This window comes from Alligator mississippiensis, chromosome 9 (assembly GCF_030867095.1).
Source record: "Alligator mississippiensis isolate rAllMis1 chromosome 9, rAllMis1, whole genome shotgun sequence".
Lineage (NCBI taxonomy): Eukaryota > Metazoa > Chordata > Crocodylia > Alligatoridae > Alligator > Alligator mississippiensis.
In genome coordinates, this window is record NC_081832.1 from 63,520,629 (window position 1) to 63,581,821 (window position 61,193).

Consider the following 61,193-nt stretch of genomic DNA (forward strand, 5'->3'; position numbering starts at 1 on the left):
CTATTGGAAGTCCAGGTAAAAATTAAAGAGGGGTTAAACCTGGTGGTCTGAGTGGGTTCTGCTAACAAGAAAGTACCATATTTACCCAAATCTAAGATGACCCTGAATTTAAGATAACAGCCCCCCTATAATTAGATTGTACACATGGAAAATATATAAATTCGTTATAATTTTCCATGTATAGAATTGCATTATTGTAGGGTGGTCTTTAATTCATCCCCCACCAGGGGGGCAGGTAGTGTTGGGAGGTCAAGCAGCTTGTTCCCTGCTCGTGCCTGGTCTCTCCCTTTCCCCTCTGCAATCCCTCCTGCCCCTCTCCCAGCCTCTGCTCCTCCCTGCCCCAACTCTAATCTTGGTCCACACTGGTAGGGTCCATCCCCGTTCTAGTCTGGGGCACTGAGCACAGCCCCAGCCCCTATAGCAGTCGTGTGGGCTGCACACTTGCTATAGGGCCAGGCTGGGGCTGTGCTCAGTGCCCCAGGCTGCAGCATGGACAGAGCCTGCTGGAACGGAGCAAGAATAAGCGGGGGGGTAGAGGGGCAGGGAGGGGAGCAGAGGCTGTACGTGGAGGAGAGAAATGCAGGAGTACAGAGGTAGCGGGGGGGTGGGAAGGATAGATGGCAGGCAGCAGCTGCAGCTACAGCCCTGTTCACAGGTAAGGGCTGGAGCCTGTACCCCTCACCCCACCCGCATACTTAATTTTAGGGCAAGGGGCTTCCCCCCCCCATATTAAATGGGAAACCTTCATCTTCGAATCAATTAAATACAGTAACACCCCCATATCACTGTGAGAGGCAAGGATTTTTGTGGGTGATATCTTTCAGTGGACCAACTGGTAACTGGGAAGGACACAGACAAGGCTTTGAGGACCACAGTACCCCTCCTCAGGTCTTTCTCCTTCAATCAAGCTAATATGAAATAGGTTTTCCATTCCAACCACTGCCTTCACAACTGGTGCCTGCGGTGGCTGTGACACTTGCCATGTCAGATGGAATTGTTGCTTCACGCAGAGTCCAAATTCCTGACATCCAGATTTACCGTCTGTTTTGATACCCTTGACTCCTTGGCTGCCCTTTGTTGCGAAGCGAATTGTTTGCGACGAGTGAAGTTAGTCAAACCAGTCACTGAAGGGGAGAGTATTCCTTGGCTTGAAATGTTCTCTGAGTTTCATCATAGATTTGTCAAAATCTGTCTCAGGGCCAGGGGCCTCTAAGGTCTGAAAACTGTCTTGTGCTCCTTCCTCACAGCACAGGGTCACGCTTTTATGGCATCTTTATATTCAGCAGTGTCAACATTTTAAAATCTAAATGTCTTTCCTTTGTACGTGCACCATAAAAAGGATACAGTTTCAGTCCTCTGCACCTATGAGGGATTTGACTGGGTCCAAAAAAGGACATTTTCTAGGTAGAAACTGGACAATTTTAGAAGCCAGTTTTCTTTATCAGTGCCACTAATTAACTCAGACTGTTAAAGCTGCCTCTGTCCACTTGATTTTTCATTCTTTTAAATTAATATTTGACTTTGGCATTTTTTTTCAACTTGGACAATAAAAATAGACAGATGAGAAATGAACTACAAATGGAAGTGGCACTCTCTCTAGCACTGCCAAAATGCTGCAATGCTTTGGTTGCAAGTATGAAGTTTAAATGATTGTTTATTTTAAGGGAAAAATATTTCAATCCATGTTTTTTTTAAGCAATTAAATAAAATAGGAAATTTGTCCCAGAAGTGTTCTTAGAACAGTAAATAAATGGTGATTAGATGAAGGGGAGGGTGATTTTGATGTTTCTACTACTGCACCAAGTGGAAGAACAAAACTTGAAGCCAACTTTGTACTCCCTGAATTCTCAGTCTGAGGGCATGCCTGTCCCCTGGAGCAATGTCAGAGTTCATTTGTGTCCTGGCTGGGATAATCTTTTATGGGCTATCTATGAGCTTGGAATAAACAGGGCACAGTGTGAGCTGAACCTGCTCTTCTGCTTCCCTTTCCCCGGTCTGCCTCTGCACAAGGGGATGGAGTTTCTGTGCCCGTCTTGTGAACCCCTTCAGGTAGGTATTCCCTGCCTGCAAGGCCAATTACAGCTGAGAAGCTAAGTCACCAACAGCCACTAAATATCAACCCAAGGCTAGAACAGAATCAAATTAAACATACACTTTAAATATTTAACGTGAGATAAAATTAGAAGTGTGTCCGTAACCTATTATTCCTTAAGGGGCTGAGAACCTCAGGTCCCACACAAGCCAAGATAAGGTGAATAGAAGTACGACATTTTTAAAAACAGTTCCCCTGATTTTGGTAGACTTGACACAGTTCCTTGTAGGCAGACATTCATGTCACAAAGTCCTTCAAAATAATTTAACCTATTTCCACACGTCCTAACAAATCTGAGCAGAGAGAGACCAAGGACTGAATAAAATTGGTCTCTCTTCTCCAGAAGTGGTCCCTCCAGAGCACGTTTGAGACCCGTCATAGTGACAAAATGGACTTGAAGGGTCTTTTCCTACCATATATACAGCATAGATGAAGGATGCTGTTCATCAGATCTAATTTCACACTTTCCATGAACAATGAAACCATATAGAAATCCAGCTTCAAAATAACCTAATCTTTCAAGTATCTTTGGCTAAAAGATAAAAAATTGTTACAAGGCAAGTATCTTTGGCTAAAAGATAAAAAATTGTTACAAGGCAAGGACAGAGTCATGGAGGAAGGAATGGTTATATTCAAGCCATGGAAAAGGGTAAGGTTTTCAAAGTTACAGTATAACTTAACTTCTCAGTACAGACCCATATCTGTGGAAGTGAGGGAAAGATCTGTGCTGACACTTATTTTTCATGCCTTTAAGTTTTGCAAAAATATTATTGGGGCTGAATTTCTCATCCTAAAATTCAACAGGATCATGAACATTTCCAACCAACATCCTGCTTTAGAGTATTTTAACTGTGGGGAAAAAATACATTTTTCTCTTTATTTATTTAAAGTGTTGCCTTTTCTTTTCTGTTTGCTTCCATAGCTCCATCATAATTTGTTTTTAAAAGTTCAGGCTTGTCACCTTCACTGTGGGGAAGTGAACGTGACAAGTTAGAAAACATTTGGTTTGGAGCTAAAGAGTTGTTCTTAAAGTCTGAATTCCTTGACTTATTTAGGTGTGTCAACTCTGATCATGTATGGTGTTTAATCTTTGAACGTCCTCGGGTCGTTCTCAGCATTCCTATGCCCTGAACAATTTCGTTTAATGGTCTTAGCATAGGACTGGGAGCCATGACTGCCAATGACTCCCATTTCAGTCTGAGGCAACTTAGGCCCCCTATTTTTTTCCGAGTTTGTGAATAGGGATAGAAATGCTTATTTTGAGCCACCACAGAAAGCCATTGATACAGTGGCATAAGTAGGGTGGATGACTGGGGCATCAGCCTCAAGCATCAATCTTTATGGGGTTATGAGAATGATAGCTGCTGCAGCCGCTTCAAAGCATAGAAACTGCTTTTTACATCTCGGTTTTGATAGTGTGGTTTAAAGGTTTAATTTCGACCCTTTCGACTTCTAGAGATGCAAGACTACAGGCTGTTTTTAGAGCACGGAGTTTACCAGCAAAGCAAGCATGGGACCTAGATAACTAAAATTAAAGTGACCCAAATGATTACTCTGATTATCAGCAAGTCTTTTAGTCAAGTGGCCATTCTGTCCTCAAGTGATTGGGGATCACAGGCTCTTTTCCTGCAGCTGCTGCTTCTCCTCAGAAGTTCAAATGAATCTGGGCCCCTGCAGTGTGAGCTTTCGATGTATAACCTTTTTACACATACACAAACCGGACTTCAGCTGTTGCTGTGTCTCACCACAAAGAGCAATACCCTTACCAAAATAACAAGAACTGCAGATACCTTCGATTCTAAGAAACGGTTCTTTTTCCAGCTCGGTTACACAATGCTGCTTTAAAAATAGGATTAGCTAGGCTAAGTCTTTAGTCTATGCTTTTTAGTCACTCAGCAGCTGTGGTGATCGAAACCAATAGAAAAGCGAACGCCTGGTTGGATGGATAAGGTTGATTTAATACTAGTAATGATCTATGAAGATGAATGTGCATGCCTTATGCCTCACATTATGCAAAGAGTGTGATGCTTTTGACCAGGAAGTCGTTCAGATGCAGTGAATAATAATATGTGAAGTTTATGTATGTTATCAAGAGCTAAGCATTTTACTAGGGGGCTTCCATTGCTCAAAACTCCTTTTTATACTGCAAATATGTATGCAAAGTCTACCATGAATATGAAAGCCGGTAAATTCTGAATAGCAGAGGCAGAGACTGGAATGAACTTGGTTGGTTAACTAGATGGCTGACAATCCAGTGCCCAATGCCTGCTGTTTATAGCAGCAAGTGATGTAATCTTGCTAGGTCTGGTAATTTAAGAAAGATCATGCTTACACTTAGGTTTGCCAAGAAGAATTACATCAGCAAACTTCTTAATAGAGGCACAGCTTACACAAGCAGAACTTTTTTGCAAGTCTAGCTTAATATAGCTTAATCTCCAGCAGGATCTACATCTACATTACAATTTTTTGCCAGCACACCCATGTCATCTAGTGGGTGTAAGATTTTTTTCATGCTCCTAAAAAGCAGAAGTACGTCAGCAAAGCGTTTAAATGTAGACCAAGCTTCAGATATGAGCTTCAGCCAGCTCTGTCTTAAACTATCCTAATTTCCTCTCCTCCCATTCTTCTTCCTTTCTGAAACACAAATGAGTAAGAACAGTCTGAGTAGTTTTTCCCCACTGTGTAACCTCAGGCACGCTCCAATCCCCAGCATGAATCATACTCTATCAACAGTCTCTTCTAGTTTTCGTCTGCCCACTCCCAGATGCTTCCTGGCTCAGCATCAACCACCCAGCACTTTCGCTTTCTGTGCATTGCTGCGGGAAAAAGAACAAAATGGCCACCTGTCAATCAGAGAACAAGCTCCAAGCAGGGACCAAAATAACCTTTAAAGGAAAGACGGATGAACGGGGTTCCCATACTGTATTTTAATATATCCTTATCAATATTTGCTTGTTGTAAAAAAAAATTAAATTAATATTTCAAATGTATATCTTTAGCTCCGTTACGTATTGATCCTCACCCCTACCTTGGGCAAATTCAAGAGGAGGTTGGATGATCACCTGTCTGGGGTCTTGTGAACCCAGCATTCATTCCTGCCTGTGGCAGGGGGTCAGGCTAGATGATCTGTTCAGGTCCCTCCTGACCCTCGCTACTATGAAACTATGATTGCGGTGCTTTGCTTTCTGTCAGACTCGTAACCTTGTCATTTTGGCTACTCATTTAGCCACGTAGTCAGGCATCCCCCCCCCCCACAGTAAGCAAACAGGACTTGAGGGATCCCCAAATGCAGAGAATGACTAACTAGAGAATACTCATCACAACTCAACTGCCCTCCAAAGGTACGAAATGAGAGACAATATCTGAACCGTGTAGTTTGGATAGGCAAGTCCTTTCTTGGTGACTGATTCATTTCCATTTGTTTTGTGTTTACCGAGTCCTTAATGAAAATGTTCCAACAAGAAAGTTGGGGTTTTTTTAAACCTGTTTATAATTTTCCTTGGGTTTGTATGCCTTCTCTAGCAAGAGCGTGGTGCATCCCTGCGGACTTCGGCCTCAATTTGAGAAACGCTTTCTCAAAGTTTATTGAAGAGTAAACACTACAGGGCTAACTTGATGGCAATTCCTCTGTGTTTATTTTAATGCTTTTTAATAGCATCCTAGAATAATTATGACTTTGTAGCCAATGGCCCAGCTTTAGCATGTCCTAAATAATTTCAGGGAATGCTTACACAATCGTCACCCATGCAGAAAATAATAATTAAATATTAGTCTTTCCCGAAGCAGTGTAATCAGTGCTAACGCATTATGATTAATCTGGGTAATTTTATCAACTCCTTAAAGCACCAATGTTCCAAAGCATATTTCCCAGACATAAAAACCTGTTTTGAAAGCAGCCAGATTTAGATGCAAACTCGAGGTCTTAATGGATTTGCTGCAACATCCATCTGAGCACAAAACAATTTTTGTTAACTATTAACTTCTAGGTAAACACACATGGGCCCAATCCTATAGATGTTATTCAAGCAAGTAGTCCCATTGACTTCAATGGAAAGTTACATTAGGATCTGTCAGAGAAAGACTCAGCAGAGGATAGGTTTTTTCCAACAAGAAGATTGTAATATATAGTCCAAAGTAGAACAAGCATTAAACATTAACATTAAAGTGTTTAGCATCCAAACTGGAGAAGTAGCTTCTATATAGAAATATTGTCTGAGCAATGGTTGCAAGACAATCAAATATCTCAGCAGAAAAATCTTTGCAATAAGGTCAAATCCTCAAAGAGCACTGGAATTTAGCAACACATATATCGTCACACCGTCACACCATGTCAAACCAGTTGTCCATCTACTCCAATACCTGTCACCAACAGTGCCCATTACCTGATGCTTCAGAGGAAAGTGTGAAAAATCCCAGTGGCATTTATTGCATAAACACAACTGAGAAGAAATTCCTGTTCATCCTCTAACTGATAGGAATTATGCCTTCAAACCTGAGGGTTTATATCCCTTCTAATTCCCTTTCCTCCCCATGTACACACTCACGACTTCATCTAATATAACAGTGGATGTTTTTATTGCCCATATAAATGTGAAAACTCACACATACATCAAAATGTGGTCTTAATAGTCTGACTTTACCTTTTGAATACTGAAAACCCAGGGCAAAATGTATCTATACCTGTTATCAGTTCATCATACAAGTATTTCTTTATTATTTAAACTGTCCAAAAATAATATAAGGGTATCCATCCCCAAGTGTGTACAAAAGTTACTTTATTCACCATTTAAGGCTCTATATTCCTGAGATTTAACAGAAGTGCATAGCTTTACAGGACTTTAAAAATGGGTACAGCAGTTTAAATTAACCCTTGTCTAAATGAGGTATTACATTTGAAGCACTATGTTTTACAGCACTTTAGCAATCTACAGCACTTCAAATAACTTCTGTACACTAGTCAGATTTCTGACCAGTGGAGAAGCCCTAGCCTGAAAGTGCAGGGAGGCTCAGAGGCCACCCCCATCAAACACTGCATTTGTCATTTGTCATGTTTAAGAGTGCTGTAATTTTATAGTGCTATAAAAAGTACTCTAAATTACAGCACTGTAAAACACACACAGAGCACTTCTGTACACACCCTAAAAGTTTTGAAAGTATTGAAAATAAGGCAGTGTATGTGAACTTTTTAATAGCAATGTAGGCCTGTCATGCTTCCTGTATGGTTACAAATGTTTTAAACTTCGAACATGAGAGTTTGAGAGCAGTTCTGAGTGTCATGTTGTTTGTGCTACTATAACAGATTCATGAGAAATATTTTCACTTAAATAGCAAAAACTCAATTATTTTTCAACTGAACCTTAGTGGGAAAAAAGTGAAGTCCCCTCATTTAGGAGTTCCATGGTACAAAAGTCATTTAATCAAAAGCGAAACATAAGCAGGAGGGTGGCTGAACATTGGAGGTGCCTCTCACATATGGAGGTCTGGAAACATATTATAATTTCACTTACAGAGTAAGTAGAGATTTAGGATGCCTTCATTAAAGTTTCGTTTGTAAGAAATGACCAATTATCATGAATTTTTCAGGAAATTTCAGTATTTTGGGGCTGTGTCCCATTTCTCTAGAGAATCCCTGAAATGGGATTTTTGTCCACATTTTGAAAAATTGGTTCCAAATTGGCTAAGCCTTCTCCCTGATGGTTCCTGATGTGTCTGCTGAGAGGACGCAATATGATGCTGCCTGGTGCTGAGTGAACATGGCTATACTGCTTCAAGTCAAGAGGTACCTGCAGACTACGCCCAACAGGAAACAATGTTCACTGCATTTGAAATAATTAACTCTGTTATTTATCTGCAGTACAGCAGTAAGGTCACTACCAAACAAAACCAAAGTGGTATCGGTTATATCCAGACCCAGAGTCATTTGGAGCATCCAGAACTGTTCCTGATTTTGTTCCCCAAGATCTGGTTGTTTCAAGTTTTGTGTCTCTCTTCCTTCTGCACTGCAAAAGTGGTTATGGATTATAGCTAGAATAGAGGTTCAGGACATATGCATGACTCCTGAGAGGTTGGCCAGTGTTGTGGGCTGGACCTGCATCTTATTTCCATCACCTACTTAGTGGTTTCTCCTGGCCATAATACCCAAAGAAAGAAGCAGTGCCACATGCGAATCAAATGTACATTAAAGGCAATGTCTGTTTCTGAAAAAGTGTACTGAATGTATTCAATAAGCTCAACTCCCATAGTTGGAAATAGGGTCCAAAGACATTATGTTTCAAGGTACCTGTCCCTGGGGATTATTTTTTCAGTGTTATGAGGTAAGAGGATAAAGGTATCAGTATCTCTAGCAGGTATAGTTTAATGTCATCCAGAAAATTATTAAATTCTATCCCTGGCCAGGGAATCACACAAAACCCTCCCATCAATAGAATTGTAACAGATTATTTCCAGGAACTCCTGCGATCCCTTCTGGAAAATCTCTGAAAAGGTCCAAAGTGGTATTGGGTACCAGTCCAGAACACTAATCTTCCAGAGGAGGCATTTTCCAGTGCCATTCACAACTCAGCGTGGGTCTCAGCACATTTCATTCTTGACTGGCTGCCTAACCAGTACCACCATTCCCAAAGAACAGAAGTATCCTGACCTGCCCCAAGGCTTTCCTTTACTCTGTTTCAATTTACTGTGACAAAGTGCTGGTGAAAACCTAGTCCTATAGTGCCACTTACAGGATGCTTAGTTAATAGTCAGTGATAAGGTGGTGTGCAGCAATCTTAGATATCTTCAGATGAAGTATCAAGCTGACTTCAAAATATAAGCTCACTAATGTATGGTTATTGGGCTACAATAGCAGAACTGTTATGGTGCCATATCAGAGGGACAAAGATATGAGTTCAAGCCTCCCTCTGGAAACGGACTGAAGACTATTCCTAATTGACAGGGCTGTGAATGGCCGTTATGGAGTCAAATGAAACCAGATATATGGTTTAGCCACATCATTTCTTTGCGTGACATTGCTCGTGGAAGCTGGTGCATCTTAACCATTTTAGGTGTTTTAAGCTCAGGTGACTCATGAGGGACTGACTGACATGTGACCATTAATACCATAAATTTAGGAAAAGATAAAAGTTTTTCAGGAGAAAGAGGGAGGAACTCTATAAAAACAGGATATTTGTTTTATGTGGAGGGGAGTTTGCTAGATGAAAGTCAAGAAAATGTCAGGTAACAAGACCCAGAGGGTTCACACGAGGTGTGATCTTATAAAAATCAATTATTTTAATTCACAGCACATTTCCTATAGGCCCTAGGGTCTAGGGGCTTTGGAGATTTCATTGATAGAAAGCTTTTTTGGGTGCAAAAGTCCCGAGCCCCCTTCTATTTACAGCCAGGGTTGGGATAATTAAATGAAGCTCTGTTTCAGCCTCCAGCTGTTTGGTTCCTGTATGTAATATTCTTTTTGTATAACAATGCTGCCTGCAACATGTTATACAATGTACAAGCATATAGGGAGAAACATCATCCCATTTGAGTTTACAAGAGCTTAACAATGAAAACACAGATCGGGACAAGAAATCTGTGTGGGCAGATTATATGGGATTTTCTGTGTAGATTGCTTTTTGTAGAATCAGGGCTTTAAAAGAAAAAAAATCTCTCATGAGGGATGTGACAGAGGGATGGGGAATTAAGCACAAAAGCAAAGAGGGTTGTGTGAGCTTCTTGCATCGGTTGTTTTTATTCATTATCCAACCTTGGCAATGCCTTTGTTAGTCCATCTGCTGTTCAGTTTTGTGACTCATGAGTGACTGCTCTAGGGTTGCTGGCTAATTAGTAGCTTTTACCCATTTTTTAAATTTATTTTCCTCCTTCCCTGTCATTCACTTAACTGAGCTCTTTCACTTGCCTAAGTGTTTTGTCTTTCTTCTAAAATTGTCTCTGTTTATGTTTTTAGCAGTACCTATTTATACTGCTCTCTGATTGTATTAACTAATTTTATTTATCTGATAATGCAGTAACTAAAGGTGGAGAAGCCATGGGCTCTTCCATTGGGAGTGATTCCACACTGTAGCACCAAGGATGGGGCTGTGCAGTTCTTCTGCGATTTCTGGGCTGAATCCAAGCTAAGTGATTAATACTAGGCTTTAATTCAGCCTATAATAGCTATCTTTCAATTTTCTGAGTCACTTTAGGCCATTTATAGATGTTAGGTTTTTCTAGGTTTAATCAGGACTGCAGCTGTGGATAGCTGTAGTCCAAATTAAAATTGGCTCCAGTCCGAATTAACTAATCCTCACTGAATGAAGATTAAAGTTAATTCAGACTAGGACAGTCCAAATTAGGCAATTTAAACTGTATTAATTAACGTGTATATATGATCTTGCTTTTAGGAAAAACAGTCCTTAGGAACTCAGATAGGCATTGCAAATATCAATCCCCTCAAGGGAAGCTCAGTTGGGTTTTTGCAATACAGCAGAGACTATCAGGCACAAAGTAACACCTTTGCAAAATCAGATGTACCAACAACACCTCCTCCTGACTAAGTATCAGTATCCTGATGAAGCCCCCAGCCCTGCCAAGCACATGGGCTACCCGTCTGTGAAGAATGGGGCAAACCCCCTTGATCATCTATTAACTCTTCTTTTGAATTAAAATTTGATTCAAACTGTGCGATACAAATCAGTTAACATGGTTTAGAAAATGGTGAGCACATCTACAAATGGCCTTAAAGACTAGGGAGCATATCCAAAACAGGACTAAAGCCCCGACTGGTTCTAAAAAGGGCTTAGGTGGATTTAGATGCCTTACCTAAATGCAAAATTGCAATTTTGAAAATCTCAGAAAAATTGCTGCCTAACCTGAGAGCTAGTCATGGGAATTAACTAGCTAATTAACTAGTTAAAAAGTTAAAGAAATGGCTAACTTTTAACTTTAACTAGTTAAAAAAAAGGTTAACTTTAACTTTTTAAAAGTATAAGTTCAAAGTTTTAAAAAATTGAAATCCGGCTTTCCCAGAGTTCTGACACAACCACTCTCTAGGACTTACATGGAACAATATTTCTTTATTGAAACTCTAGGACTTCTTGTTTGAGCAACAGAGAGTAGTGTGCCTTCCTATGAGATACGGTCTCTTACGAACTACAAGTCACAGAGTTCTTTAGTTCATGCTGGCATTTTCTGTGCCTTTGCAGAAGTCAACAGGGCAACCAGTTGGCTGCATGAGAGGGAACAAGCACCAGCAAGTAGAGATATTGATCCCAGTAAGAATGGGAGCAAGTAGTGAGGGTAAAGCAGATGATGACTTTTTAAATTTTAATGAAGATCCAAACCAGGGCCCATGAAGTTGAGCCATGAATGGCACGTGCCCCCAGCGGCTGGAGTGGCACTGCTGCACCGTCGGCACCGGGAGCGGGGAGCTTCCGCAGACGCCGCTGGCACTGTCAGCAGTGGGGGGTGAGGAGGTGGCGGCGAGTGCCAACCAGTGGTCGGCGACCACATGCAGAAGCCGCTGACAGTGGCGGCAGTGGCCAGGGGCGTTCATGGACCGCTCACAGATGCCGCCGGCAGTGGGATGGCCTTTTTGCAGGGGGTGCACCAGCACACACAGGGGGTGCACGTGCACCCGCATGTATTACTTCTCAGCTGTGAGAAACTTATCTGAGATGTCACCTACTATGAGAAAACTCATAGTCATCCATTATAACACAAGCATTCCCTCATCGGCCCATGTAGAGCGATTGTTCAGTAGTGGGGGTTTAGTTTTGCAAGAGAGAAGAGAAAAATTGTCAGATGTAAATTTTGAAATGCAGCTTTTGCTGAAATTCAATAAGCGTATTTAAACAGTTTGTGCTATGTAACTGAACAGTCTTTTTCTTTTTCTCATTTAAACTGATTTTCTCATTTCAGTCTAATTTTGATTTTCAAACACTTTCATTATTTCTAATTCAGATGTATTTCATACCCTTTTGTTACCTTTTGAGCAATAACATTTGTAACAACAGAGGTTTTCTGTGCAAAACAGCTTTCATTTGTCACCTGGCTATGAATATCTCCTTTCTGTTATTCTGGTATACCTACAAGGTGCATTGACTTTTACAAAGTACTTCACATGGAGAGGGTGAGAAGGATCTAACATTACATAGGGATTGGTAAATTGTTATTCTGAAAACTGTATGACAACTACAACATTGTTTTCAGGTAAAGAAGGGTGAGTTCTGAGTAAATTAGTGTGCTTCTGTGGGCTTATGGAAAAGAAACCTACTCATTGCATTTGAAAATGAAAAATGATGCTAAGAGGCAATTCACCATGTTGCACACATTTCTCACAAATCAACTTAACTTTGAACTAGTTACTTTCCTTTTAACTTACCTTTTAACTAGTTGAAAGTGGAAATATTTAACTTTTAACTTAACTCAAGTTAATTGTAAAGCCTGCTAACTTTTAACTTTAACTAGTTACATTTTTCATAAACTTTTCCCATGACTGCTGAAAGCATCTAAACCTCACAGCTGACTTATTCATTTGGGCATAAAGTCCCCCTACAAACTTACCTGGAGCTGTTCCAGTCCTGACTGGACTGAACAATTTGATGCCCAGGTCACACTTAAGCAGGACTGGATCCAAAAACTAGTTGTTTTTCCACCTATATATTCTGAGGGTGTGAGGAAGGTCTATCTGGTAGGTATTGTCAGAGGCCTCTATTAAAAAATATTGTTGGACCTGCCACTTCCTTTTAAAGCACAACTGAAGAAGAAGCTGTCTCACTGCTATATAACAGCTTGGTCATTAGAGCATTCCCCTACCAATATGAGACCCCCAGTTTCAATTCCCTCCTTCCCTTGAGGGGATTCAAATGCACTTCTCTCATCATCCTGTAGTACACACACCCTTGTAGGTTATCCTGGGATACAGACACTTTCCATCCCTCTTCTTGGAAAATGTGCCAGAGTTTTGAAAAGAATTCAAGATTTGGAGCTAACATTGCACCCTTGAAAGCTCTTAGGATGGCTGTGCCCAAGTGACAAAATGCTGTGCAACAGAGATAGCCAAGCTAGCTTATAGAAACCATATAGCATGTAACACGGTGCTCTACCTAGGTTAGAGGAAGGGCAATAAATACCCTGTCAGCTATGAACATTTGGGCAAGTACATATTGACATATGTATTTCTATCAATGTATCTTTTTACACAAGAAACCTTCTTGTGAGTAAATTTCCCATTTTCTAAACATGGCACAAAAGCTGAAGGATTGTGCCTGCTTTCAAAGTAGATTCATGACATTCAACAGAAAAAATGACCCGCCCTACCCACACCCTTCTGCATTACATCTATCTATCTGATGGCTAAAAACAAAGGTGCTATGCTTGAGTCCTATGGGGTTTTTTGGTTTGGGGGGGAGGTTCTTGTTTGTTTTGGGGTTTTATTTTAATGGGAAAAAAATGTTGTTTCTAGTCTATAAACCCCCCCAAAATCAGGCCATTCGCCCAGGATGAGTTTTGCCCATCTTGGCCTTCGAACCAGTACCACTTGGAAGAAAAGTTCTTTACTTGGGTGAAAATGAGGGAGCATTTTTGTGATCAGGTTTTCTGTTTCTTTCAGATCATAGCAGCTTGTAGTTTTTCTCTAGGTTTGGAGGGTTAGGAAAAATCATAGAAAACCTACAAAGATTTCATCCTTTGGCATGCTGAAAGAAATTGTCCTTGACAAAGCCAGTCCTGAATTTCCGAGTTTGGAAACAAGATGATTTCAAACACTGTAACTTCTGTCCCTTACACCTGTGGGGACATCAGTGGTGTTTTAAGAAAATGCTATCAGAAGATGGCTCTAATCACTGTACTGAGTGATAGGACAACCACTCACTGCCCCAAGCCAGTAAAATTGGGAGAAATCTCACCAGGAGTGGATCTAAGATTTTGAAAACGGGGTGCAGATGATGTAGTGTATCATCACATATAACCCAACACATATTTTTCTCCAGTTAAAAACAAACTAGAAACTTCATAATAAGCAGGGGTCTCAAGCTATATTATTCAATTTAAGATGGAAGCAAAAAAACCCCTTAACTTTATTGAAATGTCCATTGCTATATCATATATTACATATAAAAACACAGCAGACTAGGCACAATTAATCTAAAAATGTTGTTTCATTAGTTCTGGAGTCATGCTACTTAAATGTGCATCTCTTTTTCAGATTCATTAAAACCAAATGAAACCTTGAGCTTCTGGACAGTGCCTCCAGAGCTTCATTGAAAGTGATTTTTCACACCTGAGCTATGTGCACCTGATTTAACATTTCCACACCTGAGTTAATGGCTTTAGCTAGAGTTAAAAAACAGTCTGTAATGGTGTGAAATGGAAGCTATATAACTAGGTGCAGTGAACAGACAGTAGCATTGCAGAAGGAAAGCTAGCTGGAGTAATGAAACTATTGAAGACCATTTAAAAAGCAAGAGGGTCATTAACACCTATGGAATTAAGAGTTTAAAAGGAATCAAGGACATTATAATGATGAGCAATTAAGTCAACTTACTGTCACTGCTACCTGAATAGAAATGCTGCTGCCACTGACATGTAGTTTGCTTTGGATTTTGGGTGGAGTAAGACTCAAAGAGGGGTGCACCAGTGCACCCCCTCCCCTGCTTCCCAGATCCAACCCTGAATCTTGCTCATGACTTGGGGTGATGAAGCACACCACCGCACCAGGGATTTTTAGAGGTAAATTTCACCTTAAATGGACCTATTTACATTAAACGAAGAAAAAACTACCAAGGGCAAGAGTTTCTGGAATGTAGCCTGAGGCTTATACAGAATATCCAGGCCTGATAAAATATATAAAAAAAGATATTGACTTCCTAAACTTTTTTAGTTAAGTACATGATCCTGCATGGTTGAGAGAGACCAAAGTACTCATTTCAGAAGGGCCAGGGAGTATGTTCATGAGGTTTCTAATTGAGCTGAATTGCTATGTAATGGTAGGAGCAACAACACTCACAATACAGGTGTAGAGAAAGGAGAAGCCTTGAGATTATAATTAAAGCCACAGAAAATTAATTTCCAGCTTTGGAATTTGATAATAGCCTATGCGCATTTAAGTGGACAAATCACTTCTTAAAATCACATCATTAGATCTGGGGAAACAGAAAGCCAAGGGCCTTACCCACCATTTACATTTAAAGATAGCTCATATATAAAAGAATATTTAAAATGGCAGTGAAGGGGACAGGATGTCTATGAAGATATTTGTACTGTTTGTTTAAAACTGTGTCAGGAAGCCAGTTTAGGCATTTTTCATCAGAAAACTGGCTGCAGGGAAAAGCAGGAACGGCATAACTGAGCATATCCCCTTTCTTTCAATAATCTGGTCAATCTGTTCCTTTATTTCAAATGGGAGCTGTGATGAGCTACAGCGTTCAGAAATAAAGCATCCTAACTGCATGAGAGCAATGAAATATTTTTTTTTATTCAATCCCAAACATATCTTCAATAAAAAAATTTAGAAACCAACTTCAAATCCACTGGATTCATTTAAGATCAAAGATCCATCCAGTTCCTGCTTGATCAGTTCGTTTCAAATATGACATGGCCATGCCCTCTTGTGCAAAAAGCCTTCATTGTCCCCGAGATGCTGATTAATTACTTTTCTGTGAGGTTATTTATAGCGAGCATTTCCAAGCTGCTTGTTTTCTGCAAAACTTGTAAAAACAAAAGTGGCGGTAATGAGAAAAGAAATACAAATCCATTTTTACTGACATGGCTGCCTTAGGGCCACCGGTTCTTTTTGCTTTTTAAGTTGTTTATTTTCAGGTGACTGATGCTGCAATTTGCTCATGGACCAAATGAAGGAGGTTACTGACCTGGCACAGAAATGACCAGCATTTTTCACAGTAAATCGAGTCCCCTTGCCTCGCATATGGCAGCTCAAAGCTATACATGTATTCTCAACTGGAATCTGTTATTACACAAGTATTTGGCCCCAAAGGTTTGGCACATATTGAAGTCTTGTTAAAGAGGAAGTGTGGGGCACTTTCATTGACCTCAGACTTGACTGCCCTCTTTCCTTGCCAGCACCCAGCTTTACATCAGAGGGACTCCAAAACTAAGATAATATTTGCAGAGCAGGCCTCAGGCGCCTGGTGTCACGGTACAGAGACAGCACAATGCAAGCCATCATTGCATGCAGTCCCGAAGTGGCGAGCACCCTCAGAAACCACACAGCAGCGCACCGGACAAGTGTGGCTTTGAAAGCAGAGGGGCAGCCCCCAGGCTGGCCAGGTGCCTCACATGAGAGCACAAGCAGCCGAAGGCAGGGTGGGGGGCACCTGAAGGCAGTGGTTCTCAACCTTTTTTTGTCCCAGGACCCATTTGTAAACATCCATGGCCAGTCTCCACCCAGTGCCCCCCACTCCCCACTCACTGCCCCTCAGCCCCAGTCCCGCGGTGCGCACCACCCACTCCCCCAGTATGTGGAAAGGGAAAAAGCCCGCCAGGGAAAAGCCACGATTCCCCACGTTTTTCTCCTTTAAAGGAAAATCCATTTTTAAAGTTTGTTGATCCATTTTTAAAGTGTGTTCGTGTCCTTTCAGAGACTCTCGAGACCCACTTTCGGGACGCAGCCCCTGGGAGGAGAAATGCTGCCTGAAGGAACAAACTGCTTCAGAGCGACATGTTTAGGAGTGTAGGTTGTAGACCTGTTGGTCTACGGACAGAAGCAGCCAAGGTTTTTTGGGTAAATCTGGTATCCCTTATTAGACCAACTCAAATAGCTGGAAAAAATTCTTCCTTTCAAGTTTTCAGGCACAAACGCCCTTCATCAAGCGGAGGAAGCATCTGCAAATGGTCTGTGCCATGAACGCAGCGTGCCCCTGGAGGCTGCGGGGAGCACGGCGAGCTCCCACCAGCAGCAGTGGCACTGTTGGCGGCGGGAGCGTGGCAGCGGCAAGTGGTGAGCTCCTGCCAGCGGCCAAGGCACTGTTGGCAGTGGGAAGAAGAAGGGGTGGCAAGCACCCGCAGATGCCACCATCATGCATCAGCAGCATCCAGCGGTGATCACTGACCATCCGTAGATGCCACTGGTGGTGTCAACGGCAAGGGGTGGGGGTGGCAATTGCTGACCACCCACAGGTGCCACCAGTGCCTTTTCGCAGGGGGTGCACTGCCACACTGCCAGCAGTGCCTTTTCTCAAATGTGCACTGCCACGCTTTTCGCAGGGGGTACACTGCCACACTGCCAGCGGTGCCTTTTCGCAGGGGGTGCACCGCCACGCTTTTTTGCAGGGGGTGCACTGCCACACTGCCAGCGGTGCCTTTTCGCAGGGGGTGCACTGCCATGCTTTTTGCAGGGGGGCACCGCCACACTTTTTTCAGGAGGTGCATTGCCACACTGCCAGGAGTACCTTTTCGCAGGGGTGCACTGCCATGCTTTTTACAGATGGTGCACTGCCACACTACCAGCGATACCTTTTCGCAGAGGTGCACTGCCAGGCTTTTTGCAGGGGGTGCACCAGCACACTGCCAGCGGTGCCTTTTTAGGGGGTTCACCGCCACGCTTTTTTCAGGGAGTGCACCAGCACACTGCCAGCAGTACCTTTTCGCAGGGGTACACTGCCATGCTTTTTTCAGGGGGTGCACCGCCACACTGCCAGCGGTGCCTTTTCGCAGGGCCGCCACGCTTTTCACAGGGGTGCACCGCCACACTCAGGGGGAAGCACCCTCTTGCACCCCCTCTGTGCTCTTCCTGGACGCTAAGAAGAGTTTTTGCACCGCTCGGAGGGGGTTTAATCAAAGATCCGTGTCTGCTGAGAGCAACCCGAGCCTTTCCAAGCAACAACCTGCTCCCTAAGGAGCTCCAGCAACCGGGCGAGGGTGGTGCCAGAGGGGTGGCGCCCACAGCCCCGCCCCGCCTCACCTCCCGCCTGCTCCCGGGAGCGCGGCCCCCCTCCCGCAGCAGGTGCGGCGCGGGGAGGAGGCAGCCGGCCGGGTCCCGCCCCAGCCCCTGCTCCTCCCCCGGCGGGGCGGCCGCACGCCCGCCTTCCTCCCTCCCTCCCTCCCTGCCCGGCAGGCTCTTCCGGCGGGCGCTGGGAGCGTGGCAGCGGCGGGCGCGGTGAGTCCCGGGGTCCCGGCAGTGCGGGGGAAGCTGCTGCTGCTGCTGCACCGCGGGGGTTGCACTGCGCCGCTCCCAGTGCAGCGGGGTTTGCGCTGCGCCGCTTCTAGTGCAGCGGGGGTTGCAGTGCCCGGGGTCCCGCAGCCCCTGGCAGCACTGCGGGCTGAGGGGAGCGGGAGGGCAGGGGCGCGGGTGGCATGAAACCCCCCTTCGCCCTCCGTATCAGCCCTGCCAGGAAGAGGCTGTTTCAGTGCCTGGGTGAATCCCTGCTTTAGGTCGTGGAGCATCCTCAGAAGAGGCAAGTTTGCCTTGGGGGGGGGGTCCTAAAATAACCCTTCTCACAAAGCAGTTAAAAAAAAAAAAAAAAAAGGATTAAAAAAAAGACAGCGTGACCCCATTGAAGGGCACGCGGGATGCGCCTCGGGGCCGGAGGGTTTGGACTGGAAGCCCCCACGGCTGCATCCTCCAGCGCCCGCTTGGTTGCAGAATGATGAAATCTCTCTTTTAAGTTACACGCCAAAGATGGCTGCTGTGTGGAGGAGCCGGCCCCAGCATCAGGCGCCATCCGTTCCACCCGGGGACGGTGGCTTTTGTTGCTAGGCTGCATGCGGGGCTGACATGTGAAGGGGGGAAAAGAGGACCGCGCCGGGTTGCTGCAATGTGATGCTGCTTCCAGCCTTGGATGACTGCAGCTGGAAAAGAGGGCAAAGCTTGCTGGTGGAAATGGATGATGCTGATAAAAGCTGCATGGGGGGAGAGAAGAAAACTTGGCAATCAGCTTATTTTCTCTCTCTCTGTGTCTTGCTACTCTTGCCTCCTGGGCATCAGCTGCATGGCTGCTTCTTTCCAAGTGTGGCCAGTTTGTCACCCTTTCATTACATAGGTCCAGTGCACCAAGTTTCTCATTGGCCTCCCCTAGGCGGGAAGGCTACACGGAAAGGGGGCAACAGATTCCTTGGGACAAATATGAAAAAAACAGGGATGGGAGTGCTGGTCTAAGGTTCAAAAGAAGAGTGCCAAGCTGGGACACTGAGCAGAGTTCACAGGACAGCATCCACTGGCCCTCAAATGAGTTCAAGGAGCCGGCGGATACTGCCCAGTGACTCCTTGGCAAGTGGGGAGGCCAGCTCGGTGCCGATGAGATTTGTGTGTTTCAGCAACAACGATTCTGAAATGTGCTCTGGGCATGAGGTAAAGATGCTGCATTTCCCCAAAAGATTGCACCTTTATAGGACTTAAAAAATGAGTGCAAAGGAGTTTAACCTCTGAACAGGTCAAAAACATTAGCTATATGAGTCTTCCCACCACTGTGCTGCCAGCGTGCTTTCAAGTAATGGGGTCAGCTTTTACACGAGAACGTGGAGAAGCTGGGGACTGAACGCCTGAGAACAGCGAGAGGCGGCTCTGGACATTTGGAGATCTATTGGCAATGGAAGCGACAACCCGAAAAAGGCCAGCGTAGTTATTTCACAACTAAGCTGCTGAGAATGGGTAGCAAATTTTGGTAAGAAATTGAATGGGTAGTAAGTTTTTGCTCTCAAGTTGTTCTGTGTATCAGCAGTTTTGAGGACATGGGCGCAGATGGTGAAGTGCTTTCCTTTTAGCATCATGGAAAAGTTGGTTTTAATATCAGCTCCCCAGGCTGCCCCCTTAGTGCCCTTATCACTCGGCTCCGCTCTTTGCAGAGTAGCCCAGCTTCAGGAAGAGGGTGGGTGCCCTGCCCCAGCACAGCAGAGTCTGATGTTTAAAACTATTTTTCTTGGAGATACAGGTTTGAACCCCTTAGGCCAGGGCTGGGCAAAAAGTGGCCCACGGGCCGCATGCGGCCCGCCAAGCCATTCTATTTGGCCTGAAGGGCCCCTAAAATATTTAGAAAATTAATATTAATCTAACCTGGGCTGCCTGTCATGCAGCCCTCGATGGCTTGCCAAAACTCAGTAAGCGGCCCTCTGCCCAAAATAATTGCCTGCCCCTGCCTTAGGCGGGGGAGAGGCTAAAACCATGAGCAGGGACCTACATAAATCACAGCAGGACAATGAGTTTTTCCTAGCGCATAGCCAATTTCCCAGGCATTTTGCTGTGGCCCCACCCCCTTATGCTGATTGGAAGAGGCCCCGCCCCTCAGCGCTGATTGGCAGAGAGGCCAACAGGAACGAGGGGGCGGCTGTCGTCTTGATTACTGGCTGCCCTTCATGTACCCCGTCTCTCGGCCCCGATGGGCAGAGGCCCTGGCAGAGGGAGGAGGGACGAAGGGGCAGCCACCATCTCGATTTGTGCCATCCCAGTACCCAGCGCCTTCCCCTCTGGCAGCGAGGACCGCTGGCTCCCACTGGGGAGCCAGCATTTTATTTTTATTAAGTTATTTTTAATGATTGATTTCACGCTTTCTGCGAAACCGCAAATTACCTAGGTCCCTAATCATGAGATGTAGCTACTGAGCTATCTTTCAAATGAGGGGTAGAGGGAAGCGCTAGCTTGTGGTCTGGCTATGTTTTAAAAGAGTAGTTTTCAACTTTCTTAAGCACAAGGCACCTCTTGGAAAATGCCAGTTCTTGGTTTTGACTACAGAAAAATAACGGAGCAGTTTTGATGTTGCAAGCAATTCAGAAGGACTACTCCCATCCCTCAGCCTCTACTGGTGTCGGTCTGACCCTTTTGCTCTCCCACGGGGCCTGCTGTTCTGGAGCCAGCACCCGAGGCTCCAAACTCACTCAGAGCTGAGAGCAGTGAGATGTGTGCAGGCCAAAAAACCAGGGGCAGTTATTCCTCTATCCGCTAGCAAAGCTAGGGATACTTGTATAAGGAGCCCCGGTAGAAGTGGAAACCTGGCCTTGCTGATGCCAATGCAGGGTCCTGTTCTGGAGTTGCTGCTGCCTTGCTAATGCTTTTGTCTGTAGATTTGTATCCACTCTCAGGATGCCTTAAAGCAATCCTTTTCTGTCACTTAGTAGTATTGGTAATGTCCCCCGCACCGTCATACCAGTAGCTGAGGGTAATACACCCACCAATACGTTCTTACCTCGGGTTGTGCTTGGGTCACTACTGTGAGGAAAAGGACATTTTATTTTTAATGAAAGCTCAGATTCTTTCATACATGATAGCACTCACCTGGTGAAGAGTCCTCTCTCTGACTGGACTTACCAAGTCTTTGATTGAAATAAACTTGGAGGTACTCTCATTTATGTTAGAAAAATGGAATATAAAAGCATGTTAAATATTAGGAGTCCAATACTGGTAGGAAAGCTGCATTCATTTTGTGTCCTGATGCATGAATAATTGCTATGGCACTATAATATGGAAATAAGGCACTATCATGTGGAAATATGGTGCACAATAATGTGCTAATATACTGTGTTCCCTTAACAAATGTTTCACAGAATGGCTCTTGATCCTGTATCCATCTGAATTTTGTTACAATAACATAGCAGTCGTCACCAATAGGAATGAATGATTTATTTTTTTTTTTACTAACAAGAACAAATTAAATTTTTCTTATACCTGCAAGTTTAGTCACAGCTATGTTAGTGCTTTTTATGAGTAATTTAACATAAAGTTACCAAGTGGTGGGCCCTTCAAATACATACAATATCTGAGTAATTAAGTCATATATAGTTGGTTAATACATATAATTTAAAAAAATCTCATTTAATTACTGTTCTGTTTTCATTGAATAGTCAAACTAATGTCTGTGAAGGGCTCTCTGTAGCTACAGAACATTCAATTTTGCTTTCCACAGAAGAAGTGAACTTTGAAATGTTACAGTTGAAAGTTAAATTCCTGATAACTCCTGAATCTGCAATTTGTAAACTCGTGGCAGCTAATACTGCTGTTAACCTTTAAACAAAGTTTAAAGTCTTAAGTCTATTACTACTGCTGAGTCTGTGGCAAAATTAAAAGCAGTCATTGTCTAAAAATTGTTCGGACTTTGTTCTGATTTTTTTTTTTTTACTTTATTTTTCAAAGTAATGACACACAGTTGCTTTAAGTAGATTGATTTTGTCCTCTACTCCCCATTAGATTTTGATCTAATTGGAGGAAAGGAAGGTGAACTTGTGTGTTTGGCAGTACAGCTTTCAGGCCAGTTCAGAAATGGTCGTATGGCTGCAACCAGTGAAAAAGTTCATTGGTAAAAACTTTACAAATTTTGCTTGCTAGCCATGTGTTTCTCATTTATGTCAAAGGCAAGCATTTAACTGTTACATAAATATTTTTGTTTGTCAGCCTTCCCTAAAATATGAGTCTCCTTGAATTGTGAAAGTCATTTCAAGTTGACCTTTCAGTGTAAATTATGTTAGTTGCTGATAAGTCTGCATAATTAGTTTTGTTTTTCAGCCTCTTGCTAATGAGTTGTGTCAAAGGGAATGCATTTTAATTCATTCCAGATTTTGAAACCTCAGTGATTTAAAATCTGTTGACACCGTTGATTCAAGGTGCTAATCTATTAAGTAGGCGATTCCACTCTATAAGCCGTTGTTGCGTAATGATACCTATGGAAAAGAAATCAAAGGTTCCAAAAAAGCAGTTAATTATTTAGTAGTTATTAAAGTCTGACTTCATCAGATAAATATTTTCATGACAAATTTGTGCATTTAGCTCCATCTTTAAAAACGTTTTTCACTTGTTAGAAATCAGATCAATTTGTATTAATTGTGGACCAAAACATCCTTTAGTTTTCACTTCTCGTGATTTTTATCCTCAGTGGTACCTGAGTCAGCACTGTCCCACTGGCACGTCTGGATGGATTGCTCCTGCACCCTCAATAAGGCTTCTTTAAATACAGCCAGCTCTTCTGCACTCCTCTCCACCTCAGACTGGTCTCCCAGGGGATCCTGGCCATCTGTTCCCTGGGGGAGTCAAAGTCCACTTTTCTGAAGTCCAGGGTCCATACTCTACTGCTTTCCTTTCTTCCTTTTGTCAGGATCTTGAACTCAATTATCTTGTGGTCACTGCTGCCCAAATTGCCATCCACTTCTACATCCCACACCAATTCTTTGTTTGTGAGTAGCAGGTCAAGAAAAGCATGGCTTCTAGTTGGGTATTTGTAACACTTGCACCAAGAAGTTGTCCCAGCACTCTCCAAAAACTTCCAGGATTTTCTGTACACTGCTGTATTGCCCTCCCAGCAGATGTCAGGATGAATGATGTCCCCCATGAGAACCAGGGCCTGTGATCTGGAAATTTCAGCTAGTTGTCTGAAGAAGGCCTCATCTACCTCATCTTCCTGGTCTGGTCTAGAGCACCCACCCACCACAACATCACCCTTGTTGCTCTCCCCCCTAACCTGAACCCAAGCCTATGTCCAGTTTCATACTGGAGCTCTGAGCAGTTGTACTGTTCAATTCGTCCTCCTCTTGTCCCCTGCCTGTCCTTCCTGAACAGTTTGTACCCATCCATGACAGCGCTCCAGTCATGCAAGTGCCCACCACATCTCTGTTATTCCAACCATGTCATAGCTCTGTGACTGTATGAGGACCAGTTCTTCCTGCTTGTTTCCTAGGCTTCGTGTGTTTGTGTATCATAGAAAGTTAGGGGTAGAAGGGACCTCAGGAGGTCATCTAGTCCAACCCCTGCTCAAAGCAGGACCATCCCCAACTAGATCATCCCAGCCAAAGCTTTGTCTAGCCAGGTTTTGAAAACCTCCAAGGATGGAGCTTCCACCACCTCTCTGAGTAACCTGTTCCAGTGCTTTACTACCCTCCTAGTGAGAAAAAATCTTCCTAACATCAGACCTAAACTTCCCTTGCTGCAACTTGAGCTCGTTGCTCCTTGTTCTGTCATCCGCCATCACTGAGAACAGTCCAGCTCCATCTTCCAAGCCACCTTCAGGTATTTGAATGCTGCTATTAAGTCCCCTCTGAGTCTCCTCTTCTCTAGACTAAATAAGCCCTATTACCTCAGTCCTTCCTCAAATTGATGTCCCTAGCCCCCTCCCACCATTTTTGTTGCCATCCACTGCACTCTCTCCAATCTGGCCACATCCTTTCTGTACTGGAGGGCCCAAAACAACAAGTACTCCAGATGTAGCTTCACCAATGCTGAATAGAGGGGAATAATCACTTCCCTTCACCTACTGGCAACACACCTACCAATGCAGCCCAGTATGCTGTTAGCCGTGAAGGGCAACACAGGCAAACTGCTGGCTCGTAAATAGTCATATTCAGCTTATAGTCCACTGTAACCCCCAGGTCCTTTTCTGCAGAGCTGCTGCCCAGCCAGTCAGCCCCCAGCCTGTGCATGGGATTGTTCTGTCCGAAGTGCAGGACTTTGCACTTGTCCTTTTTGAACCTCATGAATTTTCTTTTGGCCCAGTCCTCCAATTTGTCTAGGTCACTGAATCCTGAGGCAACCAGCTGATTGCCCTAATTTCTCAAGAAGAATGAAGAGGCCTCTCCTGTTGCCCCTTCCTCCTTGTGCTTCCTCCAGGTCTCCCACTTATCTCGGCTTTGTTCCCTAACACCCTGTGAACTTGGTTTAAAGCCCTCCTCGGTAGGTTAGCAAGCCTGTCTGCAAACATGGTCTCCCTCTCTTCATCAGGTGGATCCCGTCTCTTCCCAGCAGTCCTTGGAACAACATCCCGTGGTCAAAGAAGCTGTATTCTTGCTGGTGACACCACCTGCACAACCATACACTGATCTGCAGGATGCATCCGCTCCTGCCAGGACCCTTCCCCATGGCTGGAAGGATCAAGGGGTATGCCACCTTGTGCCCCCATCCTTTTTACCCTTGCACCCAAAGCCCTGTAGCCACTCTTGATCTGTTCAGGGTCACCCTTGGCAATATCATTGTTGTCCACATGGATGAGCAGCATGGGGTAGTAGTCAGAGGATTGTATGAGTCTCAGTAAACCTTCCATGACATTTCGGATCTCGGCTCCAGGCAAGCAGCAGACCTCCTGGGGCAACAGGTCAGGCTTGTAGATAGATACCTCCATCCCCTGCAGAAGGGAGTCTCCAACCACCATGCATTCATTCATTCATTCAAACAAAACCTATGTTCTTCATACTAGCATATATTTTTCCCAAGGTTTTAACCTGTGCAAAATGTACCGTATAAAGAATAACATGTTGAAGAGAGAGAAAACATTTTCCTTATTTGCAAATGAAGGCCCTGATCCTGCAGTAACATGCCCACATAAAGCTCTTGGCAGTTTCAGGCCCCATATCCCATGCTAGATTTCTCTAAAAACTGGTAAATTCATTGTTTCCCGTTGCTGTTGTCTGCTGTCAAAACCGATGCTGTTCAGATTGTAATAGTTATCCACATATTTACACTGAGACTTTACTGTAAGTGTGGGTGACAGTGTCAGTGCTGAGTCCTGTGTTTTTTAGCAAATATATGGAAGACTTAAAAATATGGGCAGGGCCTGGAAACAACCATTTTTCTAGAGTTCATGTACAGCAAACAAAAAGCGGGGTTGCCAATGAAAGCACCTCGTAGTAAGGAGCAAAAAAAAATGCAGTAAATAAGGCCAGTCCATGAGGTTATATTTTCAATTATTATTCAGCTACTATCAAATAATTTATTTGACAAATATTTTTCAGTGTTAGACCAGCTTTTATCTGGTCCTATTCTATTTTGTGAATTTATCATGGGATGAATGTTTGTGACATTAAATTTATTCAGTAAATTTTTTTGCAACTGTCTAGTTGGTCTAATAAAAGATATTGCCTCTACCACACTGACTGCTTTTGCTTTTAGACCAACATGGTCACAGCCTTTGTCCCCCTTCAGTAAATATCTTTTTCTGCTATTCAGCCAGATCTGTAATTCATTTAAAACAAGTTCTGTTTTTAATGAATTACATAGAAGGTTGATTGTTGTACATGCAATATTTGAAATGTAACTTTAATCGGCATGCAAAGATTTAATTTAAACTGCAGGATAATAGCTTGGGGAAGTGTTGCTGGGGAGGAGTGGTCATGGGTGTTTGTGAAGTTAATAACATTCTCAGAACAAATAGGACAATCGTCTGTATGTGAGCACCACCCAGTTATGTCCGTGGGAGATGTGTGGGGGCATCTGGGGATGTAATTGCATTCTAATCATTATTGGATACTTTATGTCTCTTTTACACCTATTACTTTTCCTGGTTTCTCAGACTCTTGACTGGGACTTGAGACCTGGATTTTATCCTTGGTTCTGCTTGGGCTGCTTGGTGACACCAGGCAAATTAAATTCCTGCTCTTTATATTTCTAATTTACAGATAAACTATGATGTTGACTACTTTTGCAAAGAACTGTGAGATCTCTTGAGAAAAAGACTTAACACGAAAATCAGGGATTGTTGTATCCAACTGAGTCGCATGATATGGACAAGTACCAGTTGTTAGAAAGACCTTGGCATACAAGATCAGCATTCAGAAATGCTAATTTGATGTTATTGCTACATAACCCCATTTAATATTGTTGAAATAAGAGATGGGGAAACTTGCACTGTTTTAGGAGTCTTTGAAATGACCTCGTACGTGACAGCACAGGCTTCTGTTTATGGAAAATATAGCCATGTCCCCAAAACAGCATTGCACAAGCATCTGATCTCAGATCTTTTGCGGTAAAGAACAAGATTGTCTTATTAACTTGTCTAGGGGTATATTTAGTTAGTCAAATGATCCTTGTCACGTTGAGTGTAAACTAGAAAGAAAAACCTTTAGATTTAACAATAGCGTTCACTGGATGCAACTTACATTCTCAATTTCTGTGTTTTTGTTTAATCCAGGGGCGTCAGAGATGCAGCCTGCAGTGCTACCAGTGGGTCTTAGACTGCACGCAGCACGTGCCAAACCAGCCCTACTCGCTGCCATCCAGAGCCCAGACCACGCTGCATGCAGCACACAGGGCTGGTCCAGGGCTCCTACTGCATGTGTCGCCCACACTAGACTGGCCCCATGTCCTGAATCCAGCACGTGGAGCCACTCTGTGGCCCCGATCCTAGCCGTGTCGCATCTCTGTACCACTCACTTGGTCCTCAGGGCCTGATGAATCTGACACTCCTGGACTTGCCAGCAGCCTATGTACGAATGCAGTTTGCTGTGTGCTTTTGGGCTGTGTTGTGAGGGCAAAATTATATCGGCTTCTCTAATACAATTTAGAGTCTTCCTGATGCCAGAACCAATTGGAGAACTAGAAATAATTATCCCTGTGATTACCCTGTAGTGTGCACAACTGTAATCATTATTATTTTAGCAGTATTGACTGCAGCATTAATGTATTGCTGCAGTCATGTATTGCTGTAATGCTGTAGCTTTTTTTTTTTTTTTTTTTGTAGTAATATGAAATGACTACAGCATTAATGCCCTTTTTTCACTCTTGTGAACTGGACAGTACAGATTAAATATAAACTGTTACTTGAAGTTTGGAGAAGTAAACTCAATTTTTTTTTCTCATAAAGCATAGTTGTAACTGAAAAGAAACCTGTATAGCTGTCATGCGCATATATAATGGCATGCATGCTGTCAAGGTGAATGGGAACAAATACAACCTTTTCAAGATTATTAACAAATTCACTGAGCATTAATATTGGTCCTGGTGTGAATGCTTGATCATATTAACCAGTTTTCCATTTATGAAAGAACTTTACTTGTCTTCATTCCTAATTTCCTTCAAAAACGTATCTTTCAAGCACTTATCCTTCCAGAGTGCTTTAAATTGTATTTGCTAGTCCTCCTTTATCCACTGCTTTGTTTATTTTTTCATCTACAGCAGCTGTTTTGCATATTTGCTATTTATCCTTGCAGCAAGGTCCCATAGTCAATAAAATTAAATGTGGGATATTGTGCCTTTGCATATTTAATTTTCAGAGATTTCAGTGAGAACTAAATACCAGTAAAGAAGAATTTGGGCTATCTGAATTTTCAATAGGTCTTGACACCTCAGAGAACTGATGGTACTTTCCATAGCACATTAAGTGAAGTAAGGCCAACTGGATGGGATCACAGAGTTTCAACTACTTTAAACCAGTGGTACCTGACCTTTTCAGCCCACAGGCCACATGAGCAATGCCAGATCCATTTGCTAGCCAGATCTGGTCCATGGACCAAATCCAGTGCATTGTGCCACCGCACCGGGCTTTGAAATTTGGCAACAAGGGAGGAGCATTAGTGTTAATTGCCACTGCTCCCCCACCACCAAATTTCTGGACCCTTTGGTAGAACTGTTGGGCAGACTACATCGGGCCTGTGGGCTGGGGGTTGAGCACCCCTGGTGTAGACGGTGTGTAATGAAAGCCTGCAAAGGTGATATACATGCTGCATAGTTCAAGAGCTTAAGTAACTCCTATATCAGCTTTCTAGCATCTAATAAGAACATGGCTTTTTCCGCACCAACTGCTTTTCCTTGTGCTTCTGGTGTTGGGCTACTTATGGGTAGGAAGGGAGGCTGTGACTGCTTTCTGGGAGAATATACTTCTTTCTCCACAGACTTCCAAAATGCTGCCGAGGTAGAAAAGAAAGACTTGGATGTTTCTAGGATATATGGACTGGTTCTTACTGCTGGGTTTTTTTTGTAGTTGTTTTTTTGAACTACCTTTATTTATGCTATTTTTTTTTCCTCTGAACATCTAGTTTTGACCAATTAGGCTCAGGGAATTCAAACTGCTTTTATAATAAGCCTGGGCTTTGCCCACTAATGGACTTACATCAACCAAGTAAAAGAGAATCTGAATTCCTGTGAAAATATTCACCAGTTCTTGCTAAACAACACAGAGCAGTCCACACTAATGATGTCGCAAACCGAAGTTTAATTGCTGAGCTCCAGTGTTTTCAATCGTGTTCTTACAAACAATACTTGTCTTTGATCACGGTGTGAAAGAATGGCCTGTGAGACGGATCACCAGTTCCCACCATCTGAAGTCTTGTGTGTTACAAATACAAAATACGCTGGCTCATTATTCTCTACCATCTTTGTGGAAATAACGGGTTTTCCCAAATACAGTTAGGCTGCATTCCTGTGCTGACTCCATCCGAGGGACAATTTAAATGCGAGGGTTATTAAATTATGCTTTAACGTTAGAGTATTTCTGACTGATCTAGATCTGTTGTTGTCATTTCTTTATCACTTTAAGTGCACATATCCCTTTTTCTCACTTTATGGTGATGGGGGGGGAGAAGGGAATGCTTGACGCACATTACTGTGGAAGCAAAACTTCCCCAGCCGCACCAAATCCCGGGACCTCTTGGTCAATCTCCTCCTGGCTTTGGCCAAGCTGGCCATCCATAAGATGAGGAAGGAGGCTCTGGCTGGGAAGAATCCAGGCGAGCGCAGGGCTGCTTTCCTGGCACTTCTCTGCCCATGTCTCTGGACATAGTTTCCCTGGATGCCATCCAAAAGGCTCTCTCAACTCCTGGCTGGTGTACTCTGTTTGGTATCCTCTTCCGATGCCCTAGTTGTTAACCTATGACCTCCCTCCCATTCCTGTTTTCTTTTTTTGTTCTCCCAAGCAATTAGTTGGTATGTCCCAAGTGGCCACCCTTCTTAAGTGGGGCTTATAGATTTTATGATGGGCTGAAGCCCATGATATCAGGGCACATCAGATAGCATCCCCTCTCTGCCACTGTGTGACACGGGCCTAAGACCATGGTATAACCAGGTTGTTGGGGTTTTTTTTCACTGTTCCTTTCTCACTTGAAGGCTCCAGCATTTAGGCTAGGTACAGACATTCAAAAAGCCCAAGGCTGAATTGATTCAGTCTTTGCAGGTTAGTCTAAACTGCACAGATTAAATTGAAACGGCAGTGAACAGACATTTACCTTTGATTCAGGAAATGCAGCCACATGCCTGCATGGCTCAGGCCAGAAGCTGGGGGGTACTAGAGCTTGGCTCTCTGGCTGTCTCTTCACTTCTTCTTCCTGCTGCCCCTGAGGTCTCTGGGATTTGCAGTCCAGAATTACAACAGCAGGACTCTGCAGGGTTGCTCATTGCTTCCTCTTCCTGCTTTCAGGTACCTCTGGGATTTGTAGTCTACAGTTGCAGCCAGCAGTAAATTCAAGTGGGGAAAGGAGTGTTTAACCCCCCCACCCAAAGGGTTTGCTGATGTGGGGGGGAAGTCTCCTCTCCTTCCCCCCATGGTAGAATGGGCTGCATCCTGAGCTGGGCTTGCTTCCCCTGCCCCTCCCTGTCAGCCAGTCCTCACTGCTCCAGCTAGGAGCAGAGGGGCAGAGCTAGCCCTGCTGTCTGGAGCAGACAGCACAGCCCAGCCCGGGGCTGCAAAGCATGCTGGGATGCTGGGGGACTCTGATTTAACTTGAACCAGGAACGGGTCTAGGACAGAAGTTGCATAAACTGGTTTGATCCAAATCAGCTAGGTCTGATACTACATTCAACCATGTTTATCTTAAACCAGTTTCAGAGATTTTGAAACTGATTTATGTGCACTGAGCTTCTGTTCTGTTACAGGTTTAAACCAGTTTGTGATCACTTAAACCCACCCGTCTCCCTAGCATTAAGGTCTAGGAAGGCTATAACCCTGACCCATGCTATTAGCTACTGATCCCCACCCCCTTCCTCCAACATTTTGTCCAGTCCCTTTTTGAATCTAGCCAAACTATCAACTTCCACAAGAGTGGTTGCAATGAGTGCCACACTTTAATGACACGCTGTGAGAGAGAGAATTTCCTTTTGTTAGTTTTAAACATACTACCGACTAGTTTGATTTTGTGGCCCCCCACCCCCCAGCTCTTGTCTTGAGAGAGTAAATAATAAACCCTTTCATAGATTCATAGATGTTAGGGTCGGAAGGGACCTCAATAGATCATCAAGTCCGACCCCCTGCATAAGCAGGAAAGAGTGCTGGGTCTAGATGACCCCAGCTAGATACTCGTCTAACCTCCTCTTGAAGACCCCCAGGGTAGGGGAGAGCACCACCTCCCTTGGGAGCCCGTTCCAGACCTTGGCCACTCGAACTGTGAAGAAGTTCTTCCTAATGTCCAGTCTAAATCTGCTCTCTGCTAGCTTGTGGCCATTGTTTCTTGTAACCCCCGGGGGCGCCTTGGTGAATAAATACTCACCAATTCCCTTCTGTGCCCCCGTGATGAACTTATAGGCAGCCACAAGGTCGCCTCTCAACCTTCTCTTGCAGAGGCTGAAAAGGTCCAGTTTCTCTAGTCTCTCCTCGTAGGGCTTGGTCTGCAGGCCCTTGACCATACGAGTTGCCCTTCGCTGTACCCTCTCCAGGTTATCCGCATCCTTCTTGAAGTGTGGCGCCCAGAATTGCACGCAGTACTCCAACTGCGGTCTGACCAACGCCCTATAGAGGGGAAGTATCACCTCCCTGGACCTATTTGTCATGCATCTGCTGATGCACGATAAAGTGCCATTGGCTTTTCTGATGGCTTCGTCACACTGCCAGCTCATGTTCATCTTGGAGTCCACTAGGACTCCAAGATCCCTTTCCACCTCTGTGCCACCCAGCAGGTCATTCCCTAGGCTGTAGGTGTGCTGGACATTTTTCCTCCCTAGGTGCAGCACTTTGCATTTCTCCTTGTTGAACTGCATCCTGTTGTTTTCTGCCCACTTGTCCAGCCTATCCAGGTCTGCCTGCAGCTGTTCCCTGCCCTCCGGCGTGTCCACTTCTCCCCATAGCTTTGTGTCATCTGCAAACTTGGACAGAGTACATTTGACTCCCTCGTCCAAGTCACTGATGAAGACATTAAAGAGTATCGGTCCAAGGACCGAACCCTGCGGGACCCCACTGCCCACACCCTTCCAGGTCGAGACCGACCCATCTACCACGACTCTTTGGGTGCGACCCTCTAGCCAATTCGCCACCCACCGGACTGTGCAATCATCCACATCACAGCCTCTTAATTTGTTCACCAGTATGGGGTGAGATACCGTATCGAAGGCCTTCCTGAAGTCCAGGTATACGACATCCACCCCTCCTTCTGTGTCCAGGCGTTTCATAACCTGGTCGTAGAAAGAGACTAGGTTGGTCAGGCACGATCTGCCCGCCACAAACCCATGCTGGTTTCCCCTCAGCATAATTTGTCCTGCCAGGCTCTCACAAATGTGAGCCTTGATAATTTTTTCAAATACTTTACCAAGGATGGAGGTGAGACTGACCGGCCTATAGTTGCCCGGGTCCTCCTTCCTCCCCTTTTTGAAAATGGGGACCACGTTAGCCCTTTTCCAGTCCTCCGGGACTTGGCCTGTGCGCCACGAGCATTCGAATATTCCCGCCAGTGGCTCTGCAATGACGTCGGCCAGTGCCTTCAGCACCCTCGGATGGAGCCCATCCGGGCCTGCCGACTTAAAGGCATCCAGTTCTTCCTTCTTTCTTCTTTTCTGCACCACCTCAGGATCTACGCATGGAAGTCTGGTGCCTTGCTGCTGCCTCTCTACAACCCCAGTGAGAGACTTGTCGTGCCCCTCGCTTAGGAACACTGAGGCAAAGAACTCGTTCAGGAGTTCAGCCTTGTCCCCCCTATCTGTCACCAATTGCTTCTGCCCATTTAGCAGGAGTCCTATTCCTCCCTGGGCCTTCCTTTTACTCCCTATGTATCAAAAAAACAATTTCTTGTTGTCCTTTACTTGGGTTGCCATCCTCAGCTCCATGGTAGCTTTGGCCTGCCTAACTGCCTCCCTACAAGCACGAGCAGAGGAGGTATATTCATCTTTAGTGATCTCACCCTGTTTCCACTTTTTATGTGCTCCCCTTTTGGCCCTTAGGCTGCCCTGGATTTCTCTGGTCAGCCATGGAAGCCTCCTGGCCCCTTTCCCTCTTTTGCCTCGCTCGGGGATCGTCTTGCTTTGTGCCCAAAGGATCGTTTCCTTTAGGCACAGCCACCCTTCTTGGGCACCCATCCCATCAAAACTCCTACTCTGCAGTGCTTCCTTGACTAATCGCCTGAGTGCAATGAGATCAGCTTTCCTAAAGTCTAGCACTTTCACCCTACTAGTTACCTTACCCACTCGCCGTCTTATGTTGAATTCTATTATAAGGTGATCACTGTCTCCCAGATAGCTACCGATCTGGAGGTCCCCTATCATGTCATCTCCCGTTGCCAATACCAGATCCAGTATGGCATTCCCCCTAGTGGGACCATACACCTCCTGTGTCAGGTGGAGGTCCTGTACACAAGTTAGAAACCTGCGTGAGCGATGGGACCTTGCTGTCTGCGTCTCCCAGCAGATGTCTGGGCAGTTTAGGTCCCCCATGACTACCGCCTCTTTAGCTTTTATGGTCTCCGAGAGTTGCCTCAGGAGCCCCGCATCTATTTCTTCCCCTTGGTGTGGGGGTCTGTAACAGACCCCTACCACCAAATCCCTTTCTCCTTGCCCCCCATGTAGCCTAACCCACAATCCTTCTACTTCCTCAGCCTCGGATTCTGTCTTGATGAGGGTTGATGTGTATTGCTCACTGACATAAAGTGCAACCCCCCCCCTTTCTTCCCCGACCTGTCCTTTCTATACAATCTATAGCCCTCAATATGTACCGCCCAGTCATGGGATGAATCCCACCAGGTCTCTGTTAGCCCCACTAAGTCATAGGTGTTTAGTGCAAGCAGGAGCGCTAGTTCATCCTGCTTGTTCCCCATGCTCCTAGCATTAGTATATAGGCACTTGAGCCCTGCGACTGGTGCCTTTGCTGCCCCCCCGCTCCCAGTCCCATGGGGCCCATTGTTTCTTACCTTCTTGTTCCTTACCTGTTCTGTTGTGCTGGCCTCCCCATGGCTTTCAGGTTCCCAATGTTCTCCTTCTTCAGGCTGGGCTGTTCTTGTGGGTGCCACATGGTTTGGTGGTCCACAGCTTCCCCTGCCCTCGTACTCCCCTCCCCCCGACGAGCCTAGTTTAAAGCCCGCCGGAGGAGATCCGCCAACCTAGAAGAAAACACACGCTTACCTTTGGGGGACAGGTGAAGCCCATCCCAGCTGAGCATGTCCCTCATCGTGATGTGCGGGTCATGGTCCAGGAAGCCGAAGCCTGCCTCGAGACACCACTGCCGAAGCCGCCAGTTGGTCTCTCTGATGCAGTTCTCCTGCCGTCTTCCTCGTCCAGTCACTGGTAGGATGGAAGAGAAAACCACCTGGGCACCGAACTCCTTCAGCACGCCGCCCAGAGCACAGTAGTCCGCCATCAAGTGATCGGGGGTTCTCCTGGCCGCATCATTAGTACCCACATGGACTAGGACCATGGGGTAATAATCGGTGGGCTTGATCCTGGCCTGGATTACCTCCGTCACATCCCGAATCCTTGCTCCAGGGAGGCAGCATACCTCTCGTGCCGAGGGGTCCTGGCGACAGATGGGTCCTTCCGTACCTCTCAGGATGGAATGGGTCCTTCCGTACCTCTTCCGTACCTTCTTTACTTTATTTTTGCCATTTAGTATTTTGTAAACCTGTCTCATGTCCTCCCCCAAGTGTCTCTTTTCTAAACTAAACAGACCTAGTTCTTTAGTGTTTCCTCATGTTGAAGCCCCTCCATACCACTAATAGTCCTCGCTGTCCTTCTCTGTACCGTCCCTAATTCTTCTATGTCCTTTCTGAGTTGAGGGAACCAGAACTGGGCACCGTATTCAAGATAGGGATACCCCATGGATTTATGAAGAGGCATGATGATGCTTTCCATGTTGTTAACAATTCCCTCCTTAATCCCCAACATGTTGTTTGTCTCTTTGATGGCTGCTGACCACTGAGCTGATGTTTTGAGCAAACTGTCCGCAGTGACTCCCAGATCTCTTTCCTGTGTGGTAACTGCTAATGTGGAGCCCATCATAGTATAGACATAGTTTGGGTTGTTTTTGCCTAGGTGCATCATTTCACACTTATCTACATTGAATTGCCACCTGCCATTTAGATGCCCATTCGCTCAATCGTGCCAGGTCCTTCTTTAGTTCCTTACCGTCTGCCTTGATCTTCACCGCTTTGTGTAATTTTGTCATTGGCAAATTCGGCCACCCTGCTACTCGCCCCCTTTTCTAGATCATTTGTGACTGTTAAACAGCACTGTTCCCAACACACATCCCTGGGGGACCCTGCTGGTTGTTTTTCAATCCTGAAAACTTACCATTAATACTTGGTCTTCGCTTTCTGTTGATCTCACAGGGTCAAGTGCTTGCATTTGGGTTTTTGTACATATTTTTCTGTTTCGTTGAAGTATGTGAATTTATAGTTGTTTACAAGACTAGACGGACTGCTTTAGGGCTTAAACATCTGTGTTGAGGAATGCACGGACAAACATTGCTTTTATAGGACACGCAAGTCTTTGACGCCTTGAGAAACTCAGGAGTTGTCTCTAATGTTGCTTTTATTAAAGTGGCAGAGTGCTGCTAGGTGTATGTGGTTACTGGACACCAGTTGGTAGTGTTTTTCCCCACCTTTGTTGTATCATAATGACACCTTTGTTGTGTCATTATGGTCTGCATAATTGTTAGCAACTTCAGCGGAAGTCATACTGTAAAATCTCTACATTCCTTCCAGCTGGTAGAAGTATCTTTTTTTTTTGGCAGCAGCAGTTCAGCCACATAATGATTTTTTTGGAGTGGTGATACTCTATATTCACCAATGTATTTAAAAACTAAATCTGTTAAATGTACTCTTTATTTGGGTGTCCCAGCATACAATACAATAGAAGCCTAAAATACAGCATGTAACTTTATGGGTTTGAATTATGGAGAGCTTGGGGAGGGGGATGACGACGACTGCCCCCCCTCTTTCCTCCCCCCCCCCCCCCATAAGAGACGAGATTTGAAAATCCCTGTAAGATTTGAAAATCATAATCTGGGGAGCTCTCCAATTTGTATTAAGGTATCATGATGGGCAGCCCAATTTTTTTATTTTTGCAGGATCACCCCCCCAAGAGGCCAAATGTAATTCAAACTCTAGGGAAAAATGTTGTATATTATAATGTTATAGGTTGCTGGCTAGCCTCTTTTAAAAAAATACAGTTATTTTTACAAAACGCAACCCTTAGAACAATTAGGCATTGCATGGTGGTTTAAATTTAAGTTCTGTTTGGCTATGCCAGAGATTTTAAATAAGGCTTCTCACAAAATTCAGTAGTAGAAATCATAGAGTTTAATATCTCTTGAAGCACATCTGTTCAAAACTTTTGTGTTTCATCTCAGTTGCCAAGTTCCCTAAGAGGGGAGTGTTCAAGTAAAATGAACATGAATAGCTTTGTTTGCTTGCCAGTACTTTGTGAAGCTGGTTTTTAATAACATCCCCTTTCCCTGGGACCCCTTCAAATTCAACTACTTATTTGTTCAGAACCATTAACAAGTAGGTGTCTAAAGAGAAGTTAGTATAAAAATATAAATACATTGCTGTCCTTTAAGCTTGCTCATATGAATGACATCCTAAGACCCATTATTAAGTCTGATGCAGGTTTTTACATAAATAATGAGGATTAAATAAATTACGTACCTGGTATAATATTCAGCATTTGTGCATCTACTGCTTTTTATTGAAAGTTTGCTTTCATTTGGCACCTTGGAGGGTTAGTCCCCTAAAAATCCTGCGTGTATTATGAATTACAAGAATGATCAAACTGAAATCTCTTTCTTTCTGCAGAGTTCAAGAAAATGTCATCAACTATACCATTAAACATTAATATAAAGGAACCCCGTTGGGATCAAAGCACTTTTGTTGGAAGAGCCAGTCATTTTTTTACTGTAACAGACCCCAGGAATATTTTATTATCTAACACACAACTAGAAAATGCAAGAAAAATTATACATGATTACAGGTATGATGGTTTTGGCTGTTACTATCAACAGCAATTTGTCTTTGTGTCATAAATTGTCATATTGCTCAGTCTGAGTCATATGTAGGGGATTATATCTCTACAATGAATGTTTGTTAGGTATTTTCTATGCAACAGTGCTTTTTCTAGGTATACTACTTAGAACGCTAACTATGCATGATATTTAAAACAGTACTCTCTACAGTTAAGAATTAGCAAATTATGTGGTTTGAAAACTTCTACCAAGCACTCTGATCTATGGGTGTGTGGTCTAATTCTGAAATATTAATTAGCATTGAAGCTGTTATGAAAACTGCTTTTATAGTGCCTTTTTTTTTGTACCATTTTTGCTGAATAGCTTTGCAGGAAGGTAAATTTTCAGAGTCATGTAGGTCATTATGGTCTGCATAATTGTTAGCAACTTCAGCAGAAGTCATACTGTAAAATCTCTACATTCCTTCCAGCTGGTAGAAGTATCTTTTTCTTTTCTTTTTTTGGCAGCAGCAGTTCAGCAACATAATGATTTTATTGGAGTGGTGATACTCCATATTCACCAATGTATTTAAAAACTAAATCTGTTAAATGTACTCATTATTTGGGTGTCCCAGCATACAATACAATAGAAGCCTAAAATACAGCATGTAACTTTCTTCTAGTTGAATGACCTGAACATCTCTTGGTGTTGTACTTATTAATTCGTACTTGGAAGGCTTGTATAACACTTATTTTAATTTGCCCCAAGACAAGGTGTGGTGGCCCCTGAATTGACTGAAGATGAGCTTTGGAGAGCAAAATATGTCTATGATTCAGCTTTTCATCCAGACACTGGTGAAAAGATGATCTTGATTGGCCGAATGTCAGCTCAGGTACCAATGAACATGACTATCACAGGTTGCATGATGACCTTTTATAGGTAAGTAGTGATACCACAAACACTTTTTTCAGTGAATGCAGTGGGTAGTATTTAATGTGGTTAGATCAGCAGAACATTAAAAGATGTTTTATAAATCCTTTCTAAATTTAACATTTTTGCCTCCTTTCTTTTTCTCTCCCTACATTCCGTCCTACCTCCATTAATTAGTGGTTTCCTCTAGAAGTAGTTGTAAGATGAGCTTTTAGCTCCTTCTGGTCATTCACCACTTTTCCTTATTAAACTGAGGAAGTTGACTGTTCCAAAAGCCCATCCTTATAGGAAAATTACTTGGAGAACAAAGAGGAGGGGATTCTAACTTTAGCGATCTGACCCATTAGGATCCTGTCTGCAAAGTAAGTATGAAACATCTTTCCCAATTTATCAACCATCAAGTTCCTGCAGGTCTTTGTATACTTCCTTTTTTCTTCAAAACCATTCATTTACCCCTTGCAAATTGGACAGAGCCTACTTTCAGAGCCCAGTTTCAGTAACTTGTGTTAGCACTCTTTGCATTGGAATCATGTTGGGGAAAAATACTTTTCTAGCAAGAACCAGTGGAGGTTTGTATAAGCCTTGTGTTTGCTGGGATTTTTAAGCTATCTTCACTGACTCCTTGTCCCTCAAGGAAAGGTGCATTTTGCAAGGTATCTAACCTTGTGTTTAAAAGATCTTGGGTACCAGGCAGCACTAGAAATCGATGCTACAGCATGTTTTCTGAAACGTTTGTCTCTTGACAGGTTCATATGATGATTCAGTTTATCAAAAATCAAAGCAGTACATTATGCAAAGATATTCTTTAGTAACACACTCACAATATTAACAGCCTGTTGCAAAATATCAAGAAGCAGAGGTTTCATGCAAAGAGCGCAGAAAAATTTCCACAGAGTATGTGGCAGATAGTTCAGAAAGTAGTGTGCCACCCACTCTGGAGTATTTGTGTCAAAAAAACAAATGTAACGATTTTTAATCCATCATGCTTTTATCATGAAGACAGCTTTATTCCTTTTCCTATTGACCATTGTTCTTCATGTCCTTAAGCTAGTTTGTCAGACCCAGGACTATTATAGTCATTCCCTAATCTAGAAAACATGGTTGTTTTGGGGCCAGATCTTTGGCAATACAAAAAAGTCACTTAGTTGTTTTAAACACCTGGAGATTCCTCTGAAATAAAGGGAAATCCTGGATGATACAACACTGGGATAGCCTCTTCTATGCAACCTATCCTTGCTCCCAGCATAGGAAGCAGTGGAAAGGGGCATATCAAGGGAAAGAGAGGGCATGTAGTGAGTACCCTGTACTCTTGGGGCTCTGGGTCAATGAAATGGCTTCTTGGACACTATAGTGGTTGAAACAGGATAGACTAGGCCAAAGTTAGGGTGACTTAACTTGGTCTAAGGGCTGGCTCAATCCCTGGCCATGCCTTCAAAATCAAACAAAACAGAGGTGACACAATCCTACATTCATCCTACCCTTACTTGGTTATAGTGCCAAATTGCCCCTGTGATCTGGACTTTTGTCCACTGCAAATTTTGTACTCTGATTGGAAAGGAAACAGTGGGACATTAAGTTCAAGAATTCACCTTCTTAAGTGCCATCTAGCTATTGTTTAGCTTGCGTTCCTCCTCTGCTGATGCACCAGCCTGAGGTGGCTGTTTTGGCTTTGTCATCTTTAAATTCTGACAAAAGGTTGCTTTTTACTGAATGTCAGAGAATATTTGCGTTCAATAGAGAACAGATGCTGAAGGGGATAAGACAGGTGGGTGAGGGAGAGGAGTAGGGAAAAGGAAGCACATGCACACAAGTAAGAGAAGTGAAGGCATGGGAGAAGCTGGTTTGTCAGGGTTGTTTCAGGGCCCGATTCAGATGGTGGAAGCCCTTGGGAATAAGAGGGCAGATCTGAATCACTTGAAAGTAAGGGTAAGAGCAGACTTTGCATCTGCATTTGCATTTGGACAAGTTGAGCCTGTGTTTGTCCCAGAACAGAAAAGTCCTGGGATTGGTATGTATACACATTGTCCTCCCAAGCAGGGTTTAGTGAGTGACTGAATGCAATACCATTTTTCTGCCATTGATACAACAATGTGATCCTGTGACAAACTGTTAGCCCTTCTTATCCCGCAAACCTTTCTAGGATTTGTTCCAGGATGATGGACATGGACATCTGAACGAATGCAGTTTGTTCCAGGATAAAATGTTTTTTGCTTGAAATATATGTAATGTCTGTTTGTAGCCTAAGGTTTGGGAAAAGAATACAGGTTCAATTGTCAGATTGTATCCTTAAATGTGGGATTCAAAGCTTTTACAGCAAGAGAAATAGGTAGTCTTTGTCTCCCCAAGTATTGCTGTATAATGTGAGACAGAGCTAGCTTGCTCCTGGAGCACATTGTCATGCTGACCACCAGTCTTCATTTCTGTTATCTTTACTTCCCGCCACCTACTAAATGACTTGCCAAGCAAAAGAAAGTGTTCATGCTCCACTGAAGGGAATTGCCATGGACCAAAAACTAGTGGCTGTAGTTCCCTGTAATGGCCGAACAGCTCTGATTTAAAGTTTGCAAGAAACAACTTATCTAGTATTTTATCTAGGATACTAGGAAAATGCTTAAGCACATACATAACTTGGACCGTGTTGATTGTCATTCAAACCAGTTAAATCACTCATGTGTTTAAATGTTCTGCTGAATTGAGGCCAAAGCAGTCATCCTTTTACAGGAATAATCCTCTACATAAATAATAAAAATCAGTCAAACCCACTTACTTTCAATGCAGAGTATAAGAACAAATCAAAGGATGGCTGATTTGTGTGCCCTGTCTCTGGTAATGTCTTCTAGAAACTTTTTTCATTGAAAAACCTACAAGTAAAATTCTTAGGTATATGGAAAAGGCTCCACAAGTGCAGGATTTAGTTGAAAAATGTTCTAATTTATGTCTCTCATTGAGGCTAATGTGCTGTTTTCCAACCTAGGCTTCACACTAAAAGGATTACCTGTCTATCTCTCTAACAGGCATTTCTAAAGCAACCATATTCACTGTATTATAGCTTTTTAAAATAAAAGTTGAACATGATCTTTAGTTTTTCATGAACTAACCCCACTAAACTATTTAAATGCCTTCAAAATAGGATTCCTGTCTTGAGGCAGATCTTCACTGACAGTCAAATAATTGAGAGGGGCTCCTTGTTGTTTCTTTTTACTTCGAACTATCATTTTGTTTCCCATGCCACCTCAGTATTTGCTAATCCACCTGGAAATGTTTAGTTAAATCGCTATTCATTTGGACTAAATGAGCAGAAAATTCATCCTTTGATTCTTGAATGTAGTTGAAAATTTCTGTCACAGGATTTGTTTTTTGCAAGAAGTTGTCACTATATCAGACAAAAAATATTTTGAAATAGCTGTATGTTGGATGACAGGATTCATTAATCAGTCAGTGTGTATGTCTTCCCCATACTTCCAGCAAAAGCTGCTAATACATAAAGAGAAATAAGATCTTAAGAAAATACAGCTGGAAGGGACCTTGCAAGGTCATCTAGTCCAGCTCCCTGCTGAAGGAAGGACCGTCCCAGCCAAGTGTTTGTCCAGCCTTCTCTTCCAAACTGCCAAAAAGTGGGATGACAGAGAAAAAATTGCTTGTCCTGTACCTATTGCCAATGTATCAGAGATTTTTTGTATGTGTTATTTAGAAATAAAGCTTGGAGTAAGAACATCTCAGTTTGTTATAATACACCTCCCAGTCTGAATATAAGCACTTAGGGTTGTGTTGTATTGTGTAGCCTGCTGGCAGGCTGTCTATTAATTTTGGAATGTTTCAATACATACTCTGTATTTTATTAATAAAGCTCATTTCAGATTTGCCTGAATCACTTTACCTATGTTCATGTTAACTTTTCTTGGTGTGTAGCCTTTTGGTAATGTCAATGTATATTTTTAAATTTAGAACGACTCCTGCTGTAGTCTTCTGGCAATGGATTAACCAGTCCTTCAACGCCATTGTAAATTATACCAACCGAAGCGGGGATGCCCCGATTACTGTCAGGTCAGACACTAAATCAAATAGTTCTAGCAGCTTTGTAAGTAATAATCCTACTAGAGTGATTTGAGATTTAGAATTGGTTTACCGCTTTAAAAATAAAAGTAATAGCATTGTTTATCTGAACATCAATGTGTTCACTAATCTTTAATGGAAATCTTTATTGCACTATTTAGTGAGGCTTGGAAAAGCCAAGTTACCTTGTTACTAGGTCAGCAGCTTTGAATTTCATTAAGGAGAGCCATCTGGAAATTCAAGGTAGAACCTGATCTTTCCCAACCTCCGTGTGGAGGGGTGACCGTGCAAGTGCAAGGAAGACACGCTGAACGGGTTGAGAAGAAAAGGGGAATCTGATTCCATATGAATTAATTTGTGCTGCATAACCACCATAATACTCCTGCTGGTAGCACTATTGAAGCTTTTGAAGTATTTTATGCAGCTTGTTTCATATTGAAAATAACACTTAGGACAGTGTATCCTCAGACTTGCTTATATTTTGCCCACATCCCATTCCTCCTTTTAATGTTGAAGTAAGTGTTGTTTTCCCATTAATTTTTGAAGGGTATAGAGCAGATCCCTCTCAGTGTATTTGGTAGAAACTAAAGAGTTCTGTTTTTTGTTTTAGCCAGCTGGGAACAGCCTATGTTTCTGCCACCACAGGTGCTGTAGCAACAGCTCTAGGACTTAATGCACTAACCAAGGTATTGCTGCAGATTTTTTCTTACTTAGCTTCAACATTTAAAGCTTATCAATCCACCTGCAAAAACAGAGAATGAACCTCAGCCTGTTGGAAAATTTGGTTCCACACGTACCAAAATGTAAAGCATTTGGTCTACCATTTAAAAGTTTAAAAAAAGAGAGAAATCTTGCATATCATTTAGTGTACCCCTATTTTAATACTTTAAGTTGCTGTTGATTTCAGAATATCTGAAAACATCAAGGAAACTTCGACCAATACGTTTTTTGCTTTTATCAAAATTCTTGATTTTAAAGCATTAAGAAGTTTTCAACAATTCATTATTTTGCAATGTAGTACTTTTTTCAAAAGTGAAGCTTTTCAGGTTCTCTAAATACAAGGAACATCTAAATATAAAATCTAGAGAATGGGATATCTGAGTGTATTGGCTCTGTGCATGGGATTTTCCATGTTTTTCAAGGCTGAAAGGCTTATGCGTTGTTGCACTCTAGATGCTTAATATGTAAAGTTTCTAATCACTTCAGTAATTTGTACAGGTCCCTCTTTCTTCTTTTGTAATATATTTGTGTACTTAGCTTAGTTCCTTGGTAATGCCAGCATCTGATGAATGAGCTTAAAACACATTTTCAGTTATAATTACTCGGCAGAAATAACTCAGACAACAGAATTCCCATTGCAAATCTGTCCTGAACTGGCATTACAGAGTTAATGAACATGCTGTGGAATTAGACTGCAGTATGGTTTTATTATATTGATTTTGGGCTAAAAACTGTGTAGCTCTTTAAACAAATATATAATGATCATGAAAGAGGGTCCTTAACAAAAATAGCTGTCTTGCATGTTTTTGTTGAACTCTTGTTTTTTTTAGATAATGCACTATTGACTACATGTTCAAGAGAACCTATTTTAAGAGTAGATTCAGTCACTAGATTTTGTATAGTCAGTGCCCTTGGGTGAAAGGCAGCTAGAAATGATGCACAGTAACTATAACCTTGCCAGGGGGTGGGAATTTTTTTTTAAGTCTGTTCAGCTTTGTCCTTGCTATGCTGATAGCTATGTCAGGGGACTTGTATGTGAGGCAGGAGTGACATTATCTTCCAAGACTCTTTCCTTCTTCCTTCCTACTAATGTTCACTCTGATAGATACAGTGGTTGCTTAAAAGTTGTTTGTCAAATTTTTCCCCATTGCTCTAAATCTTTTTTAGCTACTTTTTTCATTTTAATACCTTTTTTAAAACCCTGAAAATCTTTCTCTCGCTTTCTCTTTTTTTGCAGCATGTCTCACCCCTCATAGGACGTTTTGTTCCTTTTGCTGCTGTAGCTGCTGCTAATTGCATCAATATACCATTAATGAGGCAAAGGTAAGAAAATAAAATGTGGCACATTGATTTAGAAGACTTATCTTCTGTTGCAGAGTTTATAAATGAATGAATTCATATAGCAGAATTTTTTAATGTGTAATATTTTTAAATGTTTAAGCTTACGTACAGCATTTTACACTGAGCTTCAAAGGACAATCTTATTTGTAATGTTTTGTCAGGCATAAAATAGGGTATCTTTATTCTCTTCAAATAAATATCCCATTAGCCCATCACTCTGAAAATCCAGAAATCGGAATTGACTCAGAGGATCCTTTAATCTCTCCGAATTGAATTGCAAACCTCTGAAGTGATTCGAAAAGATTCGGCAATTCAAACATAGCCACAACTTTAAATGTTTTTTCTACATACCTCAAGGTAGCGGGCAGCTCGTGAATGCTGCGATGCTGGGGCACACGGAGTGTGGGGGGCTTCCCAGCATACTCAGCAGCAGAGCCAGAAGTGCTTCCAGTCCACTTCTGGGTCTGCAGGGAAGCAGGGCCTCCCCATACCTCCCGGGCTCAGCAACTGGTGCCTCGTGGGTCTTGGGGGACACCTGGGGTCCGCCCATGGCTGATCGCCAAGCTGGGGGGGGGGGCCCGCAGGCCCCCCCCCCCCCCCCCGCGTGCTCCCCAGTGGACCCAGAAGTGGACTGGAAGTACTTCTGGTCCACTTCCAGATTTGCCGCCGAGCACGTGGAAGGCCCCCCGCATTCCTGTGACCATGAGCCATGCTGGCACCTCGAGGTATGTAGAAAAAACATTTAAAGCTGTCTGTGTCCAAATCACTGATTCTCTGAATCAGCATTGAATGTTCAGATTTGGCTGAATTGAATCTGGGACAGTGATCCAAATCAGCGAATTAAATCACTGTCTCTGATTTGGGCTGAATCCGAATCAAATAGGACCTGCTTCGCACACCCCCACCATTCACTCTACTAGGGAAGATGCAAAAGCCTTTTAGAAGGTGTTTCAGATCCTGCCAGAGTGACTTGGAAATAAAGATTCTGAATTATTTTTAATTATCCTAAATGATAAAGATGTTTGCTCTTTTTCTGAATCAAAACTCCATGTGATCTAGCAGAAAGTAGAAAATTAGAGGGACTAAAAAAGGTATGACGTCCTGTTCGGAATGCAGGCTGTGACCGAGTAAAAAGCTGTGCTCATAGGTGTCATTCCTAATGCACTTTAGTCCATGCCAGGGGTTCTCAACCCTTTTTAAGGAGTGTACCCCTTCTGGAGTGTACCCCCTTCCGGGGGGTGGGGGGAGCAGGTTTGCTGATGGCCAACTAGACATGAAGCTGGTGGCATGTGGTGACATCACAGAGTGGTTAATGGCAGGGAGCTCACATGTGGCAGCTGCCGCCGCCATTCACCACTCTGTGCCACCGCTGCGCGTCACTTCCCCACGCCATCACATGTACCCCCTGGGGCCCTCCCAACTACTCGCATGGGTATGCATACCCCTGGTTGACAACCCCTGGTCCATGTCATTCTCAAATGAAGGAAAAAAGAGGAAAGAACTGACTCTGTGCTCTGTGTGGGTACACATGTGCGTGTGTTTGTGTATGGCCTTGCCTCTGCACCGAGCCCAGCACATGCCCAGAATAGGCAGCACCTTAGTTGAACCTGGCTCACTCGACGTCTGTGTAGGTTGGACGCTTCAGTGGGGCTTTTCTGGTACTTCTTATCTAATAGCTGTTTCAGTCAGCTATTTGCACTAGAATGATTACCTTTCTGTCTCTAACAGGCATGTCTAAAGCAACCATATTCACAGTATTGTAGAGATCCACGCTAGCTTTTTCATTCAGTCAGCTATTAGATAAAAGCACCAGAAAAGCCCTGCTGTGAAGCGCCCAATCTACACAGACGTCGAGCGAGCCAAGTCCAGCTAAGGTGCTGAGTACGTTGCTTAGATGTTGAATAAGCCAGGTCCAACTCGCACACTGTCTCTTCCGATAAAATATGGTTTGGGGGTTTTTTTATGTCTGCCAATGTCCAGCGTATTAGCTTTAATTCCTAGCCCTGCCCTTGACAGCAAAAGTATGGGTCTGTTCAGAATAATGTCTTTTAAAAAAGCAACCTTTCTTTGCCTAATTTGCATCCTACACAATTAGAATATTGGCAGTTAAAACTAAGACTCTAAAACTGGAAAAACTCCATAAAAAGAAGACGACAGATCACTGATTGTAAGTTGTGGTTGCAATTAGCCTTTAATTATCTCCTTAGCATCTTTATTTCCCTCAACCTTCTAATGTTAGGTGCGGAAGATTGCAAAGCGAGTGTTTACTTTTAATAATGAGACAGTCATGTAAAGCTCATAAAATGGTAAGTTTTCTTATTTGGAAATAATTCTTAGAATTAGCAAAGTGAAAAGAGAAATGCAAGTCGATTCCAGAAATGGACAAAAATGGATGCCAGTAGCTGTTGCTAAACTGTTCTGTTTGTTGTTGTTCAACAGGGAACTTAAATATGGTATCCCAGTTACTGATGAAAATGGAAACAGATTGGGTGAATCTACCAAAGCTGCTCAGCAGGCCATTACTCAGGTGGTTATCTCAAGGATTCTCATGGCTGCGCCTGGCATGGGTTAGTAAATTTCCGTGAAATGGAATCATTGTCCTAAGCTTTTATAATTAAAAAGGTAGGAAAAATTCTTTATATTGAATTCTATATAAATGATTTTCTAATAGACCACACGCTCCTAAAACGGGAGACGGTGTTTTTTCCTTCTGCTCCGACACCCCAGAAGATAATACAAAGATACTATGTACTACACTTAAATCGAACAGAAAATCTGTTGGGATGCTTCTCTAGGGAGGGAATTAGAAAGGATAGTTCTGTTCAAATAAGAAAGAAAGAACTAACGATGTGTGCATTTAACCAGTGCCATGTTGTTGAGCTCTCCGCCAGGTTTTAAATGCGCGTGGAATTTCCCCTACTTTCAAATAATGATAAAGGTGTATGAGGCTAATAGTAGTGGGGTAGAGAGGGTGAAAGAGGGGTTCAATTGTGATAAAAAGCGGTGAAATCTTTACTACAGTCCTTCATTTCCTTTCAAATTTTAACAAGTACTTTTTGAAAATAGGGTTCTTTTTATTCAGAGCAGCTGCTTGAGCGGGTGATAGGCCACCTACTGAGGTTTCATGATTAAGACTACTGAAATTGGCATATTTATCCAAGGGACTGCAAAAAAAAATTTAAGCTCGTCCTCTGGTAATGAATGTTGGACTTCAGGCGGGCAGGCTAATAAATACCAAGAGTTGCATAGAGACCGCAGGGTATATCACTCTTGCTGCTGTTAGTGGCTCCCACTAACACATACTCTAAACTTACTGGAAGTGGGTTGCTCTTTCTGATCCAGAATGAGGGAATGAAAAGGATGCTACTACTTTGCAGCCTCTGCAAAATGAAAAAGGGAGCCCTTCAAGAGGGAAGAGAAGATGAGACAGCTCCAGAATGGGGAGACATGCTGTAGACTGAGTTGTCCACGAAAAATACTTGTACATATTATTAGAGACATTTAAATACTGAAACTACCATAACTAGGCTATATAAATAAGTGAACCTTCATGGTCTAAGAAGCAATAAAAGTGTATTCAAGCTTCTAACCTGGTTTTCTAAATGGCTGCAAAAATGTTGATAGCAAACAAAGTGTTTGCAAAGGTTTAATCAAGTATTGTGTTTTGTTTTTCTGCTTTCAGCCATTCCTCCCTTTATAATGAATGCTTTGGAAAAGAGAGCTTTTTTAAAAGTGAGTCTCAGTTTTCATTTATGTGCTAAAACATTGATTGTATTCATATTTAAAATATTAAATAAATGGAGAAAGAATGTGTTATATTTTTAATAAATCCCATGTTTTCATGTTCAGAAAATGCTGCTAAAATTGCTTAATCCCAAATACACACAGACACTAAAAACTAGGAAGCCTATGCCACTGTATTCCCTCACGTCAGGAACATTTTATTTCTAAATATTCATATAGAAGCATTTTGAAATATTTTTTGTAATGCAGTTATGTCAATTAAATCTATTAAATTATTTCAGTGGAAACACTGTTTGATTGCTCAAGCATTGGGCTTCCAGTTAAAAAGCTCTGTCTGACCTTGGGGAAGTCATTTATGCCCCATGAACATTTGAGAAATTCTTTCAAGATACTGAGCCCCCTAAATTGACACTGAAGACACTGGAAGTTGAGAGAACTAAGCCCTTCCCTCACGTGGCAATTAAGTATATGCTTAACTCTTAAACACATGCATAAAATCTATTAAAGTCAGTTGATCATAAGCATATACTTAAGTATTTTGATTGATCGTGACTGTAGTAATTAATATAAGCCTTGATGAGGTGTCCAGGAAAACCTACCCTGCCTTCTACCCTTACTTTCAGTTCCTGCATCTGTACAGCAGGAATAAGGCTGTTGCGCTGGCCTCAGGTTGGTGAAACGCTTCCAAAGCTTTCTCTGCTCAAAGGTTCTGTGATTATAATATTTTCACCTAACCAGTCCTTCACCTAAGGACTGCCTGAAAGCTTTGTGAAAGGAATGAAAGGATTACTTGCTACACCCTCAAGTTTAATACTGTGAGCCCTGCACATGTTGCCATCTGTTTTCCAATAACATTTATGCTATCTGTAGACCTCCTTTACCCTCTCAAACTGTGTATACCTCTCCAAATGCAATGAAAATGTTATGATTTTCTCTTTAAAGATACTTCCTATCAGAATGTGAAATTGTTCTGCTCTCACTTCAATAAGTCTATTCCATTTCTGTATTTACAGTTATTGTATTGTTGGGTTTTTTTAGGTTTGTTTTTTTTTTTTAAAGAAATATAGCATGCATAATTTCAAAGTTGTTCTTTTAGGCATTGGTCAACAGATAGAGCCACTACTTAGCTGCTGTGAAGTAGTATTTTAACAATTTGGTTTAAAAATTATCCTTTAAAATGCTGAGAGAACCAGCTGCTACAATGGCATTTTCATCAAGTGTATTTTTTGTATTTACACTAATAAAATACAAAGCCCTTTTCTAAAAAAATCCCTTAATTTAAATGCATTTTTAATCTGTGAATTTAAACATAAACTAAAATACATATGTTTAAAAAGAACAATGATGATATTTATGACTTGGGCTCCCATGTTACTATGCTGTGAATTATGCAGATTTCAGGTGAGGTACCAAAGTCATGGCTTTCTTTAGCGCTAAGGGTTGGTTTCATATTTACCCATTCAAGCTAATGACTGAATTTTGCATTGATAGCTGTGGAGAGATACAGTGGTCAGGCATAGCCAGGAGCATGAGAATGTTTGCCTGTTGTTAGGAGCAGTAAGGACATATAGGGCACTGACAGAAGTGATGTTTGGTCACTCTGAAAGTACTGTACAGGTATGCCTTGACAGAAGTGCACAGCTGCAGAGTGCTTTAAAAACGCTCGATCGTGCAGCAAATTAACCCTCATATAATGAGGGCTCAGACGAAGGTGCTCCCAAGTGGAGCAGCTTCATTAACTTCTGTTAGTCCCAGCGCACAAACAAGGCTGGGTTGATGCAGCCCAGCCCCACCCCCAGTGCTGTCTGCAGGATGGGAGGGGAAGAAGGGAGGGGGAGGAAGCTGCAGGCTGGGGTTTGCCTGGTCTCACTGGAAGGGAGCTTTAATCCACCTGCCCTCCCTTCAGCCCACAACTCCAGCCTGCAGATCCCTCTCCTTCCCTTCTCCCCCTGGGGAGGTGGGCCTAGGCAAGACAGGCCATAGACACAGCTCCTCCTGGATCAGCTCTAAAGTTGAGCTTGATCCCCCACCCCTGCTAACCCAACAGCAAACATCTGTTGGATTGCAGGTGGGGGGTCACTGTAACTCATGGTGCTTTCTGTGAAGCACTGTGAGTTACAGCGGGGACTGCACATCTGTCAGTGCCCAATATCTTCCTGACAATCCCTTGTAAAAGTGGTGTGGTGTGGTGTGGTGTGGTTTGGTTTGGTGTTTTAACTTTGGGTCAAGTTTTAGATGAAGTGTTTAGTTACCCCCAAGGAAGTCTTAAAATTCTATTTGTTTTATTTCTGTTTTTCTTAATCTTAGGATTTGTTAAATTTAGATTAGCAGTTGTATTTCAGCAATGAAAACTGTGTGTATTGGCATAACAACTATTTATGATCTTCCTTTTGTCCCCAAATTTAGAAAACTACATTTTTCCTGAGGGCAGCTTTTTTCGTTTAAAAAAAAATGTGCTTATAGCACTGCTAATACAGGGCACCTAGTTGTTGAATTCTGGAATTGAAATGTGTGTGGAAAATTTAAACTGAATGGCTGTCCTGCCTGAGAAGCGAAGCTCCAATGTATGCTAATTGCATTTTCCGTAGCTTAAATGAGTCATATTGATTGGCCTGCCTGTTCATTTTTGGACTTCCTTTTGACTATTAAGACTACATGAGGCATCATTACAAGCAGCTCATACAACAGTAACAAACTTGAAAAATTAATATTCAAAATACCACATATATTTCTCTCCTGAAATCAAAGGAGTTGCAAGTTCAGATTGCCAGGATAATTCTGTGCATTCATACCGTGGGGGAATGTCATGTCTGTCATATCCACCCAACTAGGAGATACATGAGATCTGTTGCGAGAACAGTGAAGGATGATTCCACGAGGGTCGGCATCAAACATCCTTTATTCGTTGTGCAGTATAATCAACATAAGGGTGTTGTGAATTTTTCAGATCAACACACATGAGATGTTTCTTCAGTGGCTACTCAGTGTTCTTTGGTACCATCATGGCTGTTTATGCTCTCCTGTTCCTTCCCCTCAGCTTCAGAGACTGTGAGTTCAGGTGAAACCTTGCTCTGCAGTTAGTCAGTGGTAACACTTGATAATAGAGTAGCTCTAAACCCATTAAGGAATGAGCTGCATTTTTAACAAGCAGCTTACGCATGTCCTCTTGAGGTTTCCAGAAGCACCATCCCACCTGCAGTTCTGAGACACCATCTACAAACTGCTTTACTAACCCATTTGTTTCACTCTGATTTGCGACCCACCAGCATTCCAGAAAACCATTCTTCTGCATCTGCCAAAGCTCATCACTGGCAGATAACCAGAAGGCCAGAAAATAAACTAGCAGTTGTCATTCAGCAGCCTGCATTTCTTTATATTCTGCCATAGAGCATCTTCTCTGTTCTATTTCATTGTTTTTTAACAATGTCAGGGGTATCTTATCTTATTTCCAGTTCAGTTTAAAAGACATGTGAACATTACTGTCTTGGAAAAGCATAGTCATTGGGTTCTTGCACATTGTTTTACATGAGAGCATTTTAATGCTAACAATACATTATGCTAGAGGAGCTCATAAGTAGTGCTAAGCATCACTAACATAAGCCTGCTTATTTTTTTGATAAACCTGATTATTCCTCCTTTTGAAAGCACTAAAGTATGTCCATATGTTTTTCCCTAAACTGAGTGAGTATAATTCATAATGAAGCAATGCAGTGGTTCCTGATCATCAGGATGTAAATTGTTTGTTTTCTTCATTTCTGTTGACTCGTATTTGGCTAGCTGGTTCTAAGAGCCAGGCCATTATATCAGCCACCCGTAGAAGGAGCAGTAAGACTATGGTTCTTCAAAAATGGAGGGTTTGCAGATTAATTTCAGCTGTGTTTAAACTCTTCTAGGGTCAGTGTTTGGAAGAAACAAACAACCTTTTTAAACTTCCTGTTATCTGATATTTTTTTTCAGACACTCTGATGTGCTTCACAAATCCATTTCATCCCGCAATCAAGATCACCGCCTGCACTCTGCTTTGTTCTGCATACCATTCCTGAGAGTCAAGTTGACTCCTCTCCCTTTTTTTTCTTTAACACACTATAACCATTTAATCATATTCTTAGTCTGCAACTTAAACAACTGCTCCCAACCCTTCCTTAACTAGAAAGAGCACCTGTTCTACAGTCTTGTTTTACTTAACTTTATTCTTAAATGACCAAGAGATGATGCATTCAGGGACCCTCTGTCTATCCCTTTATTGCTCAATGGAATTATGCACTGTTAGCAATCTGGAAGATTTAACAAAAGATGAAGCAGTTGTTACAATCCCACTGCTCTTTATTGCCTTTTCTTGCTCAACTTTAATTATCCTTTCTGCATCTTCTGTGTGTGCTACCTAACCATGATGTCATTAAGCCTAGCTCACACAATATCTGGAAATTAAAGTCAGAATTGCTGCCTTCCTGGGTCAAATGTGATAGAATTTTAGTTCATTACATCTTTTCATCCTCTTACACTTCTGTGGATTTTATTATCTCTTTGTACTGATGCACGTTTTGCTTGTGTTTAGTAAGTGTACATTCCTGCTGCGTAGGCATGTGGGGTTTGTTTTTGCCCTTCCCAGATACAGTTTCTAAAACTAAGCCATTTTAGCTTCATCTTCTCCTCCCCTAACGTTGAGGTTTTCGGACAACATTTTTGGAAAAGAAAGGCCGTAAGTTTTTATTTATTAGATATTTTAATAATGAAAGTTCCGTGAAATGAAGTTGTTCAACGTTAATCGTGCTATTGAACACACTTGTGTTTTCTAGTGTAATGTACCACTCAGATGAAGGTTAGATACTACCCTGCGTCAAGGTGATTAAAAGCCTTGCTCTGTCTTTTTGGGAAATAATGTTATGCCCTACTGAGGCGCTGCCTTTATACTGTAGGAATAGCTCAGCTCTCATTGTCTCTTGCTTGGAATCAGCCATCAGTTCTCCTACAGGCAGTCTTTTGGAGTGAGGAATTTGATTTGCATGCCCACAAACATAGGAGAGAGAATAATCTCACAATCGTCTGATCCTGTTTGTGAGCTGTGATTAGGCACACACACTACCATCTTTGAGGCCTTTTCTTATTCCCCCAGTGTTGTTTTCATCATTTCTTAACTTTCCCTATGTGGAAAAACAAGTCTTTTGCACAAATATTTCTGGGGCAAAAGTCCAATGAAAGCATTTGAGTGCAATGCCGAGACAGTGGGGCACCGCTGAGTCTGTTTTCCTTTGACATAGTTGCCTTTTTTGTTATCTATTTTTGCAGATAATTGATGAATTGGACAGTTCTCTTCTGCAGCCATTTTTGGACTTCAGATCATCTCCAACAGAGGGGAACGAATAGCTATGTTACTTCCTCTCTCTCAGTCCTGAGAGAGAGAGCTTGTTCTATTATTGTTTTCCTTCCCTTTGTCTGCTGCAATTAATTAGCACCGCCGCTGTCATACTTTCTTAAACATGGCCCTTATCCCCTAGCATTTCCATTTTCCCCCTTAAAACACTGACACTCAGTTCTGTCTTTTGTTCACCAGTTTCCCCCCCCAACCCGCACAGCTTTAGGAATGCTTCTCACAGAAACATCAACTTTATACTTATCCACTGCAGTGCATAATTGTGACTAATTAATGGTTTTGTTTTAAATCCACATACTGTTATGGTAGCAACTGTGCGTGTCATGCTTTTCTGGAGGGACTCATTTTATGGTAATGCCAGTGCCCATCACAGCAGAGTCTTCTTAAAATATGTTTCATTTCATTAGTGATTAACTCCAGCTAAATTTCTAACCAGTTTTTATTTCATCTTTTAAAACATAATCTAAGGATCTGCAAAAAGCCTCCTTTTTCCTTTTTTATCAGTACAATTGATAACTGCAAAAAAGTGCAACGTAACAAAATAACCATACCTCTCATGTTTATTTAGTTCCTGTTTATACACACGTATATGCACAATATTTATATTGCTTTACTAAAAAAAACAATTAAAAAAAATCAAGGTTTCTGTTTATTTTTCCTTTAATTTCAAGGGGAGTAAGGCTCTCTCAACTGTGCTGTACTTGTTTTATCTCTAGGAACTGATAGCTGAGAAACACATGCAATGTATGTGGTGAGGGAAGGTGATATGAACATAGCTTATATCTTTCGTTGGCATTCCCATGACTTTCGGGTGACAGCTGCTGCAGGCCAAGAAAGTCCTCAGGTATAAGTTAGAATAGCATAATAGTCCCCAAGAGACTGAAGCTATAGCCAAGCATCAACACAGCATAATGCTGTCTTAGCCAAATTCCTTATGCTGGAGAAGTGGGATGTACCATCAGAGTCTACTCTTGTTCAGTGCTAATGTAGGGTTTCAGTTGCAGTGGGGGAAACCTCCCAGACCAGACTCTGGCTTTGTAGCCACAGTGTGCTGGCATAAAGCAGCCTTACCTAGGAGCTAGTCCCTAGACTCAAGTTAGGATCAAGTTATGAATAAAATAAGTGGTCAGTCATCTGGGAATCTAGTTCTCAGTAGACTAATGCACACTGATATTAGCGGGAGGCACTCCACTTATACCAAAGAGCTTTGGAGCAGGTTCTCAGATCAGCGATATTTGAGATCAGGGTCAAAGTAAGTTAGTGCAGGTCAGGTATCTGCAGAGTTTGCATGTGTCTGCACTGTGCCTAGATTTTAACTGCTGTCAGTCTGCTTCTTATAGTATAAGAAACATCCAAAAACCTGGAGGGGAAAAAGGCAACATACTCACTTTGTAATATTTATTTTTAACACAGCGATTCCCCTGGATGAGTGCCCCCATTCAAGTTGGATTAGTTGGATTCTGGTGAGTTCCTTTAGATTTCTTGTCTGCTGCTATTTTTGAGAGGCATCTGCTATCTTTAAGAGTTGGCTAGAGTTCCCTTGAAAGTTTGGTGTATCTGGATTTAGGCGGGAAAGCCAACAAACAACTAAAGTGACTCATTTCTTCTGTGAAATGTCAGCAAAACTGTATTATTTACATCTTCTCATTTTGTTTAGTACTACCTGTTGAAACAAAAAAAGGTCTTGTTTCCATGGTTTTCCTATGACAGCTATTGGTGATAGTATTATTAAACCAAGTCAGCAAAGAAAAGAGTTCTGTCTTGCAGCTGATTCAGAAATGAGATTTTGATGACTGCGGGCACTTGTATATGGGACGGGGGTTTAATCCCCATGGTTTTGTTCTGTGCCCCCTAAATTGAAAGGGTGAGGCATAGAATAAAACCCTGAGGACTAAACTGTTTCAATTTTTCCCATCATGTAGCGGTGAGGGGCCCAATCCTTTTGTTTGTTTGTTTGTTTGTTTGTTTGTTTGTTTTTTGGTTTTTGGCAGAGCCTGCCTGCCTCTCCCGCAGCCAGGGGTGAGCTGGTGGTGGGCCGAGCAACTCCTGAGCTTCAGGGGACCCCGGTCCTTCCCTCTGCAGCAACAACGCCCCCAGGGCCTCCCAGGTAGTGTGCTATTGGACTGGATGCTGCCCCAGCTCAGAGGCAGCACCCGGCCCGATCTAACTCTACCCTGAGCCTGCCTAGGGAGCAGCACGCCTGCTGGAAGCCCATCGAGAACTTAGGGAAGAGTTGGATCACACTGGATGCTGCCTCTGAGCTGGGGCAGGATCCGGCCCGCTAGCACCCCACCCAGATGGCCCTGGGGGGCACCACCACCACAGACAGAAGACCGGGGGCCCCTGTAGTTCAGCCTGCCAGCAGCTTGACCCCCAGCTGCAGGAGAGGCAAGCTCCACCAAAAAAGGATCAGGCCCCTCGCTGCTCCTAAGGCCAGCAGATCACCTGGGGCCGCCTGGCAATGGGCTGCCCTGCCCCTGGGGCAGAGCAGGGAGGTGGCAGGAAGGTAGCTGGGTGTGCTGGCAACCGGAGAAGGCGGCAAGAATGGTGCACAGGGTGCTGGAAGCCTGGGTGGGTTCAAGGAAGCTAGCAGCCTTCCCAGGCAGCCCTACACCCCATGCACCATCCTCACCACCTTCTGCAGTCATCAGCACAGCCAGCCACCCTCCTGCTGCCTTCTCGCGCTGCCCCAGTTTCAAGCCAGCCCATTCTTGGGCTGCGCCAGGCATCTTGCCAACTGCAGGAGCCTGCTGAAGGCAGAAATGGTGAGGGCCCCAATCTTTTTTTTTTTTTTTTTTTTTTTTTTCTGTGGAGCCTGCCCACCTCTCCCGCGACTGGGGGGCGAGCTGACAGCTGCACCGTTGCAACTTGCAATGTTGCAAACTAAGCTACATCCAGATGTAGTTATGTTTGCAACAATGCAAACTCCATCTAAAACCCCCAGTAGTGGTGCACATTAAGCCATACAAATAACATTTTCATCACGGGTACATTGTGATGATTGTCATGTACAAGCTCCCTGCCTGTGCAAGGGATAATGTTGAATCTCAACCTGTAATGTGATGCCTTTCTTCAACCTGCATTAAAATCAGCAGATTTCACAAAGCCTAGCCCCTTATGTTGTGACATTCAAAGTGAATTAAATGCCACCAAATTGAAATACTCCACATGTTTAAGTGGCGGAGTGATGCATCTCTTTGCAGTCTTCAAAGAGAAAGAGATAAGGGGCCTGGCAGTGGAGGATGGACTTCATTCATTCTTGCTCTATCATGCATGAAAAGTAATGAGAATGAAGTGGCTACTTTCCTAAGAGCGCACTGCTCTTGTTTGTTCAGAATTTTGCTTTTTGATTTTAAACTAATACCTGTATCTCATTTTTGTTTTATTGTAGTTTGGTGTTTGCTACGCCTCTGTGCTGTGCTTTGTTCCCTCAGAAAAGGTACACATGGCTTTTTTATTGTTACTTGAACGGTGAGATCCAGATGCACACAGAATGCTTCGAAGAAACAAGGAAAGAAATGGTCGTTGCTATTCAAAATCATAGCTTAAATTTTGATATGATAAGTGTTGGTTCCAAAATACAGGCACAACGGGGGGAAAATGGTTACCAAAGATGCACAGTAAGGAAGAAGTACAACTTAAAGGGGAATAATAAAACTGTAAGCAAATAGAATTGTTAACCCCTGACAGATAGAGCGTCAGAAATTAGTCTTATTTTTTAGATGAGATTTGAACAAGATGGCTTGAGAACCAGGTTTGAAAGGCGTTCCTGTCCCTAGGAACTTCTTGGAAGGAGGTAAAGAAAGCTTTAAGGTTGGCATCATTGATGGAAGAGAGAGGATGGGATAAGTGAAAAAGAAAGATGAGTAGAGATACAGATTGGAGCTGAGCAATATAGGGTCTTGAATGCCAGGACAAGAAGTATAGACTTGCTAATGCCTGGGGTCGGTGAAAGGACTTAGAGTTCCATTTTTATGCATTATGGTGGTGGTTGAATTTTGAGATCCTATTCACTTTCACTTGGGAATTCTCACTGAATTATAAACATCAATTTAACTGTAGTCGGTCTGTAGTTTGGCCAATAGGATTTTAACTAAGAGAGTTTTGCATCTATTTTAATATATTTTCACTTGTATTTAATAGTTCAGAAACGGACTTAAAACTAACATTCATGTCCCTGAGATCATAAAGAAACATGGGCAGGTTGCATTTAAAGGTTAGCTGTAATGCAATTAGTTTTGTCATCTTTGTGTTAAAACTTCAGTTGTTTTACATTTTGCTTTTATCATTCATTGGAATCAGAAGTGCTGCATCAAGTAAGCAATGAATTAATTACTGAAATTGGAGCTTAAGGGTTTGTTTAAGAGTTAGAGAACAGATTCACTAGCTTTTGACTTCTGAAACCCAGAAGGCTTATTCATCTCTTGCTTAATGCTTACACTACTGTAATTCTCATCACCCCAGCAATACAGTTTAGATACTGTTTTCCTGCTAGAAAAAAATAGATTTTTAGAAATGTAGAGCAAAAAACATTGCAGAGCTACATTGAGTTGGATAGAGAAAGTAGTCGGTTCTTGGTTCAGATTAGTGCTTGTAGAATTTCACCCCAACGTATTGAATTGATTTGCTAATTTTATGGGTAATTTTTGTTAATGTATTTGAATCATTGCAGCTCTGTATGACTTGTCAGCTGAATTCACTTCACTCGTGAGAGAGAAATGTTACACGTGTAAAAGAATTCTTGGATTCAACAGGGTAGAATAACACACTTGTTAACATCTTTTCAAGGGTGCAGTTTGTATGTACAAGCCCATTGGATCATAACCACTCGAGTTGAAGTTCAGTAGAACAGTAAAGCAGCCATTTCTTGCATCCGGAGAACAATTTATTACCAGTCAAATTAGGCTAATTGCTATGGGTCTCAGAATCTGAATTCTCCCTGTAGGACAGGAAAAAATCTGAAGCCTCCTTTGCTTATCCACAAGCCTTGATCAGATGCATCATTATCCATATTTTTGATCCAACCGTTCATTAAAGTGTAATCTTTTTACTATTTTTTTTTCTCTTGCCTAGTTCCATGTCTGTAACACGCTTGGAGCCAGAACTGAAAGCCAAGATCCAGGAGATCAGTCCTGATTTAGGACGCGTGTATTTTAATAAAGGATTATAATTCAAGGATGGTGGAAATATTTTGTGAACTTTTTTTTTAATTGTGTGCCAGCATTATTGAAAAGAGCTCAATTTTGATCTGTCCTTTTGTTAAATGATTTTGAACATCTGCATTATTTTATAATATATATGTAAAAAAACTTTCCTTCTCATGTTTTCTTAAATCTCAAAAACTCATTTTGTTATTTCATTGCCCACTTTGAGTCTTGAATGAAACTTTAACCGCACATATCCAAAATGTTTACATTGAGCTCTCAAGCAGCTAAAAGAAAAAAAATCAAGCACACAAAGGGTACATCTATACATGCAGTTAGTGAGAAGCAGTAAACTCTGGTGCATACCAGAGTTTGTTGCTCCAAGGCACTGAGTCTACACGTGAACCCAGGACCACACCATGTTGAGCCAGGTCGGAGCAGCCCTGACTGGCTGGGGGGTGAGCCTGTCAGCCCAAGGCTGCTCCAACCCAGCTCAGCATGCTGCAGAGGGGCTGGTTGGGGCACGAGGGTACTTCAGTGCAGGGCTAACTGGGAGGCAGCCCCTGCACTGAAGCACCCTTGTGCTCCAGCCGGTCCCATCAGCATCTGCGCGTGTGTTGCTGCACACTTAAGAACACCACTGCAGATAGTACTTGAAAATCCTATGGTGGTGTTTATTAGCTTACTGTGACCTAATAGGGCTGCATGTGCAGACGTTGAGTGCAGAGGTAATTGGGCTGTTTACAGTTTACCACTGTAAACATCTCATGTAGATGCACCCAAAGAAAATCAGATTTTCTTGTCTTAAATGTATTGCCTGTTCTCCCTCCACTTGGGACAAAAGTCCCTTTTTACGTGTTATTGATCCTGCAGTTCCAGCAGTGACTGCAGATCTGCTTCTCCAGGCCCTTCTTGTCCTATATCATCCTAGAAGGAATAACCCCAAAGAACAGTTGGTGACCATGCCCTCTTTACCTTCAGGTTTTGACTTCAGCAGAAATAGCAGCACTGGATAGTTTGGGGTTTTTTTTCCTTTCCTCGTTTTTCTTTCTTAAAATCTATAGACTCCGTGAAAAGTTCCTGCGTTTCCATTTTAACTACATTCAACATATGCTGCCCTGTTGTGTTCAGCCTATTCAAAGTGCTCTCATTTCTAACAGAATATTGTTGCAACGGTACAGTGTGTTTCTCCGTTTCATGTGAGGGTCATGTGTTCGACCTCTGTGTTTCTTGAAGAGCACAGAGAAAGCATATCATATACTTCTGTTTTAATCCGTTACTGTACAAAATATACCCAAACACTTTTTCTGAGTACATTCCATCATATTATTAACATTGCCGGTATACACCCCGTTGTGATTATACAATGCTCATCTATATTTAATGTACAGTATACCTAATATAACTCTAGAGAGCTTACACTTCAAGGGTCAAATTCTTTTGATGTATATTGGAGCAAGTTTTCTGAAGCTGTGCCATTTTGCATTAGCAAAGAAATTGGCCCAACACTTGTAGATGTTCAAAGTAATATACAAAACAATGGTGTTTTACTGACAGTATGTTGTTGTTATGCAGAGACTATATAGCATAGGTAATGTCTGAAAGTTTAGAGAACAATAGTGGCAGTTTTTGCTTGACTGTGATCAGAGTGAATTTTCTCATAAAGCAGCGATTTGCTTGATGGTTGTTATGTTTATCTTTGATCTGAAAGGATTAACAGATCTGAAGCTTTAGTCTCCTTGAATGCCACTGAGCCTTACCTGTATTTCTTCCATAATTACAAAACCTCACTTTTTTTGTCTTAACCTTTCTAGTCGGACTGAGCTGGTTTCCCCAGTGAATTCTGACCTTGGGTTCCTTTATTGCAATAAATATTTCTGAGAGAAAAAAAACGGAAGACAAAACTACAATTCCATACATGGTTGTCGAAGAGCTAGGAAGGAATTTATTTAATGATTACCATCTCCTATTTAAAGGAGCTTGTCTAGTTTTTAAATGTGCCATTTCTCCAGTTGTTGTTTTTTTAACTCTTGCAATCAAATATTTTATGTGAACTCACTTTTTTTTTTCCAAAATGCTGATATTTGCAAATTAATCATTGCTCTATATGAAAGATATAGCCTAGTTTAAAAAGAATTGATAGCTTTCCATTAAAAGTGATTCTTCAGTGACCAAAGTATAGCTCTGAGGACAAAAATATACCATGAGTATATATTTTTTTTTATTTCCTTTTTTGAAGCTTCAGTCTATTAATGCTTTTCTACAGAAATAACTGTACAGTTTCATTGTATTAAGCAGAACAAAATAGTATAAAGATCAGGCAATTTATCCTGGTCTTAGAAATAGAATGTTTTTAAAAACTATTTCCAAGTAAAGTGCAATAAACTTTCTGAAAACTGGTAAAACAGAATAACTAATATTTCCAGTTGGGGAATATAATTTTAAATGATGAGGTGACTGACTGTTTTTAATTTAAGTATTAGCTTAATGTCTTGCCAGTGTTGACAGAGTTAATGTCATGTTTAAACTGAACTGGATGAACTATCAAATAAACTCAGATTGAAATGAATGCTTCTCTCTCATTTTGGTGTTCTCCAGATATAGATTACATTGTATTTTTTGGTGTGTTTGAGAGTATTTCCTCATGCTTTGCACTTCAGTGGGTTTGAGTACTGATGTCTGAAGATACCTACTAAAGCAATCAGTATTTTTCTTTTTGGGGACTCTTAATGCATGGGCTGCCATAAACAGCTTTTATACAGCTGCACTAACATACAGAGGTGGGTACAACTAATTTATGCTTCTACAAAAAAAGCCCAATGTTGAATATCAGCAATATTTTGACTTTGTTTTGAGATCCCACATGTTTAATATTGGGGGGGGAAAACATACTGGTGTCACAATAAATATTGGGGGAGAGGGGAGGAGAATTGCTTAAAAAGGCAGCGAGTCCCCTATCTTCCAGTGAAAGCCAATGAAAGTTGCAAGCGGAACTTCTCACCTTGCATACCATTTTTCCCTAACACCGCTACTTTTCTGCAGTCTTGGACACTAAATCC

The 61,193-nt window shown here is 42.5% G+C and overlaps 1 protein-coding gene across 5 annotated transcripts; it reads left to right on the plus strand.

Moving 5' to 3' along the window:
• Positions 1 to 18,118: 18,118 nt before the first annotated feature.
• Positions 18,119 to 60,703, plus strand: SFXN1 (sideroflexin 1). Of its 5 annotated transcripts, XR_009464399.1 has the most exons (12): positions 24,739 to 24,872; positions 26,899 to 27,193; positions 36,686 to 36,860; positions 37,600 to 37,770; positions 41,707 to 41,805; positions 42,425 to 42,500; positions 43,772 to 43,857; positions 46,315 to 46,442; positions 47,558 to 47,607; positions 52,906 to 53,834; positions 54,404 to 54,453; positions 56,382 to 56,419. XR_009464399.1 is itself a non-coding variant. In XM_019478451.2 (11 exons), exons 2-11 carry the CDS (start codon positions 36,697 to 36,699, stop codon positions 58,158 to 58,160), a joined length of 969 nt encoding a protein of 322 aa, XP_019333996.1. In that variant the 5' UTR covers positions 18,119 to 18,182; positions 36,686 to 36,696; the 3' UTR covers positions 58,161 to 60,703. The 5 variants fall into 5 exon arrangements, 3 of the variants coding, with proteins under 3 accessions (XP_019333996.1, XP_059589503.1, XP_019333997.1); XM_019478451.2 differs by lacking the exons at positions 24,739 to 24,872; positions 26,899 to 27,193; positions 52,906 to 53,834 and adding exons at positions 18,119 to 18,182; positions 58,064 to 60,703 and having other exon boundaries at positions 56,382 to 56,429; XM_059733520.1 differs by lacking the exons at positions 54,404 to 54,453; positions 56,382 to 56,419 and adding an exon at positions 50,567 to 50,667 and having other exon boundaries at positions 24,737 to 24,872; positions 52,906 to 52,924.
• Positions 60,704 to 61,193: the final 490 nt, after the last annotated feature.

What these genes read in the sequence shown, in the direction of transcription:
- SFXN1 (XM_019478451.2), top strand. Translation starts at nt 36,697, where the DNA reads ATGTCATCAACTATACCATTAAACATTAATATAAAGGAACCCCGTTGG. An exon ending in GACTTAATGCACTAACCAAG is followed by an intron (nt 42,501 to 43,771) that starts GTATTGCTGCAG and finishes CTTTTTTTGCAG; the next exon opens with CATGTCTCACCCCTCATAGG. An exon ending in CATGGCTGCGCCTGGCATGG is followed by an intron (nt 46,443 to 47,557) that starts GTTAGTAAATTT and finishes TTCTGCTTTCAG; the next exon opens with CCATTCCTCCCTTTATAATG.